The following is a 72,089-nucleotide window of genomic DNA, read 5'->3' as shown; positions in this document are numbered from 1 at the left end:
GATGGGCAGTAGAGTCTTCGATGCGACAAAGCCAGTCCTGTGGTCACCAACCTGCCTGCCCAGCACGGTGACTATGGGCAACACACATGAGTTCACGTCATTTTTGATTAACTTGTGAAAGCCTTTGTCCAGCAGTGGACTGCGATAGGCTGAAGTGATGACGATGATGATGATGAAATTTAAAAGTTTAAGTTAGTTTGAGGAAAAATTAATTTGAGGTCAGTTTTCATATATATTTTACCAGTAGACGGGTGAAGTTAAGTAATACAATCAAAACCTTATGCCCCTAGGTTGGTAAGCTAGCGCACACTACACCTGATGGTTATCATCATCATTGGCCTTAGTCCATCTATTGCAGACGATTTAGACAGTATCAGACATACACTGTGTCACCTAGGACACACTTCAGGAAAACGCAGAGTTGCCTAAGCTCTGCGCCACCCTCTCGACCTCACTGGCTAGGCCCACAGGATGCTGATGATTTTGAGCCAGGTTTATCCCTCGGCCTTTTAAGACCCCCACGGGAAGAAAGGGGGTGGTGCTATTCTACTCGGCCGACACCACACGGCAAGAAGCACTTGATGGTACCTAAGCGGTATAATATGTGTATAAGAATATATGTGGGAAAGAGAGAAAGAAAATGTGTGCTTGCACCTCTATCTTGTCCCCAACAGTAATATATGAAATGTTATTCTCTCTTTCTATCTTTACTAACTTATATCTCCCTCTCAACTTCCGTTCGCCTCGCCCGATCACAATTTTCGTAACGCTCTCGTCACACATTCACCAACTTACTCTCCAAGTCAATCTTGCGTAAAGAAGTTTTACTTCGATAAAATCTGAGACATCTCATGTAACATTTGAAGACCATTTACAATATGGATAAAAGTACATTTATTTCATAATCCAGAGATACAGTGTTCGATATGAAGATATTCAATTGAGGACGGCCAAGTATCATTCAGTAACACTTGTTGCCCTCTTTAGATGGGGGTGGTGAAGAGGGCTTAAGATAATTTATAAGAAGACTTGTTTTTGTATTTATTTCTTATAAATGTTCGTAGATATTCATATATTTTTTGATAATTTTGTTAGTAGTTTTTTTTATATGTATTTTTGTGTTTAAAAATCTTTTTAATTTTTAATGTTATAGGTTATAATATGTAAATATACGTTCTAGAATTGAAATAGGGATTATGACAGAAAATTGGATTGGTGTTTTACTATAATTTAATGATATACTCGTAATTATAATGATATAAATAGTTTTTTTTTCACAACAAGGTCGGCAAACAAGCGTACGACTCACCTGATGGTAAGCGATTACCACCATAACAACAGTTTATAGATGCCTGCAACACTAAAAGAATCGCAAGCCCATTGCCGACTCTACCCTCAACCTCCCCAGAAGCCGTTTTTTACTAAATTTATATGTATGTATACACGATACATATACCAAAACAGCATTTTTAATATCATATCAAAAATTGACCGCTCCAGCGGGGTTCGAACCCGCGTCTCCGACTGACCGTGTCGGCGCTCTAGCCAATTAAGCTATGGAACGATGTACCCGCTAGAGCGAAATTTTGATATGATGATTTTTATTTTCGGTTTAAGCGAACCGTGGCGCCGTCTATAGTGAGTTCTTTACAGAGACCCGTAACTATTCAAACTTTCATATTACAATGAAAATCTTTGACAGGAGACGACACCATGCTATTTTTAATATGTACGATTTTATTTTTATTAAAATTTTTTATTATGTGCCCATGTGTCAATCGAATCAAAGGACTTCTCATAGTCCACAAACGCTAAGCATAATGGCAAGTTATACTCCTCGGTTTTCTGAATAACCTACCGCAGCGTGTGTATGTGGTCTATGGTGCTAAAACCTTTACGGAACCCGGCTTGTTCGGGAGGCTGGAAGTCGTCAAACCTGCGTGCAAGACGGTTCGTAATGACTCTCAAAAACATCTTGTAGACATGGCTTAGAAGCGAGATGGGCTTATAGTTTTTCAGTAGGGCTTTATCACCCTTTTGAAGAATAGCACCACCTCGCTTCTATTCCATGCCGTTGGCGTTTTGCCCTCCAGGATGACGGAATTGAAGAGCTTTTGAAGGACTTTGAGTACTGGCTTACCGCCCGCTCTCAAAAGCTCAGTTGTGATTCCATCATCACCCGGCGCCTTGTTGTTTTTAAGTTGCTTGAGAGCAATACTAATCTCGTACAGGCTGTGGGATTTCTTAGAAGTAACTAAGGCTACTTTTATTTTAGATTCTTTATTTTATTTTATAACCTGCTTTTATTTTAAACCCTGCAAACTAAACAATAACTATTTTTTTAATTCCACGAAGTCGCGGACAAAAGTAGTTGTGAATAAAAACAATTTTTAAGTATAAAAATTATTCTCGGGGTTTTGTTAAAGAGCTTATAAGGGTACTACATTTTTAACCAACGGAATAAAAGAGAAGGATCTCATTATAATGAAATAACTTTTTCGGATTTTATCGCGGTTTATTAAGTTTTTTAGATGCCCGACGTTTCGGATACTTTACAGCAACCATGGTCATAGTATAAAATCGGTCGGATATTTTTGTTTGCGAGTAAACGCAATTATTATTATTGAGTTTATATAAGAAGATGTGGGTATTTGTTTTAAGCTAATGGCTTTGAATCTAGAGGTTGTACCTTTTTAAGTACTTGATTTATGTTTAAGTGTCATTTTGGGCTAAAATATAAAGGGCAAATTTCGTGAAAGTACTTTATATTCAACAATTTGATTAATTGTATTACGCCCTAAAAACCTATGTGTTTCTTGTATCCATTAGAGAGAAAAAATTAAAAAAAGGGAAAAAGAGATACGAAAAAAGCGAGTCATCACAGAAGATTTTTCGGTAAAACATGCAATTAGTTACTAATAATTGTTTTTGCTAGCAAATGAAAAAAAAAATCGACTTCACTTACATCGACAACTTACCAACAAAAAATTCTTTATCAATAATCGGTTCGTAATAATTTTCAATAAATTTGTATATAAAAATGCGTTCTTATGTTATAGATCATGGTATATATTCCTATTAAACATGTAGAATTTGATACATATCGAGCTCACTCCACTTATAAATGGATAACATGAATTTTCAGATACGTAAATCAATGTCGAATGCGGTGTGCGTTGCGGAGACAACGGGGTTGGTTTACGATTTATGTTCGAAAATTGTGTACTGTATACATAATTTATTTCAACTATTGTACAAGACAGCCCGTAATAGGGTCACTATTGACAACTTCGTTTAAATCTACATCATTGTTTTACAGATTACCAATATTTCGGCGACGTTGCCGGCACCGTGGTTACTGAAAAGGGGCTCATTCTGTATCCATAACGATGCCATTAAAATGATAGTCTTGAAATGTCCCGTTTAAATTAAAATGTGCCTATTTTGCTTTAAGCTCATAATTTGTGATATTTGACAATTTCAATCGTGCCAACACTATAATTGTGTTTTCTGGTAAACGAAAAAGAAATCGACTTCAATTATATCGACAAGTAATACAACGAAGGTAGACGAAAAAATAGTCAAGTAAATACGCGTTATCAAAGATTACTCAAAAATTAGTCATCAGATCTCGATCAAATTTAAATAGAACTATAAAACAAGCATTAGCTTTCGATTAAATCAAGAATAATCAAAATCGGTATCATTATCATCATCATTATTTCAGCCTATCGCAGTCCACTGCTAGACATAGGGCTCCATAAATCGTACCAAAAATGGCATGAACTGAAAAAGGAACTTCGTTCCAATAATAACCTTGCTTTATTGTATGCTCACTCTTCCCGGCACATTTTTACTAAACTTCTTTCATGAAGAGTTGCCTGGAAGAGATCGCTATAAGCGATAAGGGTAAGATAATAAAATTGTATCGTTTTGTATCAAATCTTAATTAAATTTAAATGGGACCAAATGACACGCACGAGTTTTCAATTAAAAAATCATCGAATTCGGTCCACCGAGTCAAAAGTTAAACGTAACATACATAAAAAACCACAACGAATTGACAACTTCCTCCGCAGGAACCGCAGGGCACAGCTAGTGAACTTATAATTAAAGTCAAAACTTTAATAAAATTTAATTGAAAGACGATTGAAACATAACATTCATACAACTAAGTGTGAATTTCACTCGAAACAACTTCAGGCGCTTTCAACCGAGTTTTGATAATGGGGTTAGGAAAGCATATTAAATTAGTAACAGAATGCTATTGAATGTTATAAGAGAAACATAATTAATTTATACATCTATATCTATACAAATAAATAAAATTGGAGTGTCTGTTTGTAATATTAAAATAGCCGCTTTTTACAATTTTTGTCTCTCTGTCTGTCTGTCTTTTTGTTGCCATCTTTGAAACATCTGGATCGATTTTGACGGGACTTTCACTGGAAGATAGCGGATGTAGTAAGCAGTAACTTAGGCTACTTTTATTTTAGTTATTTATTTATTTTATAACTCTGCGAACTGAACAAGAACTTTTTTGTTAAATTCCACGCAGACGAAATCGCTGGCATAGCTAGAGTGATGGAATATAACATAAATGGGTTTGACTACTTTTTGAGTAATCTTTGATAACGCATATTTACTTAACTATTTTTCCGTGTATCTATGTTGTATTACTAAAAAAATATCAATCTATTTTGATTGTGGATCAAAGGTTAAAAATAGTACATAATTTTGCTAACGATTAAAATTATAATAATTTTAATTTACATTCAAAGTATGAAATAGGAACAATAAATTCGATTATGTTAAGGGACAACGATAGCATACTATGGTATAATTTGGATTCAACAAAATCCTTTCAAACAGGCTTTGACAGGACGAAAGCCGATTAGGGTCCCGAATACACTTGTTAAGGCGTGTTCGGTACGAAATAACGGATTAACGGGATTAACCAATTTAACTGGATAACAAATTAATTGATTTCATTTAATGATAGTTCGTTTTATTAATTGGTGTGATTTTATTACAAAAATTATATTTGTACACTACACAAGGGTATTTTCGCGGTTTTTTTCGAACTAAATACCAATAAGTAAATTTGAATCTACATAAATTAATAAATAAATACATTCTATTCTATATTTTTTGTAAAATCGTCAACAACATAAAATCCTGTGTCCTAGGATACAATCTGCACATAATAATATGCCCAAAAGCCTTAACCAAGACTAACTGCCTAAACACATAAGTTCGAACTTGTGACCATAATGGCCATACATTTACCGTATTTGTAACAAATGCAATGCAATAAATTTAATTTTTATTAATTTGTCAAAAAACAAAACAAAAATATTCATAAAAGTTTTCCAAGACAAATCTGGCAAACATTTTTAATTTAATGAATTAAAAAAATTCACAACTGTGAAATGAAAAGTTTTAAGAGTTAATTATTAATATATGAATTTGAGGTTCCGTATATAATATACGCAGAAACAAAATTTACGAATAAAGATATATAACACAGATAATACATAACGAAAATGTGCTGTAGATAACTAATTTCAATTAACTGCTTTTTTCTTGAATCTAATATATTATACTAGGTTGGCCCCGCGGATTTACATACGTCAATTTGAAAGAAATTACTAGAAGGGCTATTCAAATCAAAGATAATTTTCCAATTAGAACCAGTAGTTCCTGAGATTTAGCTCGCTCAACAAACAAACGTTTCATCTTTGTAATATTAGTATAGATTTGCTTAAACGCATATTCATTCGTTTTCATTTAGGGTAGAGAATCAGTTTCATGTAATTTTTAATCTAAAACAGAGACATTAAGATGGAAATCTTAGGAACAAGCAACCGTAAGAGAATAGCTATTGTATAAAAAATTAACTGAGGTAGGGCACAACAGGACATATCCTGTTCAAAATCTGGAGCAGCCTGACTAGGGAAAGTACCTCGACCTTACAGAATATCACAGCTAAATAATACTTCATTTAAGCCGTGTGTTGAGTGGGGTGACCAGAGTTCCTGGGAGGATTGGAGGTAAGGTCGGCAACGCGCTTATAAAACGTACGTCTAAAATCGCTTACCATCAGTTCTTTGTCGATATATTGGTATTAAAAAAAAAATATAAAAATTCACACAAGTTCAGTACAAAGATATTTTGACTTATTTCTCCATCGATCTCTAAAATTCACCTGCTCGCCTCGAATAATATGCGTTCATTTTAAAGCAGCAATTATTTTTGCGGATAAATATGTAGTGCTGTGGCGATAGAGCTGTAATTAAAATTGAAAGTCTGCAGTGTTTGTCTTTTTATAATTCTGATGAACGTTGTATGATGGTTGAAATTTTGTAGGAGAAGATTTTTCATTAAATAATTTTTTAAATATGTTGAACATACAGATACGTTCAACTGGTTTCTAAAGTAGGTAAATTAACACCTATGTACGATTTTATTTTTGTGTTACCCACACATTAGAAATTCTAAACATTTTTGAATATCATTACAAAAATTGACCGTTCCAGCGGGGATCGAACCCGCGTCTCCGACTGACCGTGTCGGCGCTCTAGCCAATTAAGCTATGGAACGATGTACCCGCTAGATCGAAATTTTTGATATGATCATTTTTATATTCGGTTTAAGCGAACCGTGGCACCGTCTATAGTGAGTTCTTTACAGAAACCCGTAACTATTCAAAGTTTCATATTACAATGAAAATCTTTGACAAGAGACGACAACATGCTATTTTTAATATGTACGATTTATTTTCGTGTTACCCACACATTAGGAATTCTAAACATTTTTGAATATCATATCAAAAATCGACCGTTCCAACGGGGATCGAACCCACGTCTCCGACTGACCGTGTTGGCGCTCTAGCCAATTAAGCTATGGAACGATGTACCCGCTAGATCGAACGACGCGGGATTGAGACGTGGGTTCGATCCCCGCTGGAGCGGTCAATTTTTGATATGATATTCAAAAATGTTTAACACCTATGTTTTAGATAGTAGTCGACAAATATAGACAAATCTGTTAGGAATAAATAAGTAATTGGATAAATAAATAATTTATCTTCCTAGTTCCCTCAATGATGAGGATCATGATTACGAATGATATCTCTCCATTGAAGGCGATCGTAAGCAGCATGTGCTGCACGGTGCAAGCTGCTTCTCACTGTATTCTTGATAACATCAGACCATCTTGCTGGTGTCCTCTTTTTGGCGCTTTTGCCTTCAACTTGATCCAGTACTATAAGTTTCTCGAGACTATGCTTGGAGACTGAATAATGTGCCCGAAAATGGTAAGGGCTGCTTGGTGATATTGAGCTCTTGTAAAATTGACTCGTTCGTCCTTATGGTAGTCCAAGGTTATATGGATTTGGAATAGTCTTCGCTATTATGTATATTAAATAGTTTTTAACAATAATAATTTCCCGTAATTGAGGCATTAGATGATACAGATATGTGGGCTTAGTGACGCTGTATTTCATGCAAGATATTACTAATTTTGTACTTAAACACGGTTTATATATTATTTTTAAATGAGTAACTGCTGAGTTTCTTGCCGATTCTCCTCTGCAGAATCTACATTCCGAATCGGTGGTAGCTTTACCTTTAAAAAATAATAATCACTTTTAAATTTTAATTAGTAAAATGACAATTCGAAAATCCTTTTGAAGCCTATTTGAATAAAAAAAAACTATTTTCGATAAATAGACGTATACTGTTAGCCACGTTCATAAAACAAAGAAAAAATATATAGGAAAACGGTAAACAACAAATGTATGATATAAAACAATGCGGTCTTATCGCACAATAGCGATTTCTTCCAGGCAATTTGTAAATAAGAAGTCGTAGAGGGTGTGTAAATAATCGTACATACTAATGATATAAAAATGGAACAAATATGAAGTACGAAACAAGATATTTTTATTTCTTTATTTAGAATAAGTTTTTTTTTTATTCAACTAGGTCAACAAACAAGCGTACGGCTCATCTGATAGTAAGCGATAACCCTAGTTTATAGCCGTCTGCAACACCAGAAGCATCGCAAGCGCGTTGCCAACCCTATCCCCAATTACCTCCAAGATCTCTGGTCACCTTACTCATCAACAGGAACACAACACTGCTTGAAATCAGTGTTATTTAGCTGTGATTTGATCTTCTGTAAGGTCGAGGTACGACCCCAGTCCTGCTCCTTATTTTGAGCTGAAAATTTTCTGCCCGGCCCTACCTCACCAAACAACTTAAAAACACAGTGATATAGAACTTACAAAAATATTTTTCAATTTTATTTGCTGAGTGTTGTTATGGTTACAAGTTGCCACGGTACGGGAGTTATTGTAAGTAACATTTTAAGTTACATATTACATTTAAATCGTTTAAAAATATACAATTTATTGATTATACTAATTTCCCTTGTTTACGTTGTAACTTGAAAACTACTTTTTCAAATGCTTTAAAGAATGTTCTTAGGTAAATTAAAATTTTAAACTTACTAAATTAACTTTAACTAATCGAAAGTCTATTTGTTAAAATTAAAAGAAAAAAAATTGGAAAAATAATTTCATCTAACTCAAATTTGACATTCGACCATCAAACAAATGAAATAACAGAAAGATATGACAATTATTTGTCACAATGGTCATTTGTCTGACATTTCGCGCGGAAATGTGTTGTTTATGTAGACGTTATCAAACAATCCTATCGCTTAGATGTTGTCAATTGTCAATTTGTAATTGATTTTATGTCAATCGCTGATACGATTTGTTCTTTATCATTCCGTACAGAAAATATTGTTTAGCTGGTGATGTTTAAATAAAGGAAAACAGTCTAGATGCGTTTTTTTTTTAATTTAGAATAATAAAGCTTTTAGGGTAACTGTAAAATGTTTAATTAAAATGGAACTTGAAAACGGTTCCCGATCTTTCAGCGACTATGTGTGACTATCATGGCATTTGTAATGTCCGTAACTTTAAAAACTGAAAGGTTGACGATTTCGAAAGAAAATACAGGTGAAAATAGGAAGGAGGTCTTGTATAAAAAGTTGATAGTGATAATAGGTTACGACACAGACATGCATGTCTTATAACAATAAAAATTTCAACCTTACGATTCTACCGTCGAAAACGTTTCCACGGTTGTTCTGGAACAAAAGCTTTGACCGTACAAATGGTGTTCGTCCTGCCTTACGTCTATTACAATAAGGTCGGAAATAGATTACATTGTTACATCTTTCAGATCTTAAATGTCTGTTACAATGTTCCCGACCCGCCCTAACGGTTAAAAAGAGAACATTCGCAGACAATTAAAGAATGACTAGACATCTTGTGGAGACACCGTTTTATGGTTCCGTTGACTTTTAAACGACACTGTTTTTCATTGTTTGTCGTTTTCGTATTAATTAAAAACTAGGGGTCATTTAGTGGTCAAATATTCGACTGTAAATAATTTAAATTATAAGTTTGACCATTATTAAGGTTCTGTTGTCAAAGACTATAATAATAAAGAAAAGAGTACACATGCGTGTGTGTGTCAAATAAATGGTTGTGTGAGTAATGTTTATTTTTTTGATTTAATGTATTTTTGTGCATAATTTTAAAAAAATATTAGCATTCTGTATTTCTTCTCTATATAAACTATAAGTGTGCGAAATTTCATACTCCTCCGCTCGCGCAATTTTCGTAAAAACGGGTACAAACTTTTTGCTTCACGTATTTATATAAGGTAGGTGACAATCGAAAAGTTTAGTGCTGACAGTCATTGAAAAGAAGAAGCAACATATAATATAACAAAATGTTTAATACAATACAGTTATCTGTTCCTAAGTTAGGCTACTAAATGCATGTGACTTAGATAATGACAAATAATTAAAAATTAAAAGGATGATGTTGAGTTCATTGATGATAGCCATTGAAAAGAAACCACTTGTAACAAATGCCTGTGTTTAAATAGTAGCCAATTGATGTAGATACATTTATTTTTGGTATTAATGTATATTCCTATAAATAATAATACATAATGCACGAGACTCGGGATAGTAATGGTCTAAATTTTTCAGGCATCTATAATATATTTTTTTATACAACTAGGTCGGCAAATAAGAGTACGGATCACCTGATGGTAAGCGATTACCGTAGGTTATAGACGCCTGCAATACCACAAGTGCGTTGCCGACTCTACCCCCAATTCTCCCCAGGAGCTCTGGTCACCTTACTCACCATCATGTATACAACCCTGCCTGAAAACAGTATTATTTAGCTGTGATCTTCTGTAAGGTCGAGGTACTACCTCAGTCGGGCTGCTCCATATTTTGAACAGGAAATTTCTTGCTGTGCCCTACCTCGGTTAAAAGCTACGGTCACCGCTTTCTATAAGAAAAACCTATTTTTTATAGCGATAGAATATGTCACTACCGGAGTAAAATATTAGTTTATTACTGTATCGGCAACACGAAACGCGACACAATCAACTGGCATTGTCAAAGAATATTGTAAACCAAAATGTGACGTGTCATCGTTACTAAATTTTGTAATCAATCAAACACGTGAATAAAGACGAACTGGGTATATCAGAAGCCCCAGTCCGCGAGGACACGACAAAATATTTTTTTTATGTGTTGGAATGTTCGTGAATCTTAATATGTTAGGGTATTAAATAAATTGACTCCTGTGTGTGTGTGTGTATGTGTGGGTGTGTGTGTGTGTGTTTGTGTGTCTGTGTGTGTGTGTTTGTGTGTCTGTGTATATGTCTGTGTATATCACATCAGTCAATGGTTATTATTTAACTGTTATTAAAAGATTCTCTGTAGCGTTGTAATCCGAGCATTTTTACCGGGCAAGTAATTTTTTCTTTAATTTATAGTTATTAAGTGTTCTGATGGTGAAAATTGTGTTAATTTTATTATAAATAGTTGGAGCATGGTACTAAAATTGTTGTGATGAAACGTTTAATTTGATTGATGATCTTTTAATTTATATACGACGTGTGTCGTGAATACAATGAACACTTTGAGAATTTTGACTGATTTAATATATTTTTTAACTTAATACAAAATAATTGTGTTTGCTCGCAAACGAAAAAAAACCGACTTCAATTACATCGACAAGTAATACAACGTAGATCGACGAAAAAATAGTCAAGCAACTACGCGTTATCAAAGATTACTCAAAAAGTAGTTATCAGATCTCAATAAAATTTATCGATTTATCTAGGATTCCATCATCAGATCCTGGTTTTCTTATCATGGTACCAAACTAGGGATATCTCCTTTCCAACAAAAAAAGAATTATCAAAATCGGTACATCAAGTAGAAAGTTATGCGGTATAATACCACACATGTTTTTGCGTGCTTTTTGGATCTGTCTAAAGCATTTGACCTCGTGTCCTATAAAATTTTATGGCAGAAGCTTAAAACAGAAACTCATTTAAGACCCGAGTTGATATTACTATTGAAGTACTGGTATGGCATTCAAAGTAATGTGGTTAGGTGGGGTAATGCACTTAGTGATCCATACAAACTGGAGTGTGGAGTGAGACAGGGGGGGCTGACGTCACCCAGGCTGTTCAATCTTTACATGAACAACCTGACAGAGAGGCTTAGCAGAGCAGGCGTTGGTTGCTCGATAGACGGTGTTATAATGAATAATTTTAGTTACGCGGACGACATGGTTCTGTTGAGCCCCTCGGTCAGTGGTCTTCGAAAATTAATAAAAATCTGTGAGGAATATGCTAAGGAGAACGGACTCAGATATAATGCTAAAAAGAGTGAAATTTTAATCTTTCAAGGTAAAAATAAACCATTAAATTTCAATCCTAATATACATCTCTGTGGAACTCCTCTAAAACAAGTATCTGAGTTCAAATACCTTGGCCATATTGTGAATGAACGCCTGGATGATGATAGTGATATCGAGCGCGAGCGCAGAGCTTTGTCTGTTAGAGGTAATATGTTGGCCCGTAGATTTGCTCGTTGTACGTCACAAGTAAAGGTAATTTTATTTAAAGCCTTTTGTCAGTCTTTTTACACGTGTAGTCTATGGGAGAATTACACTCGGCGAGCATATAGTGCTCTGCGTGTACAGTACAACAATGTGCTGAGGGTTTTGTTGAAGAAGCCTCGGTACTGCAGCGCGTCGGCAATGTTTGCGGATGCTCATATAGATGATTTCTATGCGATCATGCGCAAGCGGACCGCGTCCGCAATGCGCAGATTAATGAACAGCTCCAATAACCTCCTCAGCACATTGGCTGTAAAGCTAGATAGTCCCCTCTGGAGACGCTGGGATGGTGCACACGTAGCTGCGAGGGAAGCTTAAAGAAATAAATTTTGATAGCTTTTACTTTTTTTTTTTTTTTTTTTATAACTAACATAGTTGTTAAGAATTATTGTAACTGACATTTAATTATAATTTTGATTTCAATTTCGATTTTGCCTTGATTCTTAGTTTTAATTTTTGATTTTGGTTTTACGGTGATAATTTGTGATAATTTAATATATTGAAATTTTTTGAAACTTAATTTAAATTGAATAAGTTATTATTTCTTAAGCTTTTCTATTGATTGAATTATGATTTTAGTTTTTAGCTTTAATTTTAATTTTGATTGAATTTTAATATTGATTTTTTTTTAATTTTTTATTATTGTAATTTTGAATTTTAGTATTTATTTTAATTTTTTAATTTTAATTATTGTAATATTGATTGAATTTTAGTATTGAATTTGGTGATCATTTTAATTTTTGGGTTTGATTGAATTTTTGTATATTGATTTTGATGTTAGTGTTATTTTTATTGATTTTTGACTTGGTATAATTTGTTTGTTTGTCATTTGTCACAATTGTTGGAACTAACATAGCGTAGGAAAAAATGTAACTAACAAAAATATGGACATAATTATGTCTGAAATAAATTATTATTATTATATTATTATATTATTATTATTATTAATAAAACGTAGGTCGACGAAAAAAGCGTCAAGTAAAAACGCATTATTAGATATAACTCGAAAAGTAGTTGTTAGATCTCAAATAAATTTAAATGGGACCAATTGGCACACACCACCTTTCGAATAAAACAAAATTTGTCGAAATCGGCCTGCCCGGTCAAAAGTTCTGATGTAACATACATAAAAAAAAAAAAAGAATACAGTCGAATTGAGAACCTCCTCCTTTTTTGGAAGTCGGTTAAAAAAAACAAATATCGAATTAAATTAAAACGATTGATATTTATTTTGATTTTATCATGTTAATGAATTTATTATAGCTTTCCATTACTTTATAGTGCTTTTGTGAAATAGTAATTGGTGGATTTTGTATTATTTATTTGTGTTAATCTATTTAACCGACTTCCAAAAAAGGAGGAGGTTCTCAATTCGACTGTATTTTTTTTTTTTTTTTTTTTTTTTTTTTTTATGTATGTTACATCAGAACTTTTGACCGGGTAGACCGATTGCGACAAATTTTGTTTTCATCGAAAGGTTTTGTGTGCCAATTGGTCCCATTTAAATTCATTTGAGACCTAACAACTACTTTTCGAGTTATATCTAATAATGCGTTTTTACTTGACGCTTTTTTCGTCGACCTACGTTGTATTATACCGCATAACTTTCTACTGGATGTACCAATTTTGATAATTATTTTTTTGTTGGAAAGGGGATATCCCTAGTTTGGTACCGTGATAAGGAAACCAGGATCTGATGATGGGATCCCAGAGAAATCGAGGGAAACTCTCGAAAATCCGTAATAACTTTTTACTGGGTGTACCGATTTTGATAATTTTTAATTTAATCGAAAGCTGATGTTTATCATGTGGTTACATATAAATTTTATCGAGATCTGATGACTACTTTTTGAGTAATCTTTGATAACGCGTAGTTGCTTGGCTATGTTTTCGTCGATCTACGTTGTATTACTTGTCGATGTAATTGAAGTCGGTTTTTTTTTCGTTTGCGAGCAAACACAATTATTAATTATGGATATCTATTTGTTTCCCAAATATTAAATAAATAAATACAGCGTCACTATTACATATTATACGCTTTTTAATCAGATAAGTATTTGGTCTTTGGCGATATTAAAAATTTCAGTGCAATCAACAATTTGTGATAATAAGGTAAAGAAAAATAAAGGTTGCAATATACAAGTCAATTGACACACTTTCATAGTTGGAAGCAATTTCACGAGGTCGTAAAAGCATAGTAAAGTTTGCAACCATTTCATGGAACCCTAAGCCTCGGGTCAATGGCCGCAGTTAACCCTGTAACGAGGGTTACTCATAGTTTGACGACAATTGACATCTGCTCGAGATCGTTTCTGTACTAGTACTCGGTACATGGATACAACAGTACATTCTGTTTGGGTAAGTACTTTTGTTTAAGATCAAGTAACGATTTGTACTTGTAGTTGTACTTTGTAGTTAATAATGAATTCGTAAGTTCTGCTGTTAGAAAGTAGACAGTCAAAATATTTTTTTAAATAACATAATATATAAAATTCTCGTGTGTTTTGTGTGTGTTCGTCGTGCGTGTGTGTGCGGTGTTAGTGCTAAACTCATCCGAAACGGCTGGACCGATTTTAACAAACTTTGTTTGCATATCGGGTAGTTCTGAGAATCGGCCAACATCTTTTTATATAACATGTGTGTAGCCTTCCATCCTAAATTCATTTTTTTGTCCCCATATGTTTGATTTGTCCCCCAGCCCTTCCCAAGTTATAAGGGGGAGGAATTAAGGTGGTTAATAATATATATGGCAAAACAATGTTTGCTGGGTCAGCTGGTAATATATAAAAATATTAGAATTGAACGGTCGCAGAATGTAGTCCGTCGTCGTAGTATGCCCGTCTGCCCAGCGTGGTGACTATGGGCAAAATACACGAGTTCACGCCATTTTTGGCGCGAACTTGTTGAGGCCTATGTCCAGCAGTGGACTGCGATAGGCTGATATGTGTGTGGTTACCTTATAATGCATATAGTAAGTATGTTCAAACAATAACGGTAGCGAAATTATCGTCCCAACTTTTTTCTCAATTGGGTTCTTACCGGCTGTCCAATTTTGTACGCAATTAAAATATGTATAATTATGTGTAAAAGTAATTATGCGTTATGCGTTTATATGAACAGTAATAGGTATTTATTGATTAATTAAGCACAACCCCCCCCCCCTTTTCACATTCCTCATATTTTAAGGTTGAAATATAAGCTAAAAAAAAAACTTTTTTCTATAGTCAAGTAGGTTACTTACCTTAATAAGTTTATTACAGTATTAAAGATTGCTTATAAAGTAACAAACATACCTAAAAATATCGTAAGAGTATGAAGCAATAAACTATTTGATGTGTCTGAGCTGATATTCTCGAGAGAAATCACAATTTACCGAAATCTTTTATTGAAATTGATGGATTTTCACAAATGATAGGAGAGACGATCATATCACACTTCGAATAGAATACAAATATAAATGACATCTACATTTTTATGAGGGTTCCGTACCCAAAGGGTAAAAACGGGACCCTATTACTAAGACTTCTATTTAGTATCTCAAGAACCACGATAGCTAGAAAGTTGAAAATTCACAAATTATGTATTTCTGTTGCAGCCATAACAAAAAATACTAAAAACAAAATAAAATAAATATTTAAGGGGGCTTCTATACAAAAAACGCCATTTTTGCTTCTTTTTGCTCAAGATCAATAAATGGTAACAGGTAGGCACTTGAAATATTCAAAAAATACTTAATTGCGTACTTACTTTTATAATAAATAATAAAAAAATATTAAGACAAAAATTTTTGTCTAAATATTTTACTTAGTCAATCCGACTCGCACTTGGCCGGTTTTTCTTATATTAATAACGTGTAATATATTACTTTCTCCGTTTGTATTTTCGCGCTGAAACCAGAGTGTGCTACCGTTTAAACCCTTTGTTATTTATCAATGTGTTTGTTTATTAACAACCACCATCTATCTGAATTACATGTGTAAAAAAATACAATGAGTTATATGCTTTTATAGTTACAGCATGCGCTTTTGCGCATACCTTTTCTTGAAAAAAAAATTGTTGAAATCGGTCCACCCAGTCAAAAGTTCTGAAGTAACATGCATAGAAATAAAGAAATAAAAAAATACAGTCGAATTGAGAACCTCCCCCTTTTTCGAAGTCGGTTAATAAAGTGGAATAAATAAAAAGTTAAGGACCATAATTGACTAACGAGGGAGACTCCAGTCCATCTTCTAAGTGCTAGATAACTCTTTATCAGTCGAACACACGTCCATTAATAAAATCTACCTAAGTACGTACAATTACTCAATTACTCTGATTAACAGTGTATTGGTCAAGCTTTTACCCATATATTACTATTGATTGAACACTCCCTAATGTAGTATTAATTATTAAGAGTAAAGAATTTATACATTAATTTCTGTAGCTCTGACTTTAGTTGCATCCGCTGTGAATTGTTTTAAGCAGCAGATTAACGATCGGAGATAGTCCGAAGAGTCATTAAAGCTAAGTGTGTTCTTTCTTGTCCCGTGACTTTATATAATGAATATTTGTTTTTGGATTCGGTTAAATCAGAATACTTTTCTAGATTTCTTTTATATTAAATTGGTAGTAAATGCAAAAGTTGCTCTGTTTTAAACCTCGTGCTAAACCTCGAAATTGCTTTTAACAAAGGAAGTTAGATATAATTTGAGTAAAAAATTAATATTGATTTGATATAAAGAATGATGTATTCAGTTCCTTCATCCACTAAAAGATGGCATTGTACGTCCGAGTCAAAGACGAATGTATTCAGTTCCTTTATTTACTAATAGATGGCGGTGTGCCGTCTGTTAAATCGCGCCGTCATGTATATTACATAGATGTATTTAACCAACTGCTGAATTGTATATCTTGTAAGTTTTAATATACAAGTCAAATGATCTTGTATTTCATTTTCAACAAATTTTAAAAGAAAATATCTAGAAATTAAATGCTACTTGTGATGGTAAATCTATTTATTAGTCTCAATACACTTCAGTAATATTTTTAACCAACTTCAAAAAAAGGAGGAGGTTACTCAATTCGACCGTACATATATATATATATATATATTTTATCTATGTTCGGAGATAATTTCTTCGTTTATGAACCGATTTTGATAATTCTTTTTTTGTTCGAAAGGAGATATTCATAGTTTGGTACCATGATAAGGAAACCAGGATCTGATGATGGGATCCCAGAGAAATCGAGGGAAACTTTCAAAAATCGTAAGGGTGACTAGTAAATTTAATCATGTTTTCATTTAGTACTATAAAGTACTACTATTTAATAAAAATTTGGAGTCGATCTGATGATGGAGAAGAAAGATAGTCGAGGGCACTCTTCAACAATTTATAGCAATTACCTGCTTTTTGAACTTAATTCGTTTCTATTGATGAGAACTTTGCACCTGTATGAGTTATAAGTGCCATTACAGTCTGATGATGGAGACAAAAGTTAGTCGAGGGAACTCTTTAACGATTTATAGCAATTACCTGCTGTTTGAACTTAATTCGTTTCTATTGATGAGAACTTTGCATATATATGAGTTATAAGTGCCATTTCAGTCTGATGATGGAGACGAAAGATAGTCGAGGGTACTCTTCAACGACTTATAGCAATTACCTGCTGTTTGAACTTAATTCGTTTCTATTGATGAGAACTTTGCACCTATTTGAGTTACAAGTGCCATTAAAGTCTGATGATGGAGACGAAAGATAGTCGAGGGAACTTTTCAACGATTTATAGCAATTATCTGCTGTGTGATTATCTGTGTCGCTGGACCAGGTTTGATGATGGAGCCCATAAACACTCGAGGGAATTTCTCAACAATTTTCAGCAGTTACCTTTTGCTGTTTGACGACCGCTTTGATATAATGGTGCATGTGCCGTGTCGGCGGCGCCTAAAGACCGACGGTCGCGGGTTCTATTCCAGCTCGGAGTGGATATTTATGTTTATATAAATATTTATTTTTGGTCTAGTTGTTAATCCTTGTGGTTCTCCCAACCTAGCCTCGGAGAACACGCTAGGCTGTCAGTCCCGGTTGTTATTACGTACACCTGATAGCGAACTTTACTCATAGTATGTCGACGTGTTAGCGCAGCGGTCACAGCACCGGCTGTTGCGCTGGCGTTAGTGGGTTCAATCCCCGCGCACGACAGACTTTTGTATTGGCCATATAGATGTTTGTCATGATCTGGTTGTTTGTGCTTGTGTATTGTGTATGTTTCCGAACCCCCGACATGAGAGAAAAAGATCCTTATTAGGTCTACCCATCAATAAAAATTGTAAAATAAAATAATTTTTAACTTTTAATTTTTTTTTGTTAAAAATTATTTTATGTTACTTATTACAGTGTTTCCCATTCGCTGGGCAGCGACCCGGTGCCAGGCCTTTAAAACTTAAAATAAAATACCGGGTCACAACATTCCCGCCTTGTTTAAAAAATAATACCTGCTATCGATATTCACTATTAATAAATGTGTATTATTTTACTTAATGGAACCAGCTTGGGTTTAAAAGTAATAAGTGGGTCACGAAGGGGCAGTGTGAAAATTACCGGACCACAGAACAATGTTTGGGGAACACTGACTTATTACATATATTTTTGCTCGTAAATAAAAAAATATATGTCTACCGTTGTCGCAATAACTCTCAATATGTTCTATCAGTACAATTGTAGGGAATTAAGCGTATTATCCCTTACATGGATTTGCGAAATATTATAAAGAAAACTTGTAATCGTTTTGTCTTAGCGTTTTATTCCTCGTTCGTTAGTTAGTTAGTAGTTACAAAAATGTGAATGGTATTTTTAATTTAATTTATACAATCTGATTGGTTAGTGTTAAAATTTTATTCCGTCTTAAATAACGAGTAAAGCGCCACCGTCTGCCTCCTTAACTTGTCGGCAGATGGCACCGCGGATGCCCGAACATACCCCCGGCCTTGGAAGTCTTGACTTTCAATCGGTTTCAAACAGGGGACAGATTTTTGTGCATGAGCGCCTGATAAGACCCGTGTTGGTACGAATTTCAGCGACTCGTGTGATATTGTCCTTGCCGGGTATCGTTCGTGTCACACGTCCCAACTGCCACTTAAGAGGGGGAAGATTGTCATCCTTAATAACCACTAATGTATTAGGCTTAAGGTCATCTATCTCCGACTTCCATTTGTTGCGAATTTGCAGTTCACCAACGTACTCCTTCATCCAACGAGACCAGAAATGCTGTCGCATCTGTTCAACTCTTTGGTAGCGTGTAAGCCGCAGCGTGTTTGCATATGTGAAATCTTCACATGCCGGTGATGTCAAAGTGCGACCGACCAGGAAATGAGCCGGGCTGAGAGGAAGATAATCCGTGGGATCCGAAGACATAGGTGATAAAGGCCGTGAATTGAGTATTGCTTCTATTTGCGCCAATACTGTACTCAATTCTTCATACGTGAGATTCGCATTTCCCACGACTCGACGGAGGTGGTGTTTGCATGATCGCACCCCAGCCTCCCACAGACCACCAAAATGAGCAGCATAAGGTACAATAAAGCGAAATTTAATTTGTTCTTTACTAGCGTAATTAATAATGTCTGAACTATATTTTGATAAAAACCTGGCAAAGTCATTCATGAGACCCACAAAGTTCCTACCATTATCGGAAAATATCTCGTCCGGTTTACCTCGACGAGAAATAAAACGTTTTAAAGCCAAAAGATAACCATCGGAAGTCAAATCAGTCACTAGCTCCAAGTGAACAGCACGCGTTACAAAACAAACAAATAAACAAATATAACATTTAATCTTACGCGCTCCTCTACCCTTTCGATTGAGCATGAAAATTGGACCCGCGTAATCGACACCGCATTTGAAAAATGGGTAAGTGGGACTAATACGTTCAGTAGGTAAGTTACCCATTTGAGGAGTAAGAGTTTTACCTCTTAGCCGTGTACAAATAACACATTCGTGCGTTATCTTACGCGCAAGATTCCTACCTCCTATTGGCCACCACTCTTCACGAATGTTATACAACAAAGCTTGAGGACCTGCATGTAATAATTTTATGTGTTCATAACGGAACAACAATTTGGTGAAGTGATGATTACTGCTTAATAAAATAGGGTGCCTTTTGTTATATGAGAACGTATTTGAATACGTCAATCGACCTCCAACGCGTAAAATACTGTCTTTATCAATAAAAATGTTAAGTTTACTCAGATTATGTTTAGACTGAAGTTTATGATTATTAAGTAGTAAATTATACTCATTTGGAAATGATTCTATTTGCGATATTTTGACTAATAATTTTTCCGACTCTCTTAACTCATTCACACTTATAACCTCGCCTCGCCCTTTATTTTTACTTTTATTGCGAACATTATGTATGAAACGCAACACGTACGACACGGCGCGTACTAAGCGCATTCGATTTGAAAATCTTTCAAAATCAATAAATTGATTGGATTGATTATCATCAGTGGTTACGAACGTCAGCTGACACCCTTTTGTTTCGGGCAAATCGTCAGCTGTTAGGGGAAGTGGCTGATATATGTTTGTAGTGTCAATATTTACATCGTGAAGAAACTCGGGCCCCGTCCACCATAGATTTGAGTTCACCAATTCTTCTAACGCCATACCACGTGACACTAGATCAGCCGGATTATGTTTCCCGCTGACATGACGCCATGGCAGTTCTCCTGTTAGTTCGTGTATCTCGGCCACTCTGTTTTGGACAAATGTTTGTAATAAATTAGGCGACATACGCAACCAACCTATTACTATCGTTGAATCCGTCCAAAAGTTAATAGAATCGAACCTACGATGAATAGATGAAACTACCTTATCGTATAGTCTCGCTCCTAATAGCGCGCCACACAGTTCTAAGCGCGGTATGCTTACCGAATTTAAAGGTGCTACCTTGCCCTTCGCGCAGAGCAATCGTACAGAAACATTCAAGTCGTCACTAACTGTGCGAACATAAATACAAGTGCCATAAGCTAATTGTGAAGCGTCTGTAAATATGTGCAATTCCGTGAGAGTATGCTTATGGTTTTCTCCTAGTACATAACGCGGCACACGGATAGTATTGAGAACATTAGCGAGGGACGATATAAACCGGTTCCACGTACGAGTGACGTCATCGGGCACTGCATCGTTCCAGTCAATTTTAAGTAGCCATAGACGCTGTAATAAAATCTTCGCTTGCGTAATGCTGGGGCTAATTAGCCCGAGAGGATCGAATATTTGAGAAATATGAGATAAAATAATACGTTTAGTTATACATTTAGAATTATTATTATTAAAATCAATTTGTGTATTAAAATGAAGTTCGTCTGTCGTATTAAACCAGCCTATACCTAATGTTTTATTACTACTGTTATTGTTAAAAGATAATTCATTTAATGCGTTATAATTATTTGATGCGTGGAGATTTTCTTGTGAAAAATTAAAGGTCCACTTTCGAAGTGGAAAACAACCTGACATCAATGTTTTGGCAGTTTCATTGCATAAATACAATAATTTCGTCAGGTCGTCATCGCCAGTAATAAGATCGTCAACGAAAAAATCTTCTTTTATTATTCTCTGGACGTCAGGATCAGCACTTTCGGTGCCCAGCTGTTTTAAACAACGTATACTTAAAAAAGGAGCAGATGCTGTACCATAAGTGACGGTGTTTAGACGGTAAATACCGAGCGGCTGCGAAGGATCGTCTCGCCAGAGAATAAGCTGTAGATGACGCTGCTGCTCCTCAACCAGCACCTGCCGGTACATCTTCTCAACGTCAGCGCAGGCCACATACCGGTGTTGCCTGAAGCGTAAAAGGATAGCTAGTAAGTCACCTTGTATGGGCTCTCCTACACGCTGGATGTCGTTGAGAGATAAGCCTGAGCTGGAAGTGGCGCTGGCGTCAAATACTACACGCAACTTCGTAGTTACACTATGTTCACGCAAAACCCCATGATGAGGCATGAAATAGTGTGGGTTGCTATAAGATGTGATCTTAGTCATATGTCCCATATTTTCATATTCATGCATAAAATCGCTATAAAGTTTTTTGTACGTTTCTGAACGTTGTAATCGTCTTTCCAGCATCAAAAAGCGTCGTTCTGCTTGAGGAAACGTGTCTCCCAAGACCTCAGGTGACCGTTTAAACGGAATACAAACGCAGAACCTACCGTCACTGTTTCGCGTAGTGGTTGTGACGAAATGATTCTCGCACGCTTGCTCCTCATCAGTCCGTGCGCCCTGATGCTTGGGTAGCTCCTCCAGTTCCCAGAACTGTCGTAACAATGTGTCTAATGTGCTTGAGTAGTTGCACTGGATATGGCCAAATTGGTTGCGTGAATTGTAATGTATGGGACCTGATATTACCCAGCCGAATAATGTATTATGTAAATAAGGTCCATTATGTAGCCTTATTTTACCGTTAGTAAGCAAGTCCCAAAATATGTCTGCGCCGATCAGAATGTCTATATTTTGAGACTGCAAAAACTGTGGATCCGCCAATTGAATGTTGTCTGGAATACAGAAATGTTTGTGTGAGAAATTATCAATAACTGGGACCTTACATGTAATTTCTGGTAGTACAAAACATTGAATGGTTGTAGTGTAGGCATTTATGCGCGATTTTATTGTCAGCTCGCATCTTTCACTACATTGCGTAACTGAATTACCTACACCTCTAATCTCGTGAGCGGACTGTATTAATTTTGCGTTTATTAATTCACAAAATGATTTTGTAACAAAACAGCGCTGACTACCACTGTCCAATAAAGCGCGTGCGATGTATATACGATTGTCGCTTGCCACTTCGATGACTGCAGTCGACAGCAATACAGGTTGCAGTGCATGTGAATGAGACGCAAGTGATTTTGTTTGTGGATCATTCGTATCGATAGGCTCGATCCCCATGTGTGCGTGATTTATAGAAAAGGATTGAGCGGCGAGTAGTGTCGCGCTGCGACGGCTCGGGTCTATAGCTCTCAACTCATCAGTTTGCATTGACGACTGCATCGTTACGGAGGTTGAATGTAAATTGTCAGTATGAATAAGTGTATTATGTTTCTTATTACATCTTTTGCAGTGGCCGAATTTACACTGATCCACAGTATGCCCTGAACGCAAGCAATTTTTGCAAAGGTTATTATCGCGTATTAGTTTTAATTTAGTGTTTTAATTAGCTTCTATGAACTTAGTACAAGAATAAAGCGGGTGTGTAAGTTTGCACATTACACAAGGCCTGTAAAACTTATTAGTTGGTTGATCTTGTCCGTTATTGGTAGAAACGTTACAATGTGACCTGTGATGGTGATAATTAATATTTTGTTTTTTAACTTCAGTCGGATCTTTGCTATGTGATGCTTGCAAAGTTTCTAACATATCAGCTCGACTATTTAGAAATTGTATTAGGTGGTTTAGCGATAACTGTATATGACTATCACTAGCGTAAAGATTGCCTTTGTGTTGTTCCCACTCGCGTTCAGTGATTTTATCTAGTTTAGACACCAAAATGTATATAATTAACGTATCCCAAGTGTCAGCCGGTTCGCCTAATAACTTCAAAGCTCTTAAATTCTTTAACGTGCAATCAATTAATGTTCTTATTAAAATATGTGATTCTTTTGCAAACGATTGAATATTGAAAATGGATTTAATATGATTTTGAATTAACAACCTATTATTGTTGTATCGATTTTGTAAAAGCTCCCATGCGATTATATAATTATCAGATGTTAATTCTAACGTATTTATTATTAGCAATGCGCTGTCTAACAAAGACGTTTTTAAATAATAAAATTTTTGTACTTCACTAAGTTCGTTTGAATTGTGAACAAGTGAAATAAACGTGTCTCTAAATTCGAGCCAATTTTCATACGAACCATCAAATTTAGGCATAGTTATAGTCGGTAATCTTATGGATTGTAAGGCGTTAGGATTATTGCTATGACCTTGTGAGCTAGTGAAAGTGACATTTGAACTTATCAACGACTCGGCAAGAGCCCGGGCACTGTAAAAACTATTTTCAAATTGTTCCCGATGCAGTAGTTGTTCCTCAAGATTGGACTCGGGAACAGTTTCCTCGATTTTACTTTGAATATCGTTGAATTCACGAAATAAGGATGTAGCCCCCTCGGTGCGCAACTTTAATTCGGTACTTAAATTTGTAGGCTGTTCAGATCGACAACTGGATAAATAAGTGGAGAACTTTGTAAGTCTCGCTTTGAGAATACCACGCTTTTTGGCAAGGTCACGAATTAAAACCACGACATTTTCATCATCGATGCCCTTATATGGAGATTTATCGCGCTTATTAATGCTATCCATACTCATTTTAGCAGTCCAAAGAAGGAAAGGATACTCACGTTTGTGCAAAATAAGATTATACCACCACAGCCTATGCTTGCTCCGGCACACAGCTGACTCCTGAGGTGACACACGGGAAATCCTTAGCGTATAATATGATTACTCCGATGTCCTGGCCTCTTAATGCGTATTTGGTTGGTAGATACAGTCCTGAAATCTGCATACGCGCCTTCCAGATTGCGAACGTTCTCCGCCGATTTTTTTAAATCCGTCTCGAAGACCAAAATTTTGTAGGGAATTAAGCGTATTATCCCTTACATGGATTTGCGAAATATTATAAAGAAAACTTGTAATCGTTTTGTCTTAGCGTTTTATTCCTCGTTCGTTAGTTAGTTAGTAGTTACAAAAATGTGAATGGTATTTTTAATTTAATTTATACAATCTGATTGGTTAGTGTTAAAATTTTATTCCGTCTTAAATAACGAGTAAAGCGCCACCGTCTGCCTCCTTAACTTGTCGGCAGATGGCACCGCGGATGCCCGAACAACAATATAAACAATTATAAATTGTACATTATGTTGATTGAAATTTGCGTTATTTAGTTTTAATTACCTCTATTTAATTAACATAATTATACACTTTAATGAAATTTCTGCGTATAAATTCATTAATAAAGTTATAAATTTGAAAACTGTATTCACAATAAAGATATAAATATACGCTTATATATTATAATGTCACTGATATACGCCTACTATTATCTACATAAATAAATATAATTGGAGTGTTTGTTTGTATAATTAACACCTCTTTTTACTAAATTCATGTGTAGATACGGTACATATACCAAATAACATTTTTTATAATTTCTTGTCTGTCTGTTTGTTCCAGCTAATCCCCGAAATGGCTGAACCGATTTTGACGGAAATTTCACTAGCAGATAGCTGATGTAATAAGGAGTAACTTAGACTACTTTTATTATAGATTTTATTTTATTTTATAGCTCTACGAACTGAAAAATAACTATTTTGTTAAGTTCCACGCGGACGAAGTCGCGGGCACAGCTTCTCTATATATATAAACGAATCTCTATTTCCGTAGATAACGTTATAACTTAGTATCAACTTTACCAATTTTATTTTATTTTCAGGTTTTTAACACTTTGAAGGAAGTTTTTCCTAAATTGCTAGGTACCAAGAAATTTTAAAAATTGCGATAATAAAAATCAGAATACGTATCCATTATTTTAACTTCACGCGTCTGTCAGTTTGTAATATTTAAAATTGGAATTGGAAAACAAAAGAAATATACCATTCGAATTTAGGGATGCGCAACAAAAGTATCGATACCTCGTAAATGAAAAACGACGCGACGAAACAGCAGTTTTCAGACCGCTTTAACTGTTAAGCTTGATAATATTTTATTGGTCATATTTTCTGACGTCCGTTTTATCGAAACGTCGGTTGTTGAAATTTTGTCGTCGATATATCGTCGCTGTAGTGAGAGACGATGTTTTTATGGCTGTTATTAAAATTTTTGACTACAAATAGCAAATTTACGACTATGTGTGATATGAAATGAATGATTATAGCTTTATTGGGTTACAGCAAATAGCTGTCTTTTTATATTTCGTGAAATGTGCGGCCGTGTTGGCGCATACAAACCAGGGGTTGCGGATTCGATTGCTGCTAGAAAAGAATATTTGTATTTGTAAAAAATATTTGTTTCCGGTCTGGGTTTCTATCCTTGCGCGTCTCCCCACCATGCCTCGGAGAGCACGTTAAGCTATCAGTTCTTGTTATAACAACCAGAAACGACAGCTGATTGTTTAGCAGTATTATTTAGCTGTGACCTCGGTAGGACCTAAGGTCGACGTAAATTTGAACCCTTTAGAACACTGTCTATTTGAACTGTAGTTTTATAAGTTTAATAGAGTATTTGTCTATCTTATCTCATGGACGTTAAAATTTATAGCAGGGCAATAAACGCCGAGGAATAAAATAGTTCTACGACGGTGGCCATATTAGTAGAAAGTTAAAGGTTCCTTTAATAGTGAAGATGAAAATATGTATCGATAGTTTTAAATCTAAGTAGGGTATGTTTATATTTAAATTAAAAAAGGCATTTATTTTTCTTAAATTTTAATTGAAATGTTATTTAAACGAGGAACCTGTAACATTCAAGTAGGATAAGGGCTGAATCCACCACACTGCTCCACTGCGCGTTGGCGGATGTCTTCCATACTATAAGTAACGATCGCTATTAGGTTTTTATGATAACAACCGGGACCAACGCCGACGGTTTGACATCCTCTCCGAGACACGTTGGAGAGATCCACAACAGACATTAAAACCGAAAAGAAATATTTGTACAAATACATTATATATATCTTTATCCATCCCGAACAGGAATCGAATCCGCAAACCATTGGCGGTTTCAAGTGCCACTAAACTACGAAAAATTAGCTAATTCAGTCATTTAGTACAAAGTCAATTTAATTACAGTATTGATATCGATATAATTGCCATCTCATCACTATTTTAGTTCGCCAAAAATAGAATTAATGACGCACAACGGTTAAACCAAATGAGGTACAATTGTTCGGAGCCGACAAAATTCTGACTTCATGGAGCTCACTAATCCGGCCCTGAAATATATCTTCCGATTTATGTGTAGTATATGTTTTATCTAGGCCTTTTAAACGTATGGTGTGAATTTTAGAAAATAATCATGCGTCGCGTTCAGTATAAATCGGTAAATAGTGAATGTTCAACGTATTACCGAACAATCGCTCTGGTGTAGTGTTGCGAGTAGTTGCCTAAAACACCGACGGCTTGCAGGTTCGTTTCCCGCTCGGGGTTTAAAATTATATTTGTGCAAATATTTCTTACCGGTTTGATTGTCTGTACTTTTGGGTCTCCTCACAGTGCCTCGGATAGCACGGTAAGCTATCGGTCCCGGTTGTTATCATAAATACATAATAGTGATCGTTACTTATAGTAGGTTACATATCTTTTAAGCCGAAGTGAATTAAGCCCCAATCATTGTCCTAAATGAAGAAAGTGACCTATGCCCAGCAGTGGTATGAACAAGCTGAATGCGTGCAACGTGTTACTAACTTGCTTACCTTACAAGACGACCGCACAAGTATGTTCATGCTAAAGATATTTATTTATTTCGTATAATCTATATGTAGCCTTCAATTTTAAATTCATTTTTTTGTACCAATTTGATTGATTTGTCCCCCCCCCACGTTCCCTTCACAAGTCTCTTTTATATAATAACAATGTAACTATTTGTTATTTTACTAACACTTGGTTATAAGAAACATTGTTACTAACGATAGTCCCGAAATAAATGTTTCTATTATTATTATTATTATTACTATTATTATTATTACAAATAAGACAAACTTCATGCTGACCTATAATATTTGGAAACATTTTTTTTATATGAAGCCTTTAGTGATAAAAATGTCTAGGCCCTTGAGATCCCCGTTAAACTGTTTCTCTTCTATCATAATAGACACAAAATTATACAGCAGATTTGCAGCAGCGGAACATGTTTGCAATGTGGCAATCCCTTAGATTTGTTAATGATTCGTGATTGGCGAATGTAGGTGTGTCTTTGTTGTAGCTTTGTCTGTTTTAATGGACTTCAAAAAAAGGAGGAAGTTTTCCATTCGATAGTATTTTTTATCAGTCATCAGTTGGTTCAGCCTTTTGCAATACTGAACTAGGCCTCCCGCTAGACATCACGGTTTTCCGCATTTTTTTAGTACTGCGTAATTTTTAAAGTAAAACTTTTTACACACGCTTGAATTTAGGAGTAAGCTGGTGAATTCGTTACGAAAAGTGTGATCGGGTGGAAATCGGAACGGAAGTTGAGAGGGATATATAAGGTAGCGAAGATAGAAAGAAAGATAAACTTACCTTTCGTAACTTTTATTTTTGTTGTGGGGTCTAAAGCACACTCGTTTTTGATCGTGTTAAGACAAATATAACATATGACGACTGATAGAGCTTTTCATTTTTTAAGTTACTCTTTTTTCTGTTGCGTCTTTTACTGAAACGTTCGTAACAAATATCTTGTTATTTTTATCTTCAGTATGTTCTGGAAATAACGTTATGTTTTCCTATTGCATTAGCAATTTCTCATTACGCATTTAGATTTCTGCCTCTTTTAACCATCTCACCTACGAGATTATGAATAATATTCCGTGGTAGGGTACAACAGGGTACATATAATCTGCTATCAATCTGTTTCAGCTCGACTATGGAAGTACTGCAATCAATACTGCTCTCCAAGTAGTGGTGTTATCACATTGTGCCATCCCATTTCCTGTAGAGTGTCCTATACGACACAGTGTCTCTCTGACACTGTCTAAATCGTCTGCAATAGACGGACTGAGGCCAATGAAAATATTACCAATTCTTTCTCTTGAAATGTTCACATGTGCTGATTGGCTACGATTACTTTTTTCCATCGCTATCCACATCAATTAAGTACAAAAATATATTTAGTACAAAAGTGCACTTAAGTTTATTCGAAAATATTGTACGTAGATACAGAATTCATAAAATTTTATAATATTTATATTATGTTATACGCCAGTTCATTCAGCGTTTTATATAAAGTGGCGTTTCTATGCTAATTTCCCGTCGACACAAAGTAGATAGGACATACGAACTCTCGTGGGCAACGTTGGGATTTTTATTTTTATTTTTATAAATAATAAATATCTACACAATACACACACGGTCGCCTGTTCCTAAAGTAAGCAACTTAATGCTTGTGTTATAGGTAACACCCGATTAGTATAGCTACATTTTTTTTTCGATAAACATAATAAATAACACATATATAAATATATATATATATATATATATATATATATATATATATATATATATATATTACACCCAGACTCGGGGTGGAAATAGAACCCACAAACCTCGGAGCAGAAAGCAGGGTCACTACAAACGGCGCCAACGGGCTAGTTTTAGTTAATTTTAACTTGCCTAACCCAATAATATTATCTTGGTAATAAGGAGCATATTGTTATAGTATAAATAATTTCAGACTTATTTAATAACTTTCTTCTAGCTGAGTAATAATAACAATAATAATCACTAGTGTTTGGTTGATGTTATTTAAGGAAAAAATGTATTTGTGATGTATTATGTATATTAGATACCTGCCATTTCTTTTCCTTGATGTGCATTTTTTACTATTATACAATTGTAATCTGGAGTTGACTTGTTTGTATTGTAAGTCTGTTATGTAAAACTTTATTGTGAACACTGTTTGTTAACTTAAATAAATAAATAAAAAAAAAACTATTTATATCATCTTCATTTAACCAATTACTTAGGGAGGTTGAACAGTTTTGATATTCACTATTTCTTTGTCTTTATGCGTATCTATGGCGTTCAGTGTATACACAAAAGATTTGAAAATAAATAATTGGGTTTGAGCAGAATAATATTAAATCCTTTTTGCGTTAGTCTTCATTTCTGTGGATGCTTGTCGTTTTGGCCGAGCATAGTAACATGGACACGGATCGTGGATATAATCTGTGGCAATCGAGTACCGGTGTGGAGAGTGAAGCGGCGATATTATTGGAAGATAAAGCCAAACAGAAGAACTGCATAACGTACATCGAGGAACATACGTCAACAGTGACTATCAGCGTAACGACCTGATTAAAGCACTCGCTGTTTGATTGAATCGGTTTGAAGTTTAAAATAGTTATTATTCGTCAACCTTTGTTTGAGCAACGTGTTGGATTAAGCATCGATCCTTCTCATACATGGAGAAGTGGTTTTCTGAAGTAAAACTTTTATACGCACGATGGACTTGGGGAGTAAGCTGGTGAATGCTTGACGAGAGCGATATGAAAAGTGTGATTGGGCGAAGTAAACGGAAGTTGAGAAGAAGATATAAGTCAGATGGACTTCAGTCGTGTGATCTATAGCACACTCTTTTTTTATTTTAGTTATCGCTTTTCATTTTGTAAGGATCTTGGATTTATTATGTCGATTTCTTTAAATTCCACTCATTCCCTTCCCCCCTTTTCCATTTAAACCTATCTCCTAACTAAACTTATTTAAATGTTTCGCAGTTTAGTCATGTGAACTTAGTACACGGGGATAGTACGGAGTAAGGTAAGGGTAACAGACAGATTAGATAGACACCAACCTTAGAAAAGTTGGAAGAAGTTGGGAACAATCATGATTCTAGCTATATTATTGAACTAGACTAATCCAGGAGTTTATCCCATGTTTCAGAATATATAAATCATATTATCTTATGTTTTAATATATTTTTTCTTAACTATCGTAAAAAAAATATTTAGTTCCAAACCAAGTAATTTAACATTAGACATTAGAAATTTTGAGTAACTTAATATTTTGAGTATTTTTCTAAGTCTAAGTTAAAGTTGCTTATTACATTACCTAAGTTTGTAATCTACCCAATGTTGAGATGTAAATTTTTATTTTATTGCTTGACTAACTGTGCCCGCGACATCGTCCACGTTGAATTAAAAAAAAATAGTTGTTCGGTTCACAGTTATAGAGAAAATAAAAATAAAAGTAGCCTAAGTTACTCCTTATTATATCAGCTGTTTGTCAGTGAAAGTCCCATCAAAATCGGTCCAGCGGTTTTAGAGATTAGCCGGAACAAACAGACGGACAGACAAAATTTGTAAAAAAATGTTATGTTGGTATACGTACCTTGTATACACATGCATTTAGTAAAAAACGGTTACTTTAATATTACAAACAGACACTCCAATTTTATTTATTTGTACAGATATAGATAATTTTGCTACCTTAACTTTCTTTTATTATTGTTGAGTTTTTTTTTTTTTTGTAAATGATATTATTCTTGATTCTTGTTTAGTGTGTATGTGTATTATGGCGAAATAAATGTTTTCATTTCATTTCAATTTTTGTGTGAAAACTTTTTTTTAACACAATTTTTTTTTTTTTAAAGACTTCAATTAAGTCGTTTTTTGTTATTTTTCGTATTAAAAAAATGAACGTAATAATTTGTAGCATTGTAGGCTTCACAACAGCTTTGCCATTAGTGTGATTATTTTAAATTAACTCTGAACTGAATGCGGTTTGTGTTAAACGGTAATTAAATGTTATTTTGTAAATTGACGGATTCATTGTGACCGCGGATGTGGTGGTTGATTGCGTTTTTGGAATAATTAAAATTGATTTATACGTAATTATTTTAAATTAATCATTATTTTACAGACTGAATCCGATTTCAGACCGAATTAACGGATCGATTCAGGCCTTGGCTTACAAACGTTACACTCGGTTAATCTTTGATAATGTTTAGGGAGACCGCATTAGTAAATTTTAATTGGTAATTGCAATGCATACTTACTGTAATTTTAAATAATTAATAAAAAGTGCCTTCATTGATACAGTTCAAACTTATTTCAATGTTATTTATTGAAATGAACTGCCTTCCAGATTGCGTCCCACTGGGTCTGGTCTTATTTTATATACGAACACCCAAGAGAAAACATATTTTCGTAAATATAAATAATTGCTCGTCGGCAGTTACATATAACACAGAAAAACAGATATTACGTTGCCTATAATCCAATGCAAAAGACCACCAATAATCTAATTTAATGACTTTTATGAAATTATATATATATGTACTGTGTGGCTACGGTACTAAAGAATATAGCCACCCCCTCTCTTCCCGTGGGTGTCGTAAAAGGCGACTAAGGGATAACACAGTTCCACTACCACCTTGGAACTTTAAAAGCCGACCGGTGGCGGGATAACCATCCAACTGCTGGCTTTGAAATACACAGGCCGAAGACGGGCAGCAGCGTCTTCGGTGCGACAAAGCTAGTACTGCGGTCACCAACCCGCCTGCCCAGCGTGGTGACTATGGGCAAAACACATGAGTTCACGTTATTTTTGGCGTTACCTTGTGGAGGCCGATGTCCAGCAGTGGACTGTATAGGCTGTAATGATGATGAAATTATACTTATATTCAAATTAACTAGACGATAGATTGTGTCGTCTGTATAATACCTTTTATATCAGTAGTTCAAATCAAACATTGTCCAATTGTATTCTTCAAGTATAATGTCCTCCAGACGAGATCAAATGGCGGCGTGTTATAAGGGATAATCTCTTTGAGGGCAAATAACTCGTTTAGTACTGAATTGATATTTAAAAAATCTGTTTATATACGAATTAATAGAATGACCTGAACAATTGGCACAATTTCTGGACTCTACGTTTCTACGTATTGAGTGCTTCCACGCTTCTGCCAGTAATATCCCGGCGGTTGGCCGGATATATTCCCTACTATTAGTAACGATCGCTATCAGGTGTACATAATAATAACCGGGACCGACGGCTTAACGTGCTCTCCGAGGCACGGTGGGGAGACCCACAAGGACTGCACAAACGCCCAGACCACGGCAAACACCTGTATGGCCAATACAAATGTTTGTCATGTGCGGGGATCGAACCCGCAACCGCCAGCGCAACAGGTACAATCCATGGCTGTGACCGTTGTGCCAACGCGGCTTGATTGAGCGCTTATATAGTTCAAAAAGAAATCCTAAAACCTTACTTAATAGTCTAAGATACAAACTAGACGTGATCTTCACCCATTTGTTTAATGGATAAAAATTAAATAATTATTTTCGTTAGTATATTAAAGGTAAATCGCGAAAAAGTTGGTTAGAAAATTTTTGGTCAGGCTATATTATATTCGGCTACCGTCAGACTTTTAGCACGCAACCCAATGTCATCGTATTCGCAATGAAACAGCACTCATTTGGATGTAAGATTTATTAATTAAACATGCGGGTGAATGTAACTAGAACAAATATATTTTAATATACCTTTTTATACCTGATAACTCAGTAGTTATGCCAGGACAATAATAAAAAAACCAACGTTTGAATTTTCTATAGGCTTTATAATGTCAAAAAAAAAAAATTATATTTTGAAATAAATATGGTCTGGCTAGAATTTTTAAGGCAAATCTTTTGTTATTATTTTTCTTATATACTGAAATATATATAAAATAATTTTCATCCATTAAGCAGATAAGTGAAGGTCGTCTTTAGTTCGGATCTCCTACTATAAGAAAAATTGTTATTTTTCATACAAACATATTCAAGTAAGGACGCAAATATATAAGATATTTTTATAAGATTTATGTAAAAAATATATTAAATGTTTTATATAAAATAATTATAAAGGTTAAAATTTTAAAAAATAAAATCAGATTAATTAACTTTGTAGCGAAAGTTCAAAATGTGACGTGGCATGGGAAAGTACGTCGACCTTACAGAAGATCACAGCTAAATAATATTGCTTTCAAACAGTGTTGTGCATTTGTGGTGAGGTAAGTCAGAGCTTCTGGGGAGGGTCAGGGTTAAGGTCAGCATCGCGCTTGCGATGTTTCTATTGTATCTACGGCTGCGGTAACCGCTTTCCATAAGGTGGGTCGTACGCTTGTTTTCTAAAGTAGTCGTATAGAGAAAAATCATGCATGCAGTTAAAATATTCTTAACATATTCTGAAATTTCTCAATTTCCTGCTTACAATATTCAGTCTGTAACATCTGATTGCTGGGACATACAAATAATAAAAAAAAAAATACTTTATTCAAATAGGCCCCATGAGTACTTTCGAATGGACATTATACAAATTAAAACTTAAAAAACGATTATTATTTTTGTACCAAACTACCACCGATTCGGAATGTAGTTTCAGCAGAGAAGATTTGGCAAGAAACTCCACCGTTACTCTTTGAAAATAATATATAAACCGTGTTTTAGTACAGAATTAGTAATATCTTGCATGAAATACAGCGTCACTCATAAAGGAGTCTTTATCCATGTAGGAGAAGGATTTCCTGCTTATTTTCTATAAAATTCTAAAACAACCTTCTACAAAATATAGCTACCAAAAAAAAATGGCAAACATATATACTCTATAAATTTTTGTTTATCTATATAAACATATAAAAAAAGTTATGATGACAAAGTTATGCTTAAAAATGAGAAATTATATATATGTATATCTTTTAAACGAGAAACCGATAAGAACTAAACAATTTTATTAAAATGTCGACCTAGATACAATCTGCAACACGAAGCGTCGATGGTCGCTCTTTACGAAACGAAATAAAAAAAAGAGTGAAAACTTTGCAAAGCTCGTTTTAATTTATTTAGCTAGAGCTTTTAATGAACTGTTCTCGGCAGTTATATATTATTTATTTAATCTAAATAAATAAAAAAGAAACAAAAAGTGTATATACTCGCATAACTTACGGACGACGAAAATAAAATAAATTTAACAATACCAAAAAGTTTTTACTCGACTGATTTTTACTGAACCTGAAATATTTACGGGGCATTTATATGTGTATCTTTATGTGTGTTTATTGGTGGTTGATGTCGATCTTGAACACGAAATGCTCTCGAAACGTATTTTCAAAAACTAACTCTTATTTGAACCTCCTTACTATAAACAAATAAAACATATAATGCTGCACACAATCAAGTGACAAAGTTCCATTTTCAAGCGGTCAATTTGCCGTCACTCCCCGGACTATGTCCTTTACCGCGCGCCGCAGTGAATTATAAATGAAGCACTCAACTTATTAGAAAAACGGTTAACTATTCAGTTGACCTTTTCTATAAAGACTTGACATTTAGCGGTCAGTTTCGGGTTTTAATAGTATTTGTATCGAGTGTTTCTTTGAGAATTGACGTGAACTCGAAACGAACCCATAATAATGGGTATAGTATAGACTTCGATTGAATAAATCATTCTTGGCTTTCAGTAGTTTATTTATTCATGTGTGATTATTGTGTTTTTGTATATATGCGTAAATTAATATAAATATTACTGTTTGATTTTAAAAGTTTCAAGTTTCACCTTTTGTTTCACTTATAAAGCATAGTAAAACAGACATTTACACATAGACTGTTTCATTACTGATTACAATTCAACTATGACTGTTTTAGAAGTAAAAAGTCTATACTAATACTATAAAGCTTGAAGGGTTTGTTTTTTTTGGCCCTTTGTTTAATTGCGCTAATTTCAGGAACTACTGTTTCAAATTGGAAAATTCTTTTGGTGTTTGATAGTCCATTTCCAACGGATGAAACCGCGAGGCACAGCTGATAAAGAATACAAGGAACTGCAGGTGCTATGTGTGTGTGTACTACAGGTAATTATGTTCATACATATAAATATATTAATAAATATTAGGCTTTTGAATGTGAAGAGTTTTGTTTAGTTCAATAACGAAATGAAATGAAAATATTTATTTCGTTATAAGGTAATTACACACACTTAACGAATTCCAAAGACAATTCCATTCACAAACAATTAAAAGAAATCATCTAAATATTTATTTTAATTTTATAAGTATACCAAATAGTTTTATAAATTAATATTATTTTAGGGGTACGGAAATTAAAACACTCATATGATTTTAAAATATTTAATGAACAATATTTCAAATATGTTTTCGTATTGTTCAAAATTGTATAATATATAATGTATATAGAATGCTATACATTAAGATACAAGCCCTGTTTACTCACTGTAAGCCTTAATCTACTTGAAGTTGTGCGACGATTGAACGAAATAACTTAAATTATACGTTATAGACAGGGAGCTGGTTGCAAAATAGGTGACTAATCATATTTAATTATTTTTTTTGATAAAATTTGCAATTTAATGTTTTTTTTACACATTTATGATATTAATGCATCCTTTTACTTTAATTTCAAAGATTTTTATTTTATTTTTGACGTTGAAAGCAATGGTCGATTTTTTTGTATCTTTGTGATAAACAAAAATGCTTATCAGGAGTAATTGTTTTATGTTATACGTATTCAATTAAATTAATAAATTTGTAAATTGTTTTACTGTAATAAGATTATAGTGGAGTCTGTGTGATTCCCACTTTGAACTTGAAAAGAATTAAAGAACATTATGATCTATGATTTTTTTCTTATATTCATTTTATTTAATCAGTAACTTGTTTCATTAACTTGCGTTCAATGATAAATAGCTAACGTTTAATAACAATGGTCCTCTTACTTTACATTTTACAAGAAATAGTAGCAATTTAGTCAGTAGCAAAATAAGCTTATTTTGAAATAACACAGCTCTATACGAAATTAAAATGTGATTTAACACGTTTTTAAACTTTATCTCACTAATTGGTACAATTAATATTTATGTAATGAATATTTATATTTGTCATATATATTTATATATTTATAATATAATAAATGAATGTGCTAACTATATACGTCAAAAATTATTGCATTTCGTGCGACGTCCTAATTATTACACGTTTATATAATTTCATATTGGTTATTTTTATTATTTATAAAACAAAACGAATTTATCAATATCAATTACAAAGACGTCTATTACATTTATCAAATGTAAAAATGTAAAATGCTAACATTTAAAAATTAATTTAATTTATCCATTTCAAAATGTTTATGTTTCACGGTAACATAAATAAATTTATTTCACGATTCCTCACTTTAGAAATCGATTAACATACAAATAAATAGTATTCATTTGATAAAATAAATAACAAAATTAATAAATCATTTAACATTTGATTATAATTCTATTTCGTCGTTTGTATTATATAAAGGTTATTATACTTAGTCTAAGTTATACAGGTACAAGTAAGAGTGGAAGCTATATAAATCTTAATCACAACTAAAAAAAAAAAATAATGAAAAATAATATTATACGCCTAAAATATATTAGACAACAATTTCTATTATCTTTTCATAGTTATAGACTTTTGTAAATGGACAGGTAATATTAAATCGAGAAACTGTTTAGTGGAATATTATTATATATTTTTAAAACATTTCATTGATGACTATCTAAATCTTATTATAATATTATATAATATCAACTATTTATTATTCTATACACGTATAAAAATAATATAACATCAAGAATGAAAGAAAGTGCCGATGATATGTGTTCTAGTGATTTTACTGTTGAGATATAAAATTAAGGGTCTGGCGAACAAAATGAAGTAACTGTAAAATTACTAATTTTAAAAAACGTCATAAATACAAAATATAGGAGTAATAGGAAAACGTTTGAATTTCATTCTTAGAGTTGTGACTGTGCAATTCAATTTCGTAATACTTTATCTCTTCTTCGACATGCGAGATGTGAAAAAAATGTGATTTCTTGAAAAAGCTAATTTTACACTTACTGCATTTTGTTTGTCATCTCCTCAATTATTAACGCTAAAATTTTTATTTACAACATTATTTCTAATTCAACTTATGTTTAAGAAACCGATGTTTTATAAAATTTTCGTAAACGGATACAAGTTTGTATGCACATTGTTGATGGGTTTATGAGTACAGTAGTAGCTATTAGGAGCCTACAATAATTGCGGTTGACGCAATTGACCTACTGGCTGCATACATTTAATATATCTCCTTACTGTAAGTGTCGTTTCACTAACAATTTAATGTGTTTGCCTTGTTAAAGGGAGGTAATTATATCGGCTGTTCATTTACTTTAACGTATTTTATTTACCATTATGTTTTTTTTTAATGTTGAAAATAAATACTAACGAACGTTATTTGAAACTTGCAAAATCTTTTCAATTATACTTTTTGGAATCGTCTCAATTAATTTTCTGGATTTTCTTCAATTTGTTATCGAAAAGTTTTGACTAGTCGTCGCTCGCACTATTTACTCTCCTATGTCTATTTTTTAAAATATAATATGAATTTATGACAAAAGCTCATAAGCTGGTTTTATTTTTATTTTATTTTTTCGGTAAATGTTAAATGTATGGACATAGTAGATGGCTACGTATTTACAACATTATATTTGGATTAGTGATCGCACTAGCACTTAGTGGAAATCATGAAACAATAAAATATACTGCTCAGTGATACAATGCTCTGTACTCATAAACAACACATTTTATACAATGTACCAATTTAATTACTTGCTGAAACTTTGTGTTTACTAGCTAGTATGTTTAGTATTTTGAAACATTTCCTACTTTTGATAGCATATACTGAAGCCAAACTATCAAAGCACTACGATTTTGGTATATTTAGAGATATTCTATGTATATACAACATAGTCAATGATTATTATATAACCCTATACTATGGCTGTAAAAACAGTTTTATAGTTTTATGAGGTTTTATTTTAGCTACCGGGCACGGGCGGTCTTTGTAATAAAAATTGTTGGATTTAAGTAACACAATAGATGTTAATAGTATATACTACCGTTCACTTAGAAGAGAAGTCCTCTTGAAGGAATTTAGAGTAATATATTAATGAAATAGATGAACGAGACAAAATAATTAGTAAAAAATGAGTTATTCGTCGTTCTATTTGAGCGACAACGCGACACGTTTTGACGTGGGTGACAAGTTGTCGTATATTTCGTCGCGTGAAATCTTGTCGTATTACTCCGCTTTCTTACCTTTCATTACTCAAATAGGATAAAGCATAGAAAATTTTGCTAATTTTTTTAACATAGCGGTTTCGTTTTTAAATTATTTTTTAACATCCTTAACTAAACTTAAACCTATCACGGCCTTTTATGCTTAATTTTATACATATTTTAAGATTCGTATAAAGTAACCGTCAATAGGTAAGCGCGAAGAAGGTTTTATTAAATAAATATGACTAAATTCATAAAAGTTTGGTAAATAATCACTTAGCTACTATACAAACGATGGTTGTTGATTATCTTTAATTATTTTTCGTTTATTTTATTTAAAAATATTCATTTCAAAATCAACGACGTGCTATCCCAAAATTATTCTTATCTCAATTGGTCTCTTTAAACTTAACATTTCATATATTACAAGTTTTAGTTCAGTAACAATTTATATTATCTGTTATGTAGATGCTGATGATTTTCGTTTTTCAATTTTGTTATCTCGTAGTTTTGTTTCATCCAGTGATTCAATTTTGTGACCTCTGAGGAGCGGTGTTCTTGCGTCTGTCTTTTCTTCAATTTTATCTGCGTAATCATTGTTGAAATTATTAGCCTTGACTGTATTATCACTTTCGATTGAATCACGTTTAGATTTGCTGTCTTCTTTGTTTTCTTCTGTTTTTTCTATGTGGTATGCCATGTTATCGAAGCATTGTGCCGGGACTAAGTTAACTGACTTCATCATTGGTAGTGCTATAGCGAGGGCTGGGCTCATGTCTCGTGGACTTGGGGAAAGACGGGTCGCTACTGTCAGATCCATTCCCGGCATCAAGCTTGCGACTGTTGAAAGAAAAAGTATAAAAACAACATGACTAGAAATCTTTAAATATTAGTTAGACAACACAATCAAAATTAAAATATTATAAAAAAATGGTTAATTTAATAAAACATTTAAAAACACACGAATAAAATAGTTTGCATGCAGCAAACACATAGCTTAGCAAAAATATTTAGTTTGTTACATATTATCGTCGGAATAACGATGCCGTACACAAAACGCAAACATTTTCACCAAATAAACATGTAAAGCGTAATGAATATTTCTACACCACACCGATTTAATCATGACATCACAAAGATACGATAACGTAGATACTTCCACTCAGCAACGAGGACAGATATACAATACATCTAACAGAAAGTAGCGTTTTACGGACGAAAATACTGAATAGTGTAAAATTTACTATGAAGACTATCGTTTGTAATAAACATAATGAAAAATCATTACTTAATTAGAAGTAATCAATTAAAACTGTTTAACTTATCAAATATAAACTTATTTGCATCATTAACTGTGATTAGATAAATTTTTTATTCTAATATGTCTATATATACTTTTTTTTTAATTTATTATAGACCTTCTTAATTATTCTTAAAATTGTAATATATCGGCCTACTTCAGTATCTTAATATTCCAGATCTTTCAAGTTCTTTGCTTTTTATTTTAATCTTACTAAATGAGACCGCGATAGTATTCATAAAAGTAAATTTCTCGTTAGTATTTATTACGTCTTTGTGAGTGTTGCGTTTAGTACTCACTTTATGAACTGTTTAATTATTAATTATATTTACATATTTAGTAATATTTTTATTTGAAATTATTATTATTATTATTATTATTATTATATTATAAGTGTTACAGTTCCTATAGTAAGTACCGTTTAATTGACAGTTTAGACTTGTACCGCTGTGTTGAGTTGTACCGGAGTTGCTTGAGTTGAGTTACAAATAGTTGATGTTTGGAGGTGGTTCCCTGAAAGTATACTGTCGTATATATATGTCTTCTACATAAAAAAATACTAGCATTCCCATTGTTACTAACATTTGTGTGTTAAGAATATTATGTAAAATATTAATTGGTAAAATTCGTATGTTAAAAGTATGGAAATAAAGTACATATAGGATGTTCGACTCCTATCTGCGTTCCTTCAAAAGGAGGTTTCCATTTTATTTTTATTTTTGTTTAATTTAAAATTAACATCCACGGGCTCTAAAATGCCTATGCCTTTTATTACCCGACTGCCAAGGAAGGGTTATGTTTTTCGCGCGTATCTTGTATGTATGTATGTATGTTTGTATGTAATATTCTTTATTACCTCATATTTTCAGAACCACTGAACGGATTTAAATAATTGAGGTATCGTTAGGTTCGTCTTAGCTGCCCAAGTGTTCTTAAATAGGTGACATTAAAAAAAAAATCAAACATGGCGACTGCGCGAAGCCATTGTAGTTAATGAAATAAAAATGTTTTTCTCGAATACTACAATATGGGTATCAAATTGAAGGGCACAATACAAGGATTTTAAAAAGGTATATCATGATTATTAAAAATTTATTATTCGAACTACAAATCGACAGTCCAGTGACTACCTAGTAAAGCTAGGACGTGGTCTGCACTGATGGTTTTTTAATTATATATTTTTTACATTACATACTTAGGTATATTCATTCATATCATTAATTACTATTTCTACATAAATATTTACCTGCTACGTTACGTTAGTGTAATTTTTATGCACGGTAAATACTTTATAATTAACTTTGCTTAAATAGACGAACGACTTTGATAGACTCGTTCCGCATGATACCTTCGTGAGCATGTAAGCGCGGCAATAATTTACAATGAAAAACATTCTACGAGAAAAAATTCGTTTCCGTGTCGGGTTCTTTAATTCTATGAGGCAGTTAGTATTAATATTTCATTTTATCGATGTTTTTGGGTATAAGGAAAATAGTATTGGACGGTTATACAAAAGTACATTATCAGAGTATCTCATCTATTCAGACAAAATCAAAATTAAAATTGGGCTAAGAATTTTTTTCACGTGATCACATCTACAAAATACCTCATTTGAAGGAATGTAGTTAGTGGTCGAACACTTTGTTTAGACATACAACAATTGGCTGATGACAATGACGATGAGATAAACATTGTGGTACTACTATCTAGGGGTTTCTACGACGATTAAGGGACGAGTAGCAAAGCATCTACACTAACGAGGGCCCCACACAAAATTGAAATTCCAACCTTCCTCTCTCACCGACGAGGCTATGGGACCTACATATGTTGGATCCGTGTGCTGCTTGAAGATGCCTTGGTTTGTGCAATTGTGATGAATAATGATCATATTAGTGTGTTAGTATTGGATAACATTCCCGTAAGCTAATTCCGTTTGTGCAGGCGACATAGTAAGCCCGTTCCCGGAGCCAGCCAGTGTGTCGCTTTTTAAAGCATATTTAAATTTTTTCTTTTGCAGTTGTTTGGTGTTGTTTGGATCATAGCTTCAAGCTCGCTACGATCACCATCTGTGGAGGATTACACTGCATAAGCTATTAATTATGCGGTATCCTACAATATTATACATTCGAAAGGACGTTATTAGTATTTTTAAAATGACCCAATTGTATATTATATAGTTAAAGATAACTATTTGGTTTCGAATAATACTACATTTTATTGTATCAAAAAAAATTTGGACTGCAAAACCATTAAAAGTTTTGGAAGGTTATATAATACCAATGTTGTCCATTTTTGCTTTTCGTCAATATAAAAAAAATATGATAGTAATATTAAAGTGCTTGGTCAACATCATAGATCGAAAGTTTAAAGGGTTACGGATACCTTTCCAATTGAAAATTGAAGTATCTGAAAAATTATAATATTATGTTAAAAAAAATTTTCTGACGGAATCTTCAGCAATACAAAAATATTTCAATCGACTATTCTATTTTAAATCTAATAAGGTCCCTTCATTTAATAATCCAGTAATTAGCGTGATAACTAAATAATTTAAGATTTACAATCTAAATTGATGTTTCCAGTAAAATAGTTTCGTTATTTATTAAGAAACATTTCTTCAAATATTCTCCCAGTTTTATTTACATCATAATTTTACTGAAAATATCTTTTGGACAGAGTTGTTTACAAAGTTAGTACTTGTAACTGATCAGTGGTTGAGTTTTAGTTTTGTTATGGAATCGATAATGTAATGTTTGCCAATATTGTTGCCAACTCACCCAATTATTATAATTGTGTTTTTAGTATGAGTTTTTAATTTACTTTTTACTAATGAATATAAATCTACTATGATATATTAATAGAGTTTAACTTTTTTATTTATTTCATTGAGATGATCTCATTTTTTCTTCAAGGTCTCTTTGTCGATATTCTTACCCATATTAGGTCCCATAATATCTTTTGGATGGTTTGTTTTTATGGCATTCATTCTTCTGTTCACGGCTTGCTGTCCCATACCTGGTGCGAGAGGTCCCGCTGGGGCGCCTGGTACTCCTGGTGCACCTATTGCAAATTAATAGAATTTTTTATTTAATTTAAGAAAGGAATAAAGCTATTTTTAGCTAAGGAAAACTACAGTAAGTATTTTTTTCAAAAGATTTAGATATGTTATGTCAAAAGGTTTTCATTCAAAGGTTTCAGTAGTAGACATAAAGAGAAAAAAAATTGAAAGATGAGAAATTGTATAACGTAAAAGGGTTAACTTCACACTACTATATAACCTAAAAATTAAGTCAAATAAAAAGTAAGACCGGTATTATTTTAATATAAACGAAAAAAAGCTTCGAAATTGTATTTGATTATTTAATTAATTATTTATATTTCATTCATTATAACCTTTTTGTTAAATAATGATGTAAAGAGCAAGTAAGTAAAATAAGCAAAGTAAATAAAGCAAGCCAGTAAAATAACTCACGGAGTGGAGGTCTCGTTGGTTCCACGTTTATTACTCTTCGCCTCTTCTTAGGTAACTTCGCTCGAGCCTGCGTGTGTGAGTAATACATGGCGAAGTTTGATACAATGACAGGAACGGGAAGAGCTATCGTCAGCACCTGTGCAAGCAGTGTTACTAAGTATTTTGGTTGATAAACTATAAAATACTAAAATAAGTTGACGAATAGCGTTAATTGTGTATACATTTCAGTTTAAAAATAGATGTTAAAGCTCTGTATTACATTAAAAAAATAGCTACAAATATGTGCATAACGCTTAATAAGCTATTTCTTGGTTGTTATTTTTTTGCGAACAAATAATGATTTTGCGTAATGCTTCTGTATCAGAGATAAGAATAAAATTTAGCAAGCTTAAGTTAGAGCAGTTTCTCGTATACTTACACCAGCTAGAGCACAAAGTGCACCGACGAACATACCAACGTAGGTTTTCGGGGCCATATCACCGTACCCTACAGTAGTCATGGTGACGAGCGCCCACCACAATCCCAGCGGAATGCTGTTAAAGTCGTTGTGTGGATTTGTCTGTATCCTCTCTGCGTAATACACGAGACTCGCAAATATTACAATACCGAGCACCAAGAAAAATACTAGGAGCGTCAATTCCTTAGCCGATGCTCTGAATGTTTGAATAAGGATCTTAAGACCTGACGAATGTCTGGTCAACTTAAATAATCTCATGATACGTATGATGGAGAAGAACTCTAGAATATCTGCATTCTCCACGTGAGACGCGTATTTTTGGAGGATTAAATCGATGTAAAAGCTCATAGTTGCGATGTAGTCGATGATGTTGACGGACGATTTGACAAACTCGCACTTATTGGGTGAAGATATAAACCTAACGAGGATTTCGAGGGTGAACCACGCGTTGCACACACACTCGATATAAAAAAACGCTATGTGGGCGTTTGTTTGCACTTTGTCCAACGCCCAACTTTGGGACTGATTCGCGGTTGTCACTGTATAGTTCCTGATCACAGGCACTCTCATGTCCGGGTGCGTTTTCAGACAGAACGATATTATCGACACGCAAATAAAAAACACCGATATCACCCCGATTATCTGAAAAGAGAAATATGTAAAATTTTAAACAAATTATGTATCATAATAACATTACATATTATTCGGAGAAAATTTAGCATATAGATCTTAGAATATTATTTTAGTCATTCTAAGTAGAAAACAATTTATAGTTCTTAATTTAAATTATTACGATTCTGAACGTATAATTCTACAACCAAACAACACTGTCATTAAAACGTTAAATACCATTTCAATTCGCAATGATTAATTGCCTCCATTAAAACCAAAATTATTCAATTGGAAGTGTAGGCTCAAGTTCTGTCATTACATATCAAAACAAAGTGGTCTGTACTACAGCGTTAAATTAATACTATTTACATAAATTTGAATTTAAAAGTAAGCACGGTCTATTCTTCGGTAATAATCTGCTTAACGCTAATGGATTACATTAACCTGATGTAATAATTCCACTCCCTACTAGTCAATATACCCCTTTGTATTCAACTTTATAACTACGTGATAATTCTGTATAATCTTTTTAGGTGCGATAATGTATTAAAAAAATATGAGGTCTGGATGTTAGTTACCTATTAATGCAAAGCTATTGAGCCCATTACGTTTTGACATGAAATGTATAATTGTATTTTTACACACTTATCCGCCGCGTTGGCGCAACGGTCACAGCTATGGATTGTGCCGGTTGCGCTGGCGGTTGCGGGTTCGATCCCCGCACATGACATACATTTGTATTGGCCACACAGGTGTTTGCCATGGTCTAGGTGTTTGAGCAGTCCTTGTGGGTCTCCCCACCGTGCCTCGGAGAGCACGTTAAGCCGTCGGTCTCGGTTGTTATCATGTACACCTGATAGCGATCGTTACTCATAGTAGGGAATATATCCGCCAACCCGCATTGGAGCAGCGTGGTGGATTAAGCTCTGATCCTTCTCCTACATGGGGAAAGAGGCCTATGCCACACACTTATCTCAAATAAGATTTATATACTTGTATTAAAAATAAATGCAACTAAACGATATACAGAACTAACGAATAATATTTAAAATTATTTTGTGACTAATGCCTTAATACTAGTATATGTGGCCTTAAAGTGAAATTGGGAGTATTGTGCAAAAATATATACTCGTATAATCAACTAAATCTTTTATATTAATTTACAAATAATCAGGTCCAAAACAGATGAAAATCTATACAAATAAACAAAACTGGAGTGTCTGTTTATAATATTAAAATAACCGCCTTTCACTAAATGCATATTTATTTATACATGGTACATATACCAAAATGTTTGTTCCGGCTAATTTCTGAAACGGCCGGACCGGTTTTGACGGGACTTCCACTAGCAGTGACTTAGGCTACTTTTATTTTAGAATTTTTTTTATTTTACAACTCTGCGAACTAAACAATAATATTTTTTTAAATTACAGCTAGTCGATAATAAATGTATTATATTATATATCAACTATGTTTAGAAAACTATTGAAAAGGACAAACCTTTGCAGCATTAGAACTATATGGCTCGTCAAAGAGAGACCACATTTGAGGTTTGAGCTGTTGCCACCAGGATACGGTACCATTGTAGTAGTCTTCTTCAAAACCAAACTTGCGCGCAACTTCTTCATCAGACGGCTTCTCCGTGTCCAGATCTAGACGATCTAGGACTGCTAAGGTCTCTTGGGTATCCCGATGCTGAAATAAAATATTGACTTTGTCATCTGTATCTTTAGTAATAAGAAGTTTTGGGAGCTCTTTTCTAGTAAAGTAATTTTTCTTTACTAGTCATCAGCAAAAATCTGAGTATAATTTAATGCGTATTGAATTCTATTTGTTCTATTTGTTTTCCATAGTACTAACTTAGACTCAACAACAAAATACGAGAACAGTCTTTTTTTTTATGAAATAATTTGTGGAAGGTTTTAATGTAGTATAAAAATTAAGGAACTTGCGAGAAAAATTAAAAAAAAAATGGTTTAATTCGACAGTTCGTAAGACGTGACAAAGATAAGGTCAGCTATTTCATGATAAAAATTTAGCCCAAGAGCTCACGAGGGCCAGACCTTCGTCAGTTTATAAAAGCTGAAAGTTTCCATGCCCAGCACACAACACAGGTAGCAGCAATGGCCAAATATGAAGTTGAATCTATAATGACTTTGGCAGCTCAGGTAGCAAAGATGTACAAAGTATCAACTAAGTCTCGTCCCTTCATAAAGTATTTTTTTAATATTTCGTTCGAAGTAATATTATATTAGAAAACAACTATTGCCCCGATCTTTTGTATCTTAACTTACGTTATAGAATGAAATTGAGTTTTATATAAGTATATAACTTGAGTAGTATTAGGGGATATTTCCTCAATAGCCGGACAATTTAGACAGTTCAAACTCAAAAGAGTTTTTCAGTTTGGACGTGGGTGCTAGCGCGAAGCAATTTTGTACGCTATGATACCTTCATTAATATTTGGTTATTACTTGTACAGTGTTGGCAGCATGTGCTGAGAAATTTTCAGATTTTATGAAATGACGAAAGTTTGGCCATTTCGGGCTCTTGATCTAATTGACCTAGTTATAAGTAGATAACTAAGTTACCATAAAAATGTAGGTACTACGTACATTAGTGTTTAACACCTTGACATATTCGATGCAGTCTCATAGGTTTTTTTTTGAAAATAGCTACTCACTCTAAATATTTTCGTTCGGTTGTATAGTAAGTGGGAAAAAGTTAAACGTACAAAATTTTCATTCTAGAAATTTCCCGAAGGAGCTGTGGAACTATCAGAACATTTTCGAGTTAAATATTTATGAATTGTTTCCATGTTTCGTATTCTTCAATGTATATGAAAATGAGAGGATACGTTTATATGCATATGGGATAGTAGGAACGTGCCGTATATTTTAAACGCGAATAGAGATATGGGTTGGCATATATCCTTACTAACTTACATTATAGACTTATCCGTAACTGCTTAAAATATACTAAACTGACTTGGATTCACCTCTTTAAATTTCATATAAAATACGAATGGTATTATCATTTCCCCATAAAAATCTAAACAAATTACCATATTGGTGATGATTTTAATTTTGGGTTTGATTGAATTTTAGTATTTTGATTTTGAGTTTGATTTTAGTATTGTTTGATTGGAGTTTGATTTAGTATAATTTGTTTTGTCACAATTATTGAGACTAAAATAGTTCTAAAAAAATGTAACTAACAAAAATATGGAAATATGTCTGAAATAAATAATAATAATAATAACTATTATTATTATAGCTGTGCGAATTTTTTTTCATCTACCAAAAAGAAAGAACTAAGTCACTAAGTTTAAACTATATGCTAATTCAAATTAGTTTCTATTCGTTTGAAATCTAGGTTTACTAAATATAACTCTGAACGTAAGTAGAAATGGTTCAGTTGATATCATTTTGGTTATAGGTCAGGACATATCGTTTAGCGTATATTCCCGATACTTACTCCAACATTAAAATACAATCATGAATGACGATAGCATTTGATCGTTATCAAAGAAACGACACATTTTTATTGTATTGTGAATACGTAGATATAGAAAGTACCAATTAGCGAACAAAGTCAAGCGTATGAATTAGTACGAGATGTTATTACTAGCATCAAAGAGGTCGTTATTACGTCTTGAAATATAGGGTAATTCACTAAATATACGCAACTCGGACGACTTTACATGTAATTAATTTGCTTTTAAGTACCTTATGCTAAGTGCGACATCGTTAACGTATTCATGTTGATTTTTTATTTGAAATAACTTTATACGAGTTTATCCAGAATCTAATTCGTAACGAAAACGGTCCGTTTTCCGTATATGGCAATCGTGGTTTTCATTCAATTCAATTCAATTCATCTTTTTTTTAATTTAAAAATTAATATCCATTGGCTCAAAATGCCTATACCTTTGGTTAACGTTAATGGATGCACCATTATCATAATACCACAGGCGAATTTTATTGCAACTACAAATCGACAGTCCTGTGACAGCCTAGTAAAACTAGGACGTGGTCCAACGCTGACGGTTTTTTTCCTTACTGTTTGATGGAAAAGTATACACATCATTATTATTCATTCATTAATATTCATTGAACAGCTAAAGTTTTTAATGAAATCTGAAGCTTTTTTACAACGTATGTTTTACGGTTCAATTTTTTTAGTCAACTAGTTCAGTAAAGAAGCGATAGATCAGCTGATGGTAAGAAATTACCGTAGCCTATGGGCGCCTAAAACAATAAGCTTTGCAACTTGTTGCTGACCCTATCTCCAATTCCAATAGCTCTGATCATCTTACTCACTACAGGAAAACAACACTGCTTGAAAGCAGTTTTATTTAGCTGTGTACATCTGTGCTGTGTGTTATCCTCTGTAAGGTTAAGTTACATCCTCATCGATGCTGTAGCTTTACCTTAGTCTGACCTCTGAGGGCTGCTCGAGATTTTTAGCAGGATATTTAAATATCATCACTTCGCTCTATCGCAGTCCACTGCTGGACATAGATCTCCACAAGTTTGCACCAAAAATGGCGTGAACTCATGTGTTTTACCCATAGTCACGACGTTGGGCAGGCGTGTTGGTGACCGCAAGGCTAGCTTTGTCGCACTGAAGACGCTGCTGCTCGTCTTCGGCCTGTGTATTTCAAAGCCAGCAGTTGGATGGTTATGCCGCCATCGGTCGGCTTTTTAAGTTCCAAGGTGGCAGTGAACCTGTGTTATCCCTTAGGCGCCTCTTACGACACCCACGGGAAGAAGAATTTTAGACAGTATGGAACCATGCTCTGAATTATTGAAATAATGATGAACTCTTCAATAATAATTAAATGAACCACTAAAACCTATAACGTCTAATGCAATTTCGTGTTCAGTCTGTGACATCCCACTGCTGAGTATAGAGGCCTCTTTCTCCCTGTAGGAGAAGGATTGGAGCTTAATCCAACAAGCTGCTTCATTGCGGGTTGGCGTATGTGTTCCATATTAGGAGTAACGATCACTATTAAGTGTCTATGATAACAACCGGAACAGATTCCTAAAACCGAAAAAAATATTCGTATAAATACAAATACTCCGAACGGAAATCAAACCCGCGACCGCTAGTTTTTAGACGCCTTTAAGGCACACGTATCACTTTAGCAGAGCAGATGTCATGGATATGCTTAGTTCATACTACTAATCGAATTTCACGGTTATTAATAGTAATTGTAGCTATACATACAAGTATTTAGAATAACGACCCAACCTTATCTGGACATGGGCTTTAATTTAAATTGTTTATATGACGTTGTCTGGCAATAAATTAAGATAAGCCGATTAAGAGACTTTCAATTATTGGGTAACTTTAGGGTTATATATTATAGGGTAGATTATCGTGCTGTGTGGCTACGGCACTAAAGAATTTAGCCACCCCCTCTCTTCCCGTGGGTGTCGTAAGAGGCGACTAAGGGATAACAAGGTTCCACAACCACCTTGGAACTTAAGAAGCCAACCGATGGCGGGATAACCATTCAACTGCTGGCTTTGAACCACACAGGCCGAAGACGGGCAGCAGCGTCTTCGGTGCGACAAAGCCAGTACTGCGGTCACCAACCCGCCTGCCTAGCGTGGTGACTATGGGCAAAACACATGAGTTCACGTTATTTTTGGCGTAAACTTGTGGAGGCCTATGTCCAGCAGTGGACTGTATAGGCTGTAATGATGTAATGATGATATCGTTAAAGTCAATATTTTAAAAAACAGTTGGTTAGAATAAGGTACACAAAGTCATTGTACATGTCGTCTATTGTAACATTATTTTTACTAGCATATTAAAATTCATTTGTTTGACCCTGGAGTCCGTATGTTTTAACTATATGCCCAGGTTTTGTTCCAAAGTCGTTTACTTTACCCTTAGCTTTTACGTTAATTACACGAAATTTCGTTTACTAAAACTTACCTTCTGGTAATACAAATGACATAGTTTTGAATTATATTACACGAAAACAAGAACATTTTTGTATTTAGTTTAAAATATATGTTTCAAATATTCACACAGTCGTCTGTTTCCAAAGAAGACACTTTAATGCCTTCATTTGACTAGCCCGTTGGCGCAATTTGTAGTAGCCCTGCTTTTTGTTACGCGTCTGAGTCTGGGTGTAATATTTGTATTTATATATTTATATGCTTTATTTCTATCTATGTATATTTATAAAAAAAAAATAGTTATAACAGTCGGCTGCTACATGTAACACAAGCATTAGGTTGCTTGTCATAGGAACAGACGACCGTGTGTATGTTATATGATATTTATTTATTACTAGCTGACTCGGCAAACGTTGTCTTGCCGCTAAAAGCTATTTATGAAAATAGGGGTTGGTAGTAGAAGAGTGAAAATTTAGGGTTGTATGTATTTTTCAATGCCAAATCATAATAAAACAAAGAATAAATTATTTACCTAAAAATTAAAAAAAAATTAGGGGTGGACTACCCTTAACATTTAGGGGAATGAAAAATAGATGTTGTTCGATTCTCAGACCTACCCAATATGCACACAAAATTTCATGAGAATCGGTTAACTACAAACACCGCGACACGAGAATTGTATATATTAGATTTTAGCTGCAATATTTATAAATATGTATACAAATAATGTATATAGATCTGACTTAGATTTGGGGAGGGTATAACTTGCTTTAGTTTTGATGTTTATCAAAATGCACATATCTACATAATGATAGAATACATAATATTTACGCTTCAATCTGTTATATCCCACTGGTGGGCATAGGTCTTTCCCAATGCAAAAGAAGGATCAGAGCTTAATCCACCAAACTGCTCCAACGCAAAATTTTTTAATGCGCACAGCCAAGGAATGGAATTCCCTGCCGGCGTCTGTATTTCCGAGTTCATACAACCCGAACATGTTTAAAGCGCGAGTGAACAGGCTTCTTCTGGGCGAACTCGCTCCATCTTCGACCTCGTCTGTGCTCTAGAGCTAGACTGAGGTCAAGAGTAAGCCCATAACATAATTAAAAAAAAATGCGGGTTAGCGGATATATTCTCTACTATGAGTAACGATCGGTATCAGGTGTACATGATAACAACCGGGACCGAGGCACGGTGGGGAGACCCACACAACGATAACTTTAACGTGATTTTGTTATTATAAATATGTTGTTCGAACGAAATATCGTACAATGCTTGAAATGACACACTCATTACACTCTTTTGTTTCTCGTTGTTTTTACGTAATTATGTATTTACAAAGCTGCGTTCTTTCTCTTTTATATAAAATGAAACAGCGTCTCTCTTATTGTCTTTATATTTCACAAACTTATCTTTAAATAATAATATTTGTCGACCAAAAACAAAAGGATCATTTGTTCAATGGAATACAATTATGCAAAACGTGAAGCGTCGGAATCAATGGCTCATAACAACTGAAAGTAATTTAATATGAAAATTTCGTTACAAATTATTTGACTGTCTCTACTTTAAACATCACTAATACGATTACGTCGTATTTTGAAAACAAAGTAATTTGGACCCCAATACGATTATATGCTTAGTAGGACTTTGTTTTCTATTCATTAAAGTTATTAGAGAATTTATAATTTCTAATTAGCCCGTTGACGTGCTTTGGAGGTGTTGGTTCGATATCCAAACCAAGTATAAACAAATACCTCACACTCAACGGCCCCACTAGGTTTCACTCCTGTGTTGGGGGACCGAAAGGGAATATAGAAATATGTGTGCAAATACAAATAATTTTTGTACAGTAAAAATTAAACAAAATAAACTTAATAATAATTATTGAATTTATTATTATTTCACTGAATGTCACTCCGCCCGCCCAATACATAATAGATACATATATTATAATAACTACTTATATAAATAATATAGTAAATTTACTTATACTTACATATATAGATATAAGCGGGTGGAGGAATACACCCCGGCAGGGAGATCAAACGGCCGGGGGTTAGGGCTGTAGGCTGAGAAACCGGCGGAAAATCCTAGCCGAGTCAAGTAACACCGCCTTCTGCATCCTGGCTGCGAGCGAACCGTCCCGGATCCCCAGTTGCCTCAGATGGTGAGCGAGGCTAACCGGGATCAAACCATTGGCAGATATTACGATAGGGATTATTTCAGTAGACCCCACACCCCACATGTCGACAATCTCGTGCGCCAGATCCAGATATTTACGTTTTTTCTCAGTCTCGGCTTTCACGAGGCTCTCGTCATGCGGGACGGTGATGTCCACTAAAAATACCCTCGACCGTGCCCTGTCCATCACCACGATATCAGGCTTGTTCGCCAGTATCGTCCTGTCTGTGGCGATAGACAGGTCCCAGTAGAGCCAGACTCCGTCGCGTTCGAGTACTGGCACCGGTGAGTATTGGTAATACGGCATCCTCTGTTCCAGGAGACCGCACATAAGAGCAAGCTCTTGGTGGAGAATCTTGGCCACTTGGTTGTGTCTGTGCAAGTACTCAGTATTAGCAAGCGCGGAACAACCCGAAAGCACATGCCTGAGTGACTCACCGGGATGACGACAAGCTCGACAGAAGTCGGGAGTGCCATCCTTCAGGACGTGCTTTCGGTAGTTGTTCGTCTTGACCACCTGATCTTGTATTGCACAGACAAAACCTTCGGTTTCCCCAAAGAGGTCGCCGAATCGCAGCCACTGCACGGAGGCCTTACTGTCCACGTGTGGTGCGTGAAGCACCTTGTAGAACCGTCCATGCAGTTCCTTCTCCATCCATACGGTCTCCCGGTCAGAGGTGCTCAGTACGACCGGTTTCTGCCAGTTCTCTTTGGCCAAGGCTAGGGGGGTTAGTCCTTTGTCACACATTGAAACGTCACCATGCATAGCGCTGTCCCGTCTCGTCTCAAAGTAGGCCCTGAGGCTGCACACCTCGCGGTTATGCATGGTCTTAGCGCTTAACATGCCTCGACCACCACACTTCCGCGGGATGTACAGTCGCATGACCGACGACTTAGGGTGATGCACGCGATGGTACGTCATAGTTGTGCGGACTCTTCTGTCCAGGGCGTCAAGTTCGGTCTGAGTCCATCTGAGTATGCCAAAGGTGTACAAGAGAGTGGGCATGACCCAAGCGTTATAGGCTCGGACCTTATTGGCTCCGAAGAACTTTTGTCAGCCGCCCAAAAAAGATTTCACAAACCGCCTGTTTCATGTCCACTTCCTTCACCCCTATGCATTGTGACATGCCCAGATACCGGTAAGATTCAGCTTCGGAAAGGGTCTTGAATGATGTTAATTCGAGACTAAGCTGCGACGATTGAGTCACCTGACCCCTGTCCACCTGCACGACCGCACACTTATCCATTATTATTATTATTATTATTATTATTATTATTATTATTATTATTATTATTATTATTATTATTATTATTATTATTTGACACCATTTGTTTAGGAAGTGGGCTATACAATTTAATAATGTGACGTATAAATGTAAAGCATTGAATACAAACGTTAAATAATCAAATGACTTGAAATTTGATGTGAGTTTAGACTTATAAAAAATAACGAGAGCAACGTAATGAATTAATTCAGACGTTTCCATGAATAAAACATGGCCATTCTTTCCATATCAGTGAAACAAGCTGTGAATATTCTATATAAAGCAATTTAATTTACTAAGGCAGGGCCCAGCAGGATATCTCCTGCTCAAAATTTAGAGCAGTTCGACTGAAGAAGTACCTCGACCTTACAGAAGATCGCAGCTAAATAATACTGCTTTCAAGCAGTGTTGTGATCCTGTGGTGAGCAAGGTGAGTAGAACTCCTGGGGGATTGGGGTTAGGATCGACAACGTGCTTGCAATGGTTCTGGTGTTGCAGCGTCTCCCGACCAATATAAATTATATAACATTAATCATATAAAGTTGAGACATCTCGTCAATATGAAATTAAATCGTAAATAGAATCTTTTATCGTCGTATTTAGTAACGATGCTGTTCCAAACTGTCGTGAAACAACGCGGCTGCTGGTAATCGATATTGCAGCGATAAAGCGCTGAATTTAATAAAACGTTGAAAATAACCGCACGTCATAAATAGCGAACGATAAGCTGCAAACGAGAAAACTTTGAAACCTTACATTAAAACTTTCCGAGTTGAAAGAATTGAATGATCTATACAGATGGGTGTTGTAGTCATGTAGCCATCATTTAGAAAGTTCTAGTATCCTGAACAGTTATATAAGCGCACGCGTGACATAGCCTCTTCTCGATATAAAAATATTTGTCCCTGGTCTCGTCCTAATAGAAATAAACATAACCTCCTCATCCTGTCTCATCGGTACATAAGGCCGTTGGTAATGCCTTTCATCATAAATATTTGCTAATAATCATTACTTGAATAAGCTAGGTGGATCTCTCATGAATCCTTCGTTCAATAGTGGGACTCTTAATTGCTTGTTATAATTACTTTTTTAAGTGATACAAAAAAAGAGAGAAGTTTTCAATCCGACTGTACTTTTTTGTATGTTACCCAGAACTTTTTACTGTGTGAACCGAATTCGATGAATTATTCAAATTTGATTGACATTTGATAACTACTTTTGACCAATCTTACGGATGTAATTGAAGTCAGATTTTTTCACTTGCTATCAAACCCTATCATTCATTTATTATTATTTATTAATCAACTAGGTCGACAAATAAGCAAGACCAGTTCACCCGGATAGTAAACGGTTACCGCAGCTTAAAGATGCCTGCAACACCAGAAGTATCGCAAACGCATTGCCGATCCTACCCCCAATCCCTCCCTGGAGCTCTTTGGATACCCTTCCAGTTTTCGTTTTTCCAACTAATTATAACTTGGGTATCTTTAAATCAAGAGTGAATAAGCAAGCGCGTACTATCTTAGGCTGCATCTTTACTTATCATAAGGTGAGATCGCAATCAAGGGCTAGTCCATATATTAAAAAAAGAGCTCTGGTCACCTTATTCACCACAGGAACACAACACTGCTTGAAAGCAGTATTAGTGTAACAATGCAATATTAATATTTTTATCCTTATTCAAAAGTTAACAATCGCGCTGTAACATAGAAGCTATTATAACTTTTAATTGTTGGTGCGTACGAGGTCGAAGTTTAAATTTCGGTTGAATCAAGCTAGCTTATACTTAAGTACAAACTTTAAATTCTATATTTTATATCAATAAAATTATAATATTTCTGTTACGTGTCTTTGATATTCCATATAATATAGATATAATATAATATAGATATAATATAATATAGATATATATGTTTATGTTTAAAAATGCTTAATTCGGGGACTACTTATGTGCTGTGAATATATTTTAGTGGTTGATAATACGTTCGATACGAGAGATTGTGAGCTATAATTCATCACGTTGTGAACTATTAATGATGAATAATTTAGACATCTTAAAGATTTCTTGAAGGTAAGATCACCTTTAAGCAGGAAATCATTAAAGAAAAAAAGAAAAAAGTGTTTGAATAATTTTGTTGAAACAATAACAATATCTTTGATGTTGATTTCAATACTTGATTCCCGGAAACTGTATAAATAAAAAAAAAAGTATTTTTTTTTTAATAAATTTGTTCATAAAATATATGAATATAGAAATTCAAATATTTTTTTCTAGTAGGCTTTAAAAGTACTGTTATATCTTTTTACACTGTGTATGTGTGTGTGTTTTAACTCTTAAATTATCTTTTTTTCTCAATTCGATTATATATTAATTTTGTTGATATGTGTATGTTACGTCAGAACTCTTAACTACGAGGACCGATTTCCATGATTTTTTGTAATCAAAAGGTGGTGCGTGTCATGTGGTCCTATTTAAATTTAATCGAGATCTAACAAGTGCTTTTTGAGTTATATCTAATAATGAGTATTTACTTGACTATATTTTCGTCAACCTTCGTTGTATCATATTGATTTTGATGATTCTTGTTTTAATTGAAAGCTGATGCTTGTTTGATGATTCTGTTTTTTATCGAAAGCTGATGTTTGTTTGGTAGTCTAATTTTAATATTATCAATATCTGATTACTACTTTTTGAGTAATGTTTGATAACTCGTATTTACTTAACTATTTTTCGTCTACTTACATTGTATTACTAGTCGATGTTTTTTTTCGTTTGCGAGCAAACACAATTATCAACAAATCACAAGTTATATGAAGCTACAAGTGATTCTAAAATGTAAATTTTGCAGAGAATATTCGGCAAGAAACTGCAATCTTTTATAATACTAGTATCAAATAAATTGTTGTTATAAGTCGTTACAAACCTGATGTCAACATTGAAAAAGGAAAGCGCTGAACCGCTGACGGTCGTTATAATTAAGAATGATAAAATAATTAACATCGATTTGTAGTATACAAGTAAATTACAAGCTAGTTCTGGATCTATGATTGAAGTTCTAATACAAACTTATGTTAATAATGTTAAGTTAAATTACCGTGGATTACGTAATACGAAGATTATATACAGTTAATTTGCATAAATAATGTACTAGGTAATGTAATTAGAACTAAATAGTCACTCGTATCGATATTATATTTCTCCGTTGTTATAATGTGGTATCGTGACGTAATTTAGCATTATTACCTTTATTAATACTATATTAAAAATTCCGTAAACGATTCACTCTGTATAATCCCACTGCTTGGTATATGCTTCTCCCCATGTAGGAGAAGGACCAGAGCTTAATACACCACGCTGCCCCACCACAAATTCACTGATATATTCCCTACTATGAGTAATCATCGCTATTGGGTAAAAATTCCGTAAGAAACCCTTATTATTATTGCTATACTATTTGTAATAGTACAATTTTTTTGTTTCCAATCCAAGTGTCTGTTCTTTTGATCACCTCATCGTGCCTCGAAGAGGACATTAAGATATCGGTCCCGGTTATTATAGACATCTGATATCGATCTTTACTCATCACAGTGGATAAGAATGGTGGATTAAGTTTTAACCATTCTACTAAACAGAAAAAGAAACCTATGCTCAGCAGTTGGATGTCACGGGCTGAATAAAGCTTTTTATAATCCAATTCCTATATTCAAAAATCGAATAAATTTCGCTCGAAAACCGTTCAATTTCGAACGTCAAGATTGAATTTTAATCATAAGAAAGTACATATAGTGTAAACCTCTTTCTTTTTTATGAAGAAGTAAGCTGTGTACTGAGTTCGTCAAACTGTTTCCAAATTTTCTAAAAACAATTCTAATACAAAGAGTCACGTATCGTTTTAACTCCACGAACGCACAACGTATTATAAATAATATTCCGTTTTGCGTAAAAAGTTTACAATACCTATATGGATCTTTTAAATTAAAAGAAAAAAAAAACGATCAAGCAAATTACCAAGCTTTACGGAAAGAAATATTTACTAAATTATTAATACTTAGTCAAACGCTTAGGGCGTTATAAATTAATTTGGTGACAGCTCCGGCTTTCTCACGGGCACGTAATAAAAGCATTTAAAAGGAAACAAGTCGTTTTTTTTATTAAATCTGTTATCCTCTGAAAATATCACATAAATTTTATTTTCTATTTAATTACATTTGTTTTGTAAATATAAGCAGTTATTGTTAACTCAATTTTCGTGTTAATTTATTACGAAGGTTAATATGTTAATTATTTCTAAACGTTTATTAACCGTTTAACTGAGGTAAAGCAAATCCTGTTGTATTATTTAGGTGTGATACCTTACAGAAATCACAGCTAAATAATACTGATCTCAAGCAATGTTGTATTCCTGTGGTGAGTAAGGTCCAGAGCTCCTGGAGATTGTTGCGGGTAGGGTCGGTAACGTGCTATCGATACTTCTGGTGTTGCAGGTGTCTATAAGCTACAGCAATCGCTTACCATCAGACCGTACGCTTGGTAGCCGATCTAGTTGCATAAAACGCTGGCCGGGTAATAGGTATTTGCGGCCGAATCATACAATATAACTAATATACCGTAACTTGAGAAAAACGTTTAAAAGCGAGCAGTGTGTACTGCTACGTAACAGGGAGACGCTTATTACTACACTTTTATTGTCTTGGATTAACTGAGATTCAGTGGACACATCTAACTCCTTTAAGATTGACGCTATAGTTGTGGAAGTGAACAAAATATATTTTTATTCTTATAAATATAATAAATAAATATTTTACACAATACACACACGGTCGTCTGTTCCTAAAGTAAGCAACTTAATGCTTGTGTTATAGGTTACAGCCGACTGGTATATAGCTACATATTTTTTTTTCGATAAACTTACTTATAAATAATACATATATAAATATATAAATAAATATTTATATTACACCCAGACTCGGGGTGGGAATCGAACCCATAACCCTCGGAGCAGAAAGCAGGATCACTACAAACTGCGCCAACGGGCTAGTCATTTCATCTCATAGGATTTTTATTCTTGTAATCAAAATTATTTTTTGATAACATAACGTTATAACGTATTATAGTTTTTTCACATAAATTGTATTCCAACCTGTGTGTACGTCATCCAGCAGCAAGGCTCCACCTGGTTCGCGTCAAGTCCCCAGAACTCGAGTTCTTCCTCAAACAGCGGTCCGCAGACATCCGTCGGGTAGTGTAGTTTCCCCGTTCTAAAATTAATTAATTATCACATATAAAATATTACGTCTAGTAAATAAAATAGCTAAATATTGATTGATGATTTTTCTAAAACATATACATCCTATTTTAAAACATATATCTCCTGGTGGGAATGGGGGGTAGGGTCGGCAACACACTTGCAATGCTTTTGTTGTTGCAGGCGACTTTAAGCTACAGTAATCGTTTACCATCAAGTGAGCTGTAGGCTTGTTTGTCGACTTGGTTGTTGTATAATAAAAAACATATATATACGTATAAATATTACGTATTAATAGACTAAGATACGAACTAGACGTTATCTTCACCCATCTTAAGTAGATAGTAAATATACATAAAAATTAAATAATTATAATAAAACAATGCCTGACGTTTCGAATACTTTACAGCAATTATGGTAGCGGAGGACGTGCCGCGTTAACAGTTGTTTTATTATAATGAGTGAAATTCGCGTAAACCTTAAAAACAATATTAAATAATTATCTTCTTATGCTAAATATAAATCGTTAAAACCTTGACTGGAACCTTCCTGGTATATTCCTATATTTTATATTGTAAATTGAATTACTACAGGAAGTTAAAAATCTAACAATACAATCAAAACAGATTTTTTCTTGGTCACGTCACCTTTGTTATCATAATATTATAAGAAATTAACTTTTTTCATCTTAACAAAAAGATTATCTAGATTCAAGAGATGATAAAAATGTATTCAGAAATGTTATATATTTATAATTATTTTGCCTTTAGCTAATATTTATTAAAATAAAATAATTTTTACTAGATTTTTTGTGCTGTGTGGCTACGGCACCAAAGAATATAGCCACCCCCTCTCTTCCGTGGGTGTTGTGAGAGGCGACTAAGGGATTAAAAGGTTCCACTACCACCTTGGAACTTAAGAAGCCGACCGATGGCGGGATAACCATCTAACAGCTGGCTTTGAAAGACGCAGGCCGAAGACTGGCTGCTGCCTGTCTTCGGCGTCTTCGTCTTAGGTGCGACAAAGCCAACCCTACGATCACCAACCCGCCTGCCCAGCGTGGTGACTATGGGCAACACACATGAGTTCACGCATTTTTGGCGCGAACTTGTGGAGGCCTATGTCCAGCAGTGGACTGCAATAGGCTGAAATGATGATGATGATGATTTTTTGTGTTTAAGTTGCTTTTCAGTAAATCCAACTGGACATAAATCTGTGAAATGATTTATTTAATAAGTCTCTCTCACTTCTCGGTTGACTATTTTTTACCATATAATTGTTTTTTCTCACAAATGAAAAACATTTACATGTCAGATGTTCATCAAATTCAAATGATGAATGAGAGATGACACATGAGAAACACCACTTTTCGAATAAAATAAATCATCGATATATCGATCAATATTTACTTCCGTGTCTTACGTGTACTTTTATATCTTATATGTTTTGTATTCAATTATCTAGATAGCAAGTTGCTACACAATTGATTCCATAGTGTCATTAAGAATGTATAAATAAATAAATATCATATAACATACACACACGGTCATCTGTTCCTATGGTAAGCAACTTAATGCTTGTGTTACAGGTAACACTCGACTGTTATAACTATATTTTTTTTTGATAAATATACATAGAAATAATTCATATATAAATACAAATATTATATTACACCCCGACTCAGGCGGGAATCGAACCCGCAACCCGCGGCACAGAAAGCAGGGCCACTAAAAACTGCGCCAACGGGCTAGTCAACCGGTATTTCACAATATTACAGATTTTTCTACAAACTTATTTTAATTTCAAAGTTATAGAAATATGAGTAGGAAGTACAATTATTTATATAATTGGAACACACCTTGAAATTCCAACAACTCAGAAATATTTCAAGTTATAATATCACATTCAAGATTTTGTATCATTATAAAATGTATTCTTTTGCATTGGTTAAATAATGTCGTAGTTTCTCTCGACGACAAAAGATTCTTGCAATATAACTTGAAAACGTTGTTGAGTGCTTTATTTAAAAGAAATACTTAAAATTATATAACATTCTGCTTTCCGGGGTAAGATGAGATATCATATTTGCATAATTTTCTGAATATACCTTTTTGTTTTATCACATATTCTCTTATTAAACCATTTTGTTTACCAAAGTCTGAAATTCCAATATTTTCAGAACATACTGTTTATCAAAATGTTAGTAATAAAAGCAAAAGTAGTTTAGTAAAAATATATCCATTATGGATAAGGTTTCCACTCTCTGAGCAAAAACTTATGTTTATACAATTTTGTTTTCAGTTCTAGGTGTTTGTTTTTTTTTGAGTCTTCCTATAACCGGAAACCATGTTAATCATTCGGTCGAGTTCAGCTAGTTCTTCTGTTACCATACATTTAATAACAGTCGTTTCTCTTGAAAGGAGAATTATCTACGAAATAGCAGTGAGACGCTTATATGTGTTCAGATCCGATCATTTAAAACTTTATTAATAGTATGTCATATATATGTTTTACATAACAATATATATACAGACAACAGTTTTGGTGTGGTCTCCCGAGTAGATCGACACTTAGATTTTGAATAACATGTACACACGTATGCAAACACACAAACGAGCAAACAAGCAAACACATACACACACAGAGAGAGAGAGAGAGAGAGGGAAAGAGAGATACATACATATCACACACATTACTCAGAAAATTTAGTACATGACATAAAAGTAGGAAACCAGTTCAAATAGTTTGTTCATTAAATCAACATTGTATGTAGACAGCTGATGTAACCGCACCATTAACCGCCTCAAGAATAAATTCATATATTATATAAATTCGTGAACCTCTACAAAATTTCTTAAGAAAATTCGCTTAAACGACTCGTAAGTTTCAAGAATTTGTCAGACACTTAACGGTCTCAAAGACCCAATCCGTTGAAGCGTTTCCCCGGACCTATAAGTGCAAAGTTTAACGTTTATTAATCGCATCAATTTGTCTTTAAAGTTGATGGTCTAATGGACTGGTGATATTTTTAAATTATTTTTTTTAATCAACGTAGATAATGACTCGTCAATGAGAGTATAGTAACTTTGTTCCTTGTTTTAATTTAAGTAACTATTGGTGATTACATAGATGTAGAGCACAGCATATATCATTCTTAAAATCTGGAGCATCTTGACTGGGGAAGTGATCTACAGAACCTGTGAACCTGATCTTACAGATTAAATCTAAATAGTACTGCATTCGGTCACCAACCCGCCTGCCCAGCGTGGTGGGCAACACACATGAGTTCACGTTATTTTTGGCGTAAACTTGTGGAGGCCTATGTCCAGCAGTGGACTGTATGGGCTGTAATGATGAGTACTGCATTGTAGCAGTGTTGTATTTCTTTGTTGAGTAAGGTGACCCCTTATCCTATTTATATATAATATCCTATTTAAGTCCTTTAATTTATTATATATCCTTATTATATATAAGGTGTTCCCTTAGGGGGTCTAGGGTAAGATCACCAGCGTGTTTGCTTTTGATATAGCAGTCTATAAGCTACTTTAATCGCTTACTATTAGGTACCGTATGATAGTTTGCCGACTTGTATATAAAAAAAAAATCAAAAATGCTTATTGTAAATTTAGATTGCGATGACTCAAAATATTTATATTATTTAATATTTATTAATTTTGTGTGCCAATTTGGTAGGTCTGAGAATCGAACAACATCTATTTTTCATCCCCTTAAATGTTAAGGGTAGTTCACCCCATTTTTTTTAATTTTTAGATAAATTATATATATTTTTTATTTTATTATGATTTGGCGTTGAAAAATACATACAACCCTAAATTTTAACCCTTCTACCACCAACCCCTATTTTTAAATAGCGTTTAGGGGCAAGACAACGTTTGCCGAATGAGCTACTTATTTATAAATATTTAATTTTTACGTTCTGAACTGTACACAAAACTGTAATTAATTGAAAGAAATGTACTTTAACTTTGCTAAAAAGACAAACAATGACCCCAATATCAGAGTTAGCAAACAACCGAACTGTCTTGCCCTTATCAATTAAATTAATTTGCCCTTAAACAGACCCTTAAGAGGATAAATGGTATCCACAAATCGTATCGGGTATAATGGATAATACAAATGTTTCGTGATAGATGTTAGGATGCCAGACTATTTATCATTCACTTGTTGTTCCTTTCTAGTGATTTTGAGGATAATGTGATATTTTGTAGGTGGCATTAAAATATTAGAAAATTATTTGTATTTTTTTTCCGCTTGCGTTAGCTGTGATTAACACACGTATTAGAAAGAATTTTTTGCTTTAATCAGCATTTGCTAAAAATTTCTTAGCCAAAGTAGTTGGTAAATTTAGTTTTATTAATTTTTACTGACATTCCTAAGTGTCAGGTCACTTTTATTTTGGACAAACGTTCCCTGAAAAAGTAGATTCGTACCTCGTCGTCATAGTATCATACGTCCCTTCCCATTAAAACTTCCCGACCACGGAGTAGTATAGTAGTATTTCTATGGTCTCTGTTCCCGACAATCCAATGCCTCAGCTGCTGTCGGTATGGTCACAAAAAAATCAGTGCTGGTCACAGCCTCTAGGCTATAAATGTGCGCAGCCTCATACTTGTGAGTCATGTGAGGTTTCAGAAGACAATGCGACATATTCAGGGGAACATTTTACTCTCAATAAGACCTATCCAGAGTTTTTCTCCTCAGGAGTCGATCTACGAGATTATATCACTGGATAGCATCTCATACTTGGCGCATCTTTCCGTATTCCCCCTGCCATTAAATCCTCATTCCTATCCTATCCTATTTTTCTATCCTATTCCTATCTCTTTACCTTACCGGTCCTATTGAGAAACAGTTTCCCGAACTCCTCGTCTCCGATTTCCTTTGAAAAAAGGGTATAACAAACAAATAAATAATAATAAATATCTTATAACATACCCACACGGTCGTCTGTTCCCATGTTAAGTAACTTAATGCTTGTGTAACAGGTAACAGCTGACTGTTATAGCTATTTTTTTATAAATATATATAGAAATAATACATATATATATACACATATTATGCCCAGACTCAGGCGGGAATCGAACTCGCAATCCGCAGAACAAAAGGCAGGGCCACTACAAACTGCGCCAACGGGTTAGTCAAAACGCATAATTAACTATCCCACATTCCAGCCCAACGGTTGCGCCCTTATTTCAAATAACGATCCTTCCTCTCCATCTGTTAATCAGAATACTTTACAAGGGGTCACCCAAAACTTCATTACATTGCCACAAAGTATACCGACTCGTCACTACTGTCCAACGTTGAGATATCTTTGTTCCAACTTTTACATTCTCTAACCAATGACCAGTTAAGTATTCCCTAACCAATGGCCAGTTATAGTTAAGAAAAAGAAATCTTTGCTTTCAATATGTTTCTGTAATCTTCAAAACAGTTTCAATTGGTGCTTTTTTTATTTTTTTTATAAGATAAAATAATTTACAAGACAGTTTATTAATCACGAAATTTATTATTGGCTTATAACTTAGAACAGAAATTAAATCTTAATTAAGTTTAATTTAGTTATTTTAAAAGTAATTCTATTTTTATAATTAAACAAATTTTTCGGATTTTATAGCGGTTTATTATGTTTTTTAGATTCCCGATGTTTCGAAAAATTTACAGTAACCATGGTAACGGGAGGACTGATTAGTTCTATGTTAAATAAATAAATATATAAATATCTACACAATACACACACGGTCGTCTGTTCTTAAAGTAAACAACTTAATGTTTGTGTTATAGGTAACAGCCGGCTGGTATAGCTAAATTTTTTTTCGATAAACATACTTATAAATAATACATATATAAATATATAAATAAATATTTGTATTACACCCAGATTCGGGTCGGGAATCGAAACCGCAACCATCGGAGCAGAAAGCAGGGTCACTACAAACTGCGCCAAAGGGCTAGTCAATGTTAAATATAATGATTAAAATAGTTATTAATTTGTAATGAGAGAAATCTAGCAAAGTTTAAGATAATTAAAACAAAATCTAGGTATCTTTTTTTTGTATTTTGTTTGAAAAATGCCATTTTTTGAACGCAACTTATAACACAGAAACCCCAAAATAGCATGCACGAGAAACTATCGACTCTTTTGACTAAATATCGTTTACCTTTTAGCCGTCTCACTTCATGGTCGAGTTCGTCTAGATGATCAATAGAACGGATGAAACGCGTTCAAATATATTGAAAGATATGTATCAAAAAAACGTGAAATACATTTCCACTGAAGATCACACAATTTTTTTTTATTATTATTATGTACCGACTGATATAACAAACAAATGTCCGTGATTTATTTCAAAAACACATATTTAGTTTAAGCGAGTCATCAAAACGTGTACATACCTTTTTTCACTGTTTTTTAAACGTTTCAAATTGTGTCGATATCACGAACTAGCGATTCAGCAGTTTTCCGTGAAATAAAGTTTTTCGTTGCGAAAAAATCATTTATTTTTTATTTTTGATAATAAAACGTGTCTGTTAGAGGCTGAATTTTGTTGATTGCAGTAATGCAACTATTACGCAAGCAGCAAAACAGATGTTAGTTTTGGGAATGGCTGTTTGAAAAATATTTAAAAATAAATTCCGTAAAAAATCAGAACTCAATTAAAACTTTAGAAGTTTATAAAAAAATAACTGTTTGAATACTTCTGTATGTTGTTACCATAAATTACAGAAAAAGGTTGAATCTTGAAAAGTTCTAAGCAAACAAACGAAGAGTGAAAGAAAATAAAATGGTGGATCTGACTTTGGGGAGATTTTATACAAATATGCCTTGAGGTTTTCTACTTGATTTGTCTTGAAATCAATTCTTTTTTTATCGTTATTAAAGCGAATAAACTTCGTTTGTGATATTTTTGTACTAAGAGAAAAATGTGAGGAACTTTTAAAATACTATATATTTTTTTTATATCACTAGGTCGGCAAACAAGCGTACGGCTCACCTGATGGTAAGAGATTACCGTAGCTTATAGACGCCTGCAACACAAAATTCGATCATGTTTAATTTAAATTATAAGTTTGAATATTACTAAGGTTCTGTTGTCAAATAATGTACTTCTATAATAATAAATAAAATAATATATTTAATGCATGTATGTGTCAAATACAAGGTAGTGTGTGATGTTTTTTTTAGTTATTTTTATGCATAATTAAAAAATAATAATATTAGTATTCTGCACTCCTCTATATAAATTTTATGTGTACGAAATTTCATACGCCTCCGTTCGAGTAATTTTCTTAAAAAGGGGTACAAGTTTTTTGCTTCACGATTTTTATAAAGATAGATATGAAAAATATATAAATCACTTATGTCACATTTTTCACAATACGTAACGTTTGGAAGGTATATTCTTAGTCCCGAAAATATCAATATAGGTCATACGTATTGAACGTATAGAAAATATTTAAATCCGAGTGCTTTTTATTGTAAATCGTCAGGACTCGATCATTTATTCAAATTTCGATACGTAGTACTTCATTTATCGAATGTTCCATTTAATTCTTTGGAACGTTCGGGACTTTCTAAGAAACTCTCGAAAACTCTAAGAAAAACGACTTATTTCAGGTATTGAGAGCGAGAGTACTTCTACCGCTTTAAAGTACTTTACCGGGTCTTTTGAAACTAGATTAATAATAGAAGAGGTTTTTTAAAATAACACGTCTGAATTTTTTATTATCGTATTTTTGTGTTGGTATATGAAACGCGGAATAATACTGGAAATATTTTATATTAATGGAGATGTTCTGAGGTTAATACTTAACCAGGCGCTTAACTTGGCGTGAAATTGTTAGGGCCCATGTCCAATAGTGGACTGCGATAGACTGAAATGATAACTAAATTTGAATATTTGGCCATTTGATATTATGATTATATCGATTCAGCCCATTGCTGGGCACAGGCTTCTTTCTCCATGTAGGACAAGGATTGGAGCTTAAATCATTATGATGACAAACTATGATTTAAACTGTCTTAATAATTTTATCATGCTTACTCTACTTAGCGTCTTCGGTGCAACAAAGCCAGCCCTTCGGTCACCAACCCGCCTGCCCAGCGTGGTGACTATAGGCAACACACACGAGTACACGCATTTTTGGCGCGAACTTGTGGAGGCCTATGTCCAGCAGTGGACTGCAATAGGCTGCAATGATTACTCTACTTAAATTAAAACATATGCTTTTGTTTTAATTTTTAAGTTGTTAATGGGAAATAGCCGAAATGTTGAGTGGACGAACGCATTGTATTTGTTCATGAATTTTGTTAACTTGGTATATTTTACTATTTAGATAGTTATCATGTATCATAGATGTATAGTAAGTTGTCAAAAATTGCAGATTGTATATTTGCTTGAGGAGGAGTGCGACCAAGTTATTGGAAATAGATATGTCTTCCCTGATGACAAAACACTGAGCGAGATCGAAGTATTTTCCGAATTCCATTGCTCGGACTTTATTTAAACTATGGGAATATTCCCACCTGTATTAAATTACAACTCTCAAGTATGTTTACTTATAAATCAGTGTGACAAGTAAAGTTTAGGGTCCGTTTCTACACAGGAAGGCATTTCTACGGGTAGCTGCATTGATATCCGTAATCCTTAGTATTTGCGGGATACAGAGCTAACGCATATATACAAATCTACTTTAGCGGTTAGCGATGAGTTCGTTGACATTATAGTTTCGACTTGAACTTTGGGCCATAGCATCCGCGAGCATAAAATTAGACAAGTAAAGTTCAATTAATACTTTTTAATAAATGAATATACTCGTATCAAACAATAATTGAAAATAAAAAACCATAATTAGTTACTGCAAAGATTTATATGCCTATCTTTTTTAAGAATTTGGAAAGTTCATGCATGAATGTACTCTGTAAGCACTAATTACGCGAGCTATGACATCGATTTGGACTATTTTTTACGTCGGCTATGCAAAAAATACTTCCCCGATTATTCCAAACTTTGTAAACTCTGTAAGTATTAAATAGATTTTAACAATTTGTTATTACAATAAACAGTGACTAAATAATGTTAAAAATAAAGCTTAGCTTGTGTAACTAAAAAAAACGAGTAGACTGACCACACGATTGAAATAAAGTTACGAAACGTAACTCTCTCTCTTTCTATCTTCACTAACTTATATCTCCCTCTCAACTTCCATTTGCCTCGCCCGATCACACTTTTCGTAACGCTCTCGTCACGCATTCACATGCTTGCTGCTCAGGTTAAGCGTGTGTAAAGATGTTTTACTTCAAAAATAATTGCTTAGTCAACGAAATTATAGTAATACTAGCTGACCCCGCAAACGTTGTTTTGCCATATATGTTATTAACCCCCTTAACCCTCTCCCCCTTAACTTAGGGGTATGAAAAATAGATGTTCGCCGATTCTCAGACCTACCCGATATTTACACAAACTTTCATAAAAATCGGTCCAGCCGTTTCGGAGGAGTATGTAAACTAACATTGTGACACGAGAATTTTCTATTTAAGATAAAAAATATTCGTCTAAAAAACGAGTGACTTGCACCAATATTGTTGCATGAACTATTTAAAAATCATTCAGCCATTTAGCCACGCTCTTAATAATAAATTAATGAAATTTTTCCATGTACTCGCAAATGCTTAAAATATTTTAGAAAGATAGGATATTAAATTTTTCTGTAGATTATCTTCGTTTTTTTAGTCATCACTTACATTTCTCTTGTTATAATTTTCTTGGAAAGTTCGTAGTTATTAAAATAATTAATTCGAATTTATGTCTTTCAAATTTATTTTTTACTTAAGAGTATTAAATTAACGCTAGGAAACTTATTAGTAAAAACTTTCAATATAGCCCGGTACTGGAACGGCGTTGTAAATCAAAATCTAACCCTTCATCTATACAAATAAATACAATTGGAGTGTCTGTTTGTAATATTAAAATAACCGCATTTTACAAAATGCATATGGATGTACACGGTACATATATCAAAATAATATTTTTTACAATTTTTGTGTGTTCCGGTATGTTTCCGGATAATTTCTGAAACGGCTGAATCGCGGGACTGTCACTGGCAGATAGCTGATGTAATAAGGAGTAACTTAGGAAAATTTTATTTAAAAAAAAATATTTATTTTATAATTCTGCGAATTGAACAACAATATATTTTTTCAATTCCACGCGGACGAAGTTGCGGGCACAGCTAGTAATAGAATAAGTTTTTGTTCAGCAGTAAATCATTTATAGGGTATTGTACTACAAAACTGTAAATGATGTTACATTTTGTTTGTCTCTATTCTAGTTTCAGACCATTAAAATATTGCTTTAAGACTAAGCGGTTTCGAGAGTCATCAAAAACTTTAGTCGAAAGAAGCGAAGATTCACGTCCAACAAAAGAAATGTGTTGAAAAGTGTGTCGATAAATTTTACTTTTATGGTTTATTTTCATTACTGTTTAGGTCTATTCTACTTTTGATATTTGAAAAAGAGAAAAAAATCTCGAGCTTAATAATGATATGTATGACTAACTACACCAACTTGATTTGATGCTAATATACGCAGAAGTTTGGCGAAAAAAAAGTACAATAATTGTTATATCACTAAAGCCATTTAATTTTACAAATTTTATAAAATTTACAAATCATAAAATCATAGTAATAGTAGAAATATATTATTAAGATATTCACGAGTGGTTTTCCCTTAAAGGCAGAAAGTACTTCATTATTTAGAGTTGTAGATCTTAGCGGTGTTAACATACAGTAGATATCGTCAGTTTTAATTGTGTCACTGTATACATAAGTCATCATCATGATTACAGCCTATACAGTCCACTGCTGGACATAGACCTCCACAAGTTTACGCCAAAAATAGCGTGAACTCATGTGTTTTGCCCATAGTCACCACGCTTGGCAAGCGGGTTGGTGACCGCAGGGCTGGCTTTGTCGCACCGAAGACGCTGCTGCCCATCTTCGGCCTGTGTATTTCAAAGCCAGCAGTTGGATGGTTATCCCGCCATCGGTCGGCTTTTTAAGTTCCAAGGTGGTAGTGGTATTGTGTTATCCCTTAGTCGCCTTTTACGACACCCACGGGAAGAGAGGGGGTGGCTATATTCTTTAGTACCGTAGCCACACAGTACCCGTATACATAAGTATACCTCCAGAATAATCTGGAGGTTTTCGTTAATTCTACCTCCAATATCCCTCTATAACAGATCAAAAGGCCCAGCAGAGGAACATGCACAAATTCATAGTTAGATACCCATACTTTTAAAATCATACTCCAACGCAGCAGAATTACAATGTCTCAAGAAACCAGCTCACCTGTAATAGTTAAGGACCTGCGCAAAGACGCCTGGATGCCTGTCGAAGAAGTATTCGTTGAGCACGGGATCATAGTTGGCGAGTGCTTCCGTCAGGCGGGACAATCGCGTCGCCGGGATCTTCTTCAACGTAGCCTTGTACGTCTCGTGCCTGATGCCGCCCACGTTGAGAACGACGCGGTTCTCCGCATCCATGTTGAGGAGATTCATCTCTGTTAATAAAGAATTATATTTAAAATAATTATAGCAAATAATAAGCGTCGTTGATCAAGTAAGTTTAGTTAAAATTCCTTGTTAAGGTTTCCCAACTTTTTCGTATTGTATCGCGGTCTATTAAGTTTTTTAAATGCCCGACGTTTCGGATACTTTACAGCAACCATGCTCATGGAAGGAATCCCGAACTTAGTAAATCGTGATAAAATCCGAAAAAATTGTTTCATTTTAATAAGTGAAATTCGCGTAAACATTACAAAACAATGTATTAGAGTCGTTCGAGCTTTATTTACCACTCTGTTCTGCTGCGGGTAGGCGAATATATCAAAATTTGGTATTTAGCCTGTGTTGGCGGACAATTTTCTACTAAGTATAACAACTGGTTACCGAGATTTATCGTCTTTCCGATGTACGGTGAGTAAGCGTACAAGAAGATATATCCAGATCACTAACAAAATGTTAGTATAAATTCAAACAACTGCTTCAAGTGAGAATCGAATGAAACTGTACTTATTACAATTCACTTCATCAATTTCAACTTTCACTAGCTGACCTCAACATACTGTTCTGTCTTACGAACTGTCAAATGCGTACAAAATTTTACAAACAACAATAAGCTGAACAAATTTAATAATTTTGCGACATTTTTTTTCCCTTTTGCACAATTTCCTTAATTAGCTTCCTTAAATTTCTTCCGTAATAACTTCCTACAAAGTATTAATAAACTAATAAAAGTTTCGGCCAAATCTGTCAAAAAGTTCTCGAGTTTTGCGCTTAGCAACAAATTCTTTTTTACCTTTATACCCATACATACATTATGTTTTAAAGTTAGTTAATAGGGAGTGTTCTTAGTGTAACACCTTTTCCTGATATATATTTATCTAGTGTATTGTAAATAAATAGCTTAGTCTACATCAAATATGTTCTTCGTCACAATCCGCACTTTACCTCTTGATTATATTAACTGGGTCTGACAGCGGTCCCCTAGTGAATAATTCAAGGTATCTTTTATATGAATATTTCGTAAGGTCATAGTCGGTCAACTGTTGTATCTGTAGTTATAATAAAACCCTATTCAACAATTCTGTGAATTGAAAATATTCAAATATATTATGGATACCGCTTCGCTACGCTTCATCATCATTTCAGCCTAATACAGTCCACTGCTGGACATAGGCCTCCACAAGTTCGCTCCAAAACTAGCATGAACTCATGTGTTTCTTCTCTACGCTTTAGCC

At 34.1% G+C, this 72,089-nt stretch overlaps 2 protein-coding genes across 2 annotated transcripts; both read right to left on the bottom strand.

The window, feature by feature from the left end:
* Window positions 1–18,776: 18,776 nt before the first annotated feature.
* Window positions 18,777–23,037, bottom strand: LOC123660203. Its single transcript, XM_045595304.1, has 2 exons — window positions 20,864–23,037; window positions 18,777–19,390 (listed from the first exon to the last, which is right to left on the bottom strand). The coding sequence occupies exons 1-2, from the start codon at window positions 23,035–23,037 to the stop codon at window positions 18,997–18,999; spliced, it is 2,568 nt and encodes an 855-aa protein (XP_045451260.1). The 3' UTR covers window positions 18,777–18,996.
* A 16,214-nt stretch (window positions 23,038–39,251) lies between these two features.
* Window positions 39,252–70,848, bottom strand: LOC123660223 (potassium voltage-gated channel protein Shaw). Its single transcript, XM_045595323.1, has 7 exons — window positions 70,640–70,848; window positions 59,164–59,281; window positions 46,153–46,347; window positions 44,002–44,682; window positions 43,584–43,719; window positions 43,046–43,171; window positions 39,252–39,651 (listed from the first exon to the last, which is right to left on the bottom strand). The coding sequence occupies exons 1-7, from the start codon at window positions 70,846–70,848 to the stop codon at window positions 39,272–39,274; spliced, it is 1,845 nt and encodes a 614-aa protein (XP_045451279.1). The 3' UTR covers window positions 39,252–39,271.
* Window positions 70,849–72,089: the final 1,241 nt, after the last annotated feature.

Source organism: Melitaea cinxia, chromosome 15 (assembly GCF_905220565.1).
Source record: "Melitaea cinxia chromosome 15, ilMelCinx1.1, whole genome shotgun sequence".
Lineage (NCBI taxonomy): Eukaryota > Metazoa > Arthropoda > Insecta > Lepidoptera > Nymphalidae > Melitaea > Melitaea cinxia.
This window is presented reverse-complemented; position numbering and strand designations above follow the sequence as displayed.

Excerpts from the sequence above, each read along its gene's own strand:
- LOC123660203 (XM_045595304.1), bottom strand. The coding sequence starts at position 23,037 with ATGCAGTCGTCAATGCAAACTGATGAGTTGAGAGCTATAGACCCGAGC. Across the intron at positions 19,391-20,863 it reads GGAGCGAGACTATACGATAA|GGATTATCTTCCTCTCAGCC; the intron begins GGTAGTTTCATC and ends TTCGGATCCCAC.
- LOC123660223 (XM_045595323.1), bottom strand. The coding sequence starts at position 70,848 with ATGAATCTCCTCAACATGGATGCGGAGAACCGCGTCGTTCTCAACGTG. Across the intron at positions 59,282-70,639 it reads CAGGTCCTTAACTATTACAG|AACGGGGAAACTACACTACC; the intron begins GTGAGCTGGTTT and ends AATTAATTTTAG. Across the intron at positions 46,348-59,163 it reads GCTGGATGACGTACACACAG|CATCGGGATACCCAAGAGAC; the intron begins GTTGGAATACAA and ends ATTTTATTTCAG.